The 60,948-nt window shown below is 34.0% G+C and overlaps 6 protein-coding genes across 11 annotated transcripts; 3 read left to right on the top strand and 3 right to left on the bottom strand.

The window, feature by feature from the left end:
* The first annotated feature begins 11,596 nt into the window (after positions 1 to 11,596).
* On the top strand, positions 11,597 to 14,988 carry Arpc5 (Actin-related protein 2/3 complex, subunit 5). Its single transcript, XM_085955823.1, has 3 exons — positions 11,597 to 11,837; positions 14,460 to 14,532; positions 14,640 to 14,988. Exons 1-3 carry the CDS (start codon positions 11,698 to 11,700, stop codon positions 14,877 to 14,879), a joined length of 453 nt encoding a protein of 150 aa, XP_085811949.1. The 5' UTR covers positions 11,597 to 11,697; the 3' UTR covers positions 14,880 to 14,988.
* On the bottom strand, positions 14,989 to 31,748 carry LOC147066078 (carnitine O-acetyltransferase-like). Of its 5 annotated transcripts, none has more exons than XM_085955819.1 (14): positions 31,683 to 31,748; positions 30,331 to 30,397; positions 26,014 to 26,232; positions 24,968 to 25,179; positions 24,713 to 24,863; positions 23,815 to 23,989; positions 23,065 to 23,249; positions 21,413 to 21,513; positions 21,103 to 21,225; positions 20,889 to 21,011; positions 20,323 to 20,521; positions 17,560 to 17,697; positions 16,645 to 16,920; positions 14,989 to 15,416 (listed from the first exon to the last, which is right to left on the bottom strand). In XM_085955819.1, exons 2-13 carry the CDS (start codon positions 30,367 to 30,369, stop codon positions 16,705 to 16,707), a joined length of 1,881 nt encoding a protein of 626 aa, XP_085811945.1. In that variant the 5' UTR covers positions 30,370 to 30,397; positions 31,683 to 31,748; the 3' UTR covers positions 14,989 to 15,416; positions 16,645 to 16,704. The 5 variants fall into 5 exon arrangements, with proteins under 5 accessions (XP_085811945.1, XP_085811946.1, XP_085811944.1 ...); XM_085955820.1 differs by having other exon boundaries at positions 31,543 to 31,748; XM_085955818.1 differs by lacking the exon at positions 31,683 to 31,748 and adding an exon at positions 30,639 to 30,768.
* Prx6a (Peroxiredoxin 6a) lies at positions 31,518 to 36,803 on the top strand. Its single transcript, XM_085955822.1, has 5 exons — positions 31,518 to 31,658; positions 33,184 to 33,359; positions 34,524 to 34,722; positions 35,964 to 36,036; positions 36,547 to 36,803. The coding sequence occupies exons 1-5, from the start codon at positions 31,573 to 31,575 to the stop codon at positions 36,673 to 36,675; spliced, it is 663 nt and encodes a 220-aa protein (XP_085811948.1). The 5' UTR covers positions 31,518 to 31,572; the 3' UTR covers positions 36,676 to 36,803.
* On the bottom strand, positions 36,783 to 45,384 carry Ntmt (N-terminal methyltransferase). The gene is made up of 2 exons (XM_085955821.1): positions 44,892 to 45,384; positions 36,783 to 37,521 (listed from the first exon to the last, which is right to left on the bottom strand). Exons 1-2 carry the CDS (start codon positions 45,320 to 45,322, stop codon positions 37,068 to 37,070), a joined length of 885 nt encoding a protein of 294 aa, XP_085811947.1. The 5' UTR covers positions 45,323 to 45,384; the 3' UTR covers positions 36,783 to 37,067.
* A 291-nt stretch (positions 45,385 to 45,675) lies between these two features.
* Positions 45,676 to 50,989, top strand: LOC147066081 (ras-related protein Rab-14). Of its 2 annotated transcripts, none has more exons than XM_085956100.1 (5): positions 45,676 to 45,938; positions 46,172 to 46,291; positions 47,451 to 47,631; positions 47,722 to 47,904; positions 48,456 to 50,989. In XM_085956100.1, the coding sequence occupies exons 2-5, from the start codon at positions 46,186 to 46,188 to the stop codon at positions 48,625 to 48,627; spliced, it is 642 nt and encodes a 213-aa protein (XP_085812226.1). In that variant the 5' UTR covers positions 45,676 to 45,938; positions 46,172 to 46,185; the 3' UTR covers positions 48,628 to 50,989. The 2 variants fall into 2 exon arrangements, with proteins under 2 accessions (XP_085812226.1, XP_085812225.1); XM_085956099.1 differs by having other exon boundaries at positions 46,175 to 46,291.
* Positions 50,990 to 51,103: 114 nt separating this feature from the next.
* On the bottom strand, positions 51,104 to 60,409 carry Rpp30 (ribonuclease P protein subunit Rpp30). The gene is made up of 6 exons (XM_085956098.1): positions 60,233 to 60,409; positions 57,274 to 57,404; positions 56,771 to 56,845; positions 55,789 to 56,132; positions 52,878 to 52,957; positions 51,104 to 52,617 (listed from the first exon to the last, which is right to left on the bottom strand). Exons 1-6 carry the CDS (start codon positions 60,312 to 60,314, stop codon positions 52,487 to 52,489), a joined length of 843 nt encoding a protein of 280 aa, XP_085812224.1. The 5' UTR covers positions 60,315 to 60,409; the 3' UTR covers positions 51,104 to 52,486.
* Between the last annotated feature and the right edge of the window lie 539 nt (positions 60,410 to 60,948).

The raw sequence follows: 60,948 nt of genomic DNA on the forward strand, positions 1-60,948 counted from the left end.
TTGTTTAAAGGTGCAATATAATTAACCTCAGAAATTACCTTGAGTTTCACCAATTGCCAAGCACTAAATTGGCAATAAACATAACTAGTCATTTTATTATTGCTGTGACCAAATCAGGATTATTAGAATCTAAATATGTAATAGTATATCTAAGTACATAAAAAAAGAAATATATATATTTTTGCTTGAACCGCCCGTGGTGAAAATTCTGTAGATATACTCTGCTTCAACGTTTAATCATATCCAAAATCAGTGGTTTAAAACTTTTCCGTTTCATGGTGCCCTTAGTGAAGTGGGTTAGTTTTGGCTTAGTTTGTTATTGACTTGTGATTTTGGAGAAATTGCAACATGTTCCGTTCTGCATTTGCCATAATATATTATGTATTTTATGATATTTTAATACCATAAGATAATTGAAATTTATTATTATCCCAATGCTTATTCGAAGCCACTTGGTGAGCTGAGATTAATTAATTAATTCTAAAAAAATATATCTTATACATATAATATAGTGAGAGGAAACATTCGAGCTCATAAACTGGTGCAAAAATGGAATGTCTTATGTGACCGTTCGCACATCGAATTAAAATTGTCTGTAATTGTTATTTTTTTCAAACATCATGCGGCGCCCTCGAGTGTCGCAGCGCACACTTTGAAAACCACTCGTTTAAACAAAGTTGTAGTCTTTTAATAATCAATTGTCTAAGTTTAAGTATAATATAATTTTTGTTCAGTCGGTGGCTATTTCGAAAATACAACATAACAACCGTTTGACATTTCCTGATACAAACATGACGTTATGTGGACAAAATATATTATCATAGTTCAAATAAATTGTCTTTATATTAAACATTATAATCATGAATATGTCAAATAATATATAGAAAATTATATGGTCACCGCCTTTCATTTTTGAGATCTAGGATCTAGAGCCTGAACAAGCCAATACAATCTAGAGCCTGAACAAGCCACATGGCTGATGTCTGTTATTTTATTTGACAGGGATATAGCCTACCCAATCAAATCTTAATTCTAGACTAATAAATGGCGCGAAATATATTTTATTTAAATTGGGCATGTATAAAAAATATCAGAATCTTATACTTACCTACCTATCTAAATCAGGCTCGCATATTAGAGTGTGTTGGTCCGGACCCACGCTCAGGATTGAAAAAACTCTAATAAGTTAGGTAAATGGAATATTTCTTCTTCTTCGTCGGGACCTTATGACTGAGGGTCAGGACCCGGGTGATTTGGCTGTCGTTCTGTTGGCCTCACTCCAATCGGTATTCTACGACAGCTACGACTGCGCAGGGCCTATGTCAGTGGAACACCATGGAACTCATTAATTGGTGTAATCATCTGGGGCATCCAATGTCTTGTCCAAAAGACAAAACAATATCCTAATATTCATAATCCAAATAATTATAACCGTTGGGCCACGCACATTCGATAACCATTTGTGGATGCGACAGGTCACAATAACTCGTAGGTTTTCATCGCTAGACCCAAAATGTCCGGGTATGGACTATGTACCCGGAAAGGGCGGGGTTAGTGGTACCTTCTGCTAGATTTTGTTAACTCCACCCCCTCCCATCACCTTAAAAAACAATAATAAATTATTACTTATTCACAATTTTCTCAAAATAGATGCCCTCAAACATATTTTCTGTGTGCGCACCTGATCTAAATCATTCACCTCAAAATTCTCCATAATAATATCTGGTTTATTGTTTATGCTAAATTTTGATATGCATTTTTAATAATTAAAAAATATATGTGCACTAGAATGTATAACCAAAAATATTAATTATATGTAATGGCCTTCCTTATTGCAGAATATGTAAATAACAAAAATATTATATTTTTACTAAAAAAAAAAAAAAATTGAATCTTTTTTATCAAACTCGTCAAATTGATTTACCTGCTGCATGTAATGTAATATGTAAATGTATTAAATTACATTTTCATTTGGAAGTCTTTCACATTTTTATAGAAAGGCAATACCATATATTTATTTACGCTGTGTCCGTATATTATTCTAGAGCTGTTGTAGACACTTTCTGGCTACTTATAGTTCAGAATTTTAGCGCTCGGCGAAGCAATACCGTGAATCGACTGCGCCGGCTGATAATAATATTATTTTTTCATCCTTATGGATTTAATTTTTTACCCTTGGGAGGTCGTTATGCTACTAAGGACCTCTAGCAATAGATTATGAGAACTACGATTGAATACATTGTACTGATCATTTAAATTTCGTGGTTTTTTTTTTAAATAATCAATACGTGCCCAGAACCATTTAATTAAGTATAAAAAGAGCAAGTAAAGACCAACTTATATATCAAGTCATCTACGTCATACCGCTTCATGCGCTGACACTGTTGCGTCATGTGATTGTTGCGCGCTAATACTATTACATCACGTACTCTGCGTGTTGACGTGTCATAGCAGATAGGTACTATATCTCTGGCACTATTGGGAAGAATTAATCGCTTTATTATCTGTTTCTCCTCCTCACAATACTTCTACATTCGAAATAATACTGTTGGTCTGCCTCCGCAAAGGTATAGGCATTTTAATGTTAAACGCCACGTGATATTGAATTATTGGCAAGGGGATTGTAGTAAGTAGAAGCGGGGGAAATTAATGGGGGGGAGAGTTTTAGTTCCAGAAATGACCGTGGTGACATAGAAATCTTAATATAGAGGAGCACTGTATGTATAGTAGTTGTATCGTTAAAATGTAGTTTAATAAGTTTAGTTCTCTTAGATGTTATAGAAATATTTTCATGTGTAGGTATAAGTTGAAATTCTTTTTCTTGGAACGCCTCTGATCTGTACGTATTTGAAGAAAATTATCACTTACTGTTTTTCAACAAATTTGATTGTTTGAAATGATGGCCGAACCCAGGGGATACCTATAGCTAAACTATTTTTGGTAGGCACCCTTTAGAATTGTATACGATTCGTCGATGAATTTTTTCACGTACCTATCTATACCAAACATAAAATAATAGTTGAATGCCAGGACTGGATGCAAATTTTACGATGCTTGTTTTTTTAGAATAGTTTAATTGTAAGTTTAAATGCGTGAAGATGCCATATGTATATCACTTTCTCCTGTTTATTCTACTGGTATTTTGTAATTTAAGCATTACACCATAATAAGTGTCACATAATATGCTACAAGGGCTCCGCCGAAGAAAAAATGTTAGGAATCACTGCCATGGACAATCACATTTTGACGTTAGTGTTGAAAAAATAGAATTGCATAATTGAAGCAGGCAAAGATGCAGTTGTATACAAGTCAATTAGCATATTATTAGATAATCGATATTGACGATTTGGTTGGCTATATACCTACCTATTTGTTGCATTTTTTATATTACTGTATTTTAAGTTACGAAAACTACTTTTCAATTCTTTCTTAACGCTACACTGGACCGGTTTTAATTAAATAGTAAGTGTCTCAAGACAACACTAATATTTTTCTATAGGTAGGTGCATACATAACGTTTTTTTCTTTCTTAAATGAGAACATGGCGTTATGCAGTTTTGAAATAATTGTTATATTAAATAATACCTAACTCTAAAACTGACTGTTCTGAAATAATAATATATTATCAGCAGATATCCACTGTCGACTCAAGCATCGGAGCATTTCCTATCTACTACGAAAGAAAAGGAAGATATAAAAACAAATTATGTCATCCTCGAGCCAGTGGATATGAAAAATGAAGCGTGAGTAGGTAATTACATAATATATTTTTATATATCTCGTGAAAAGCTTTTTGACTATTTCATAGTTTCATTATTTTATATTCATGTTAAAAAAACATCGACTGTAACAAAAAAACAAAAACGTGTACTATGTAATTAAAATCCTTTTATCTGTATGAAATCGCATTTCAGTATTGTAACCAGCGGCGGCTCCTCTAATACCATGCAAGTGCGACGCACTGCCTGCATTTTTGAAGACATCGCTCAATTTTTCATTGTTATTCATATGTGTATCACTCATTTCACATGTAGCAGTATTATGAACAATACTACGTTCATGGGCGCAAAGCGATTGCGATCCAAATAGATTTTCAGTTTGCACAGGATTACAATGAGGTCATTGTATACTTCTTAAACCGTGGTCCAATGTTCCTTTAGTAGCGTTTTGTGTAGCATTTTTTACACACTTTATGATCGGCGCACGAAATTAGGACTCTAGAAACAAAAACTCCAGTTTCTGTTTTATAACAATGTTGACGAGTTAATTTTTAACATTTTTACATTTAATATTTAATGAATCGCCAACATTTTACGAAAATACGAATCGCCGCATTTATTTCTAAACCACTCAAATACATTCAATATAATAAAAAAAAACACAACAGCACTAAATGAGTAGTAGGTCGTAGCTGAATATTAAATAAGAACGATAATATAAGAGAAACGTACTTTTAATGCCATATAAATACATCAGAAATAAAACTGAGTTCGAACGAACGTTGATTTACAATATAAATATTACCCACGTAATGTTAGTTCATTTTTAATTTCACATAAATTAATAATAATGTGAGATTTAAAAAATAAATATACTGCTATCCACTTTTAACAAAGTGAATTATCCAGACGTGATACGGTGATATTTATATTTCTTTATTGATATTAAATCATTAAGTGTTCAAAAACCTTTTTAAGAAATAGAATAAATAAACAAAGACATACCAATAATTTACCTTCTGAGAAGTTCGACGTTTCAGTCGCTTAACACTAAGATATTATCTTAGCTTATGGCCTTCGATGATTAAGGTAATCATGAAGAGACGCTTTACGACCTCTACGTGGCTAGGCACGTGTTCATGATGCCGCCAAACAGTGTGACACTTCGTACCCTTATGGCACAGCCTCAAGGGTTCCGTTGCCATGGCCGGCCCTCCCTCACCCTGCAGTGGTGGCACAAAAGCGACCTACGTGCTGCAGGTCTGACATTGCGGGAGGCGCAAGAGTTGGCGATGGACCGAGGGAAATGGCACGAACTTGTGCTTGCTCCCAATGCTGGGCCTATGCTACAATGCTGGGTCATGACAGGATGAAAGAAGAAGATCTTTTCTTTATAGAAGGTAAACCATTGCGCACTACCAGAAAATGCTATTTTGAATACCACCGGCCGCCACTGATTGTAACATGCCGAAATTAGATTTGATATAAATAAAAATGATTTCAAATTATACACATTTTTATCTTTTAAAGTGAATATAAAAAAAAACATTAAAACTACGAATTATTTAGTCAAAAATCTTTTCGATACATTAAAGATAAAAATTAATAAACTGAATGTCAATACTAAATATGACCATAAAATAATATATAGGTAATAAGATACGATCCTTTAAGGTTTAACGAATTCGTTGGAGAAGCACGGAGCAGGACCACGGAGCAGTGGAGCAATGGGGTTTTACCCGGAGCAGGAGCGGATCCGGAGCACCGAAAATTTGTAGTGCCTCCACCGCTCCGGATGTTTTTTAATTATCACTTATTAAATTTTCGTCCTAAAAGTAATTCTAGGTGAGAAGAGGCAGGTAATGAAAGACGATTTGCTGTTGGATTTTGTTTAATAGAATAATAATGAAAATTACGAATAAAAAACCGTTATTTAAAACAACTTATTTAAAAAAAAAATGAACTATGCATATCATCATCAGCCTGAATCTATCCACTGCTAGATGAAGGCCTCTCCAAGCTGATTCCACTCCTCTCGATCCTGTGCGTTGCCTGTCCACGTACTTCCGCAGAACTTTATGATTTCATCGGTCCAGCTGCCTCTAGGTCTACCTTGCGGACGTTTTGTACCTCTTGGATACCACTGGATGACTAAATTTGTCCAACGATTTCTTTCTTTCAACTTTATTCGAGCTATGTGTCCATCCCATTTCCATTTGAGGCTTTTAGCAAACTCGTATAATACTGCAAAACTCGGAGCGGAAGAGACCCTGGAGCAAGTATTAGGTCCCGGAGCAGAGCTGGAGCAGAGCAACTTAAAAAAGGCTCCGCTCCAACCCTCTGGTTTTAAGTTTATCATATAGGTACTTTAATTGTCAAAAAATGCTCACAATTACAAGCTTCGTATTTTTCCGCTAGACGCCTCTGGTAGGTGGAGTATTCACCTTAAGGACAAATTTATACCAGAACGAAAGTTCGGCTGATAAGCCGAACCTTCGCCGAATCTTCCCCGAACTTTGTATATAATATCTAACGTGTATTCTGTTCGCCACTATGCTTGATTCCGAGGAACAACAAGTATTTTCTGAATGTCGGTAGGTACTCTAAAATAAATTTAATATACGCTGAATAAACCATAATAAGTAATATGCATACATGCAAAATTTCTGAATTATTTTGATCGCATTTTCTTTTCACCCATAAAGTTAGATACTATCAGAAAATCACACAGGTGTGTTGTTCAATACAGAAACGTTTTGGACATAAGGATATAAGGCGGGTATCACGGGCATCGCATGCCCGTCATTCCGGCGGAGGAGGGATGCACAGTATATGAACATCAGTGGTTCTCCCGAAGTGCAGACCTAGCCTGCCATTGGCAATGTCAATTGGGCTGGCAATAACGTGTTCAACCAAATCGCTTCCAATATTGATATATTCCACCTACGTGAGATGAGTTTAGGTGCATGTTGCTTTATAATTTCCTTTGTAAGTTTCCAGTGTATACTTAGCTCATTCGACGTACTATTTTCATGAACTTATAGCCTTACTATTATATCTTGGCTACGGACGTCATAATAGCAGGGTTTCCCAAACTTCTCCTGCGATGGAAACACCTTGTTTATTTTGTAAGGTAGGTAAATAATATATAATCAATAAAAAAAGCAATAATCATTTATACTTAGTTATTTTTAAAACCTAACACATACAAATATAAGTTTTTAACAAAGTTAAACATGTCGAATTTGTTGCAGCCGTTGCAGTCATTAATAAATATATCAATGGTTGCATCATATTAAACCATTCCAGGTTTTCGCGGAACACCTATTCACGTTCCGCATGAAATTGTTTGGGAAACCCTGCAAGGGAATATCGGACCCCTCGCACGTTTAGGTATAAATCTACGCCCCTACTATAGCACTGCATACAGTGCTATAAAATCGTAGCCAAGATATTATAATGGTTCTAGTATAATAATAATTCTTGTATTTACACTGTATACTGTTTTTCTAATACCTACTGCTTCTATCTCATTGTTTATTTCATGTCATGTTGTGAACGTCTTGATTGTTCAATTTGTAAAATTCACTAGGTACCTACCTATATGTAAATAAATAAATTTTAATTTAAAGGAGGTGTATAGGTACACCTCATTCGTGTCCAAACTGTCTCTACACTTAACATTAAACATGTCCACTTCCTACTTTTTGTGGTAACGTACTGTACGTACTGCAACTAACAGTAGTCGTAATGTGCGGATAACCTAATTATTGACAATATTCTATAATAACTGTATCCTATATGTAATATGTATAGGTAAACTTTTTACTCACCACGTATAAAATTATTTAAATATCTATTTAAATTTTACACGTCTCCTTTACATTATAAAGTGAACATGATCTAGGATTTTATAGACCACACAACCTACTTTAGTTGCATTGTGAATGATTGTGTACTTACGTGGATGCCTGCTGCCAAGTGCTACTTTGTAGTCAGTCACAAATTTGGCAAGTCTTTGCTACGAAACCTCTCAATAATCTTATACTCTTCTGGAAAACATTTTTCGTAAATGGTCGAGTCCATTATGTAGTTTGATAATACATAATAAATTATTATTGGGTAAGTTTGCCAATAGGCTATATTTCCATTATGCAATATAGATCGCTTTGTCCCTCTTGAAACAAAAATATTACGTTCCCTTTCACTTGGAATGCCCACAAATACTTTTCCCAAAACACCTGAGCAGCACTCGAGTGGTTCATTTTTATTCTATACGTACCTACCTACATACCTACTTACCTGTACGAGATGTAGATAAAAATGCAACAACCAATCTCTTCTTTTTTTTCTTCTCTCTAACTTGTTTTTGTAGAATAGACTCTGTCTCATAAACATAAAAATAATTAATGAGATAGGAGACATCATTGTAGTATGGTACCTATATTCATAAAAATACTTAATTATATCAAGTACTTATGTGTTTTTTTTAATTAAATCTATTATTTGTAACTTTTTATTTAGTGCGTTTGTTATAAAAACCATAAATAATAACATGTATTTGTAAATAATTCTTTCATTACTTTTATGCTATTTCGTATTCTTTTATTATTTACGATTTACGCTGGCAATGGGTTCGAGTCCCCACTGAATTAAATTTACATTAGGTAGTTGGTATAAATTATAATACAAAAGCCAGTCGCCATAATGGTAGGTAAAATACAAATGTTACCAATATTGAATGCCCGTTAAATTATGTGATAAACATGATAGCATATTATGAATTATGTATTATTTTAAGATATTAATATTATATAAGTAGATATAGTTTATCCCATATTTCTCGACACTCAATAATTATTGTAGGTACCTTCTTACAACCATGCGCAGAACGTAACTCAGTTAACATTATTTTTGTGATCCCTGTGGGTCTATTCTATACTTATCGAACACTAAATTGATAAATAGTATCAAACTTAGGGTAGGTTTGTATCAAAATATTAGCACTTATTGTAACAATTACACGAAGCCGGTTTTTATTGTTGCAATAAGTGCGATATTTTAACAGCAGCAAGATAGGTGCTGTTAAAATATAGCACTTATTGCAACAATAAAAACCGGCTTCGTGTAATTGTTACAATAAGTGCTAATATTTTGATACAAACCTACCCTAAGTGTGATAATATTTTTCACTTTATCACTTTAGCGGTCGATAAGCATAGAATAGACCCACTGGTTTTAATAAAATTAGGTAGGTATATCAGTGTTTATAAAATTTAAACAGTGAAACACAATACGATAAGAAACATCAGTGAATGTCTCAAAATAGCAAAAATAATTTATATAAAATATAATATAACTAATAAAATTTAATGCAAATCTTACTTCGCCTTTTTTATTGTTGTTGCGATCTCCTCTCGGACGCTGACATAAATCTACCTACCAAATTCGTGGAATTTAGAAAAATCAATTACGATATAGGTACATAAAAATACTCACATAATTTTGTAAAAAAAAAAATGTGCGTACGTCTTTAATTTCTTTTTTGTTCTGAAAATCATCAAAAAGTGGATTTGATATTTCCAATAAAATATCTTTTACAAATCATAGGAGAGCTAGAAATGGACCAAAGCAGTGATGTCCCTAGACAAAATGCCACCCCTAGGCAGCGCTTAAATGCCGTTCCATTTTTGATACAGTATGTATGTTTTATCAATATTTCATGACGCCAATATTTAATAAATGTGTTATATGGAGACAAAATATAATATACAATAGATACCATCATAAATTGCCATTTCAGCGAGGGCGCTTGTATGATATTGAGAATGTTGCCATAACAAACAAAAAAATGGTTATTTATAAATTTTTATTGGTAGTAGATTTATGTACAAATATTATTAAAATAAAAAATTAACAGAATCAAAATAAAAACGCGTTACTTTTTTATAACCACGAGGAAGAATGCATAGTTGGAAAAATCATAAATTGGAAAATATAAAGTAGTATTGTGTATATTTTAGTCACTACTAAATACACACTTACTAAATTAAAATTAGATATAAAAAGCGAATAAATTGGGTAATAATTAATAAATAATAATTATGTTAGACACTTGCCCAAATCAGCAGTATCTGAGGTCCTAATTGGTTGTACTTCTGACACATTTGGTTTGTACCATTTAGCAATACACAGATTTATTATGTTCAAACTGGTTCACACCATTTTTACTATGCTATTATTGTAGAACATGTAAACAAAATAATTTTAGCTATTTCTATATAAGTATACTATACGCTATTCTGACAAGACGTGCAAGTCTGCGCTCTAAGTTTAAATTCAATAATTTACTTATAAAACTGAATTACAATGTCTAAAAACATCGGTAATACCATGGAAAATGTGGATTTGTTGTGTGTTATAAGACAGCAGTCTGAAATGATTGCCATTTTGTTAAAAAAGGTAGAATCAATTGAAAAAATTCTAACTGATCACCAAATTTATAAAAATAAATCAGTGTCATTTAAAAGTGCAATTAAGCCCAGTGCAATTGTAGTAGACGTACCGTTGCCAGCGACATCGCCTACACCGGCAGCGCGTGCACTAGCGAACGAGCGAGCGAACGACACTGTTTGCTTCTCGCTCTCGCCTCCTGTGCCGGCACCGAGATCGACACCGCCACCAACTTATGCGAGGACGACACGGTCGCAATCGAAAATTAAAACAAAAATAGAAAATTATCCTGCACTCGGGGTTATTCCAGCAGTCGCCCGAGAAGAGGACTCCTCATCGTCACACGAGGCCTCACAACCGAAACCAGCTGAAGATTTACCTACGCCTAGGATTGTTGATGGATGGGCCACCGTTGCACGGAAGCGGCGTGTCGCGGTTCGGGGAAACCTCGCTGGACGAGCGAAAACTGTTGTGAAGCAGTATCACATCTGCCCGCTTCACAGAGATACAACAACGGCTGATGTTTTAACCTATTTAAATAAGTTATGTACCGCTGATTTCACAGTCGTGAAAATTAAATCAAGGGGGGACTACGCATCCTTCAAGGTAGGTATCCCTTCTGATGTCACGGACACTGTTTTGAGGGCGGATAACTGGCCACTTCACTCATTCATAAAAGAATGGGTGTCGAGAGTGGAAACTCCACGGTTGCCGGTTAGCTAAAAATTATGTATTAACACTTATTTTATGTCATGTCGTGAACGTTTTGAATTTGTAATTTGTTATGTTCATTATATGTAAAATAAATAAATTTGATTTGATTTGATTTGATTTGATTTGATTTACCGTCCTTCGAGTAACTGCCGCCCCAAGCTCCTAAATGCGGTGAAAATATTGTGCGACCGGTGAAATCCTCGAGACAAGCGCTCCGTCTCGTGAAAAATTGAAAATTGCTTTTCGTTTCGTAAATAATTATTAAGAAAATAATTCAATTCGTTTATATTATATATTTTTTGTTAAGGTTTACTTAAAAGCTAAATAATTATTGCACGCATCATATAAAAATCATATCCATGACATGTCGTAAATTACCTACTATAATACTAACCTAACTAATAAGTTTCCAAGCTGTCTGATTGTTTTGTGCATCACAAATAATTCTTCTGGTGCCATATTATTTGTGATTCGCCTATAAATTACCGAAAACAATAAAAATTTGTTACTACGTATCGTTTATGTTTATAACATTTAGCTCACATTGTTCATACCGTACAACTTCTCTGATTAATTTTATTATCAACTATTTTCTTTTTCGATAACAAAAAGTGTTGGTGGCTGACCGCAAAATGAAACATTCTTTCGCCGATAAATCGGCCAAGCCTATAAAGTATGATGAGACATTAAGTTTTATTGTCTATGGATTTCGCGTTATCTGTATCTGTCAATGTCGGTATTTTGACGTAAGTCAAGTCAACGCTTATTTCGCTGTGTGATAATTTATTAGTGCTCTAGAAATCAAGTAGAAATGGCAAAAAATACCTCAAGCTCTGCATTTAGGAAAATCGATGTCGATCAATTCAACGAGGATAATTTTAAAGAGGACGACGCAGATCAAGGGGGTCCTACCGGTCCAGATGAATCCGAAATAACATCACTTTTAAATCAATATCCTTTTTCTGTATTTTCTATAATAATTGTTTGCTTGATAATCCAATCAATTGTTAGAATATCTTAAAACGTTCATATTTTTTTCAACAATTGCTTGCGCCTAAACTAGAATAGTGTGTACATAGGTACATTTTATTGAATAGTAATAAGACTCATTTTGCAATGCCTAATTAATTATTACATTTCATGATTTCAATTTATTTCTAGTAGTAGTACCTTCCTCTGTCTGTTTTTTGAAAGCTCTCATATATATATAAAATTACTAAAGACAAGATAAAATACTAACCTGGGATCAAAAAATTAAATTAATTGATATGAAAGGTGTGTCACTTGTCATCAAATACAAATATTTTACCTCACATCTATTTTAAGTTCACTTATACTTTCACTAATATACGTTGGTACTTTTTGACGGCAAACTGCCACCTCATGTACGGGCAAAGAGAATAATAATCAGCAATCCTACAGTGCACATAACAGGCAGGCCAAAAAGATCCTATCAACAAAAGGCATATTGTCGCTTAAGAAACAACACCGCGGAAGTCAATTAATTAAAATTTTCAGGGGCGAACAAAAACCGTCTCAAAAAATTGATACCTTTTAACTTATTTTTTTAGTGTTTAAGTAGTTAAAAATAAAACCGACGATATGCTTAGAATATCTATTGGTTTTAGTTGCAACCACTTCAAATAAGGAGAGGTAGAGGTTTATTCGAGGGAATCAAGACCTCCTGTTTGTCCTGATCATGATGAATCTTGTACCTTTTGAATCGACTTTAATAAATAGATAATTATCTGGAGGTACTGTGATCAAGAACGGCATACTGTTTTAATAATTAATGCTGGATCATTTTATAAGCCATAACTTTTAAATGGAAATAGAGGTAGGTTTCAAAGTAGTGATAAATCTCTACTTGGACTAAACAAATGGCAGTACTGGCCAGTGGAACACGGGAAATTTAAACATATGGGATGTACAGGTAATCCTCGTTCATTGCTAATTTGTTATATCGCGATAACTAATTATTTTGACATATACCACATGCCGGGAATTGCCATGAATGGAATCATCCACACAATCAAATTATTTGACAGTTGTCCCCAAATTTTACATGAGTATAGACAGGTCAAGCATGGTACATTGTGTTGATTCTTTTTTACAGCGTGGAATAATATTTTTTTAGTTGATTACAAAGTTATATTACTTACTTTTATTTTATGCATAACGTTTTATTAACCTAGTTATATTTATTAATAATGTGTACCTACAAGATTGTAAATGCTGTTTTCAATATTTCTATCAGATTCCAATGGATTAGGGAGTGGTCTTCAAACTGTGTTCCGCGGAACCCCGGGGTTTCGCGACACCTCTGGGGGTTCCGTTTGTCAAAAAAATTGTTTTATAATTTCATTAGTATAGTAGCGCCTTATTTTGAAATCTTCTATTTTTTTCTTACATGCATGCTAAATTAAAAAGGCATAATATGGAGTCTCGTCATCCACATTTACATAATAAAAACATTGAATATTTATATCTCTACATAAAGTAACTATAACACATTGATCTACTTTGAATATTATTTTGAGATATATTTTTCTAAGGGGTTCCCGAAAAAAACTTATAATTCTAAGGGTTCCGTGAGTGGACAAAGTTTGAAGACCACTGGATTAGGGTAATGGACTTATCTCGGCAGTATTTTCGTTCCGGCCTATGATGTCAAAGTCGTCCGCACATGCTAATATAGTGAGATCCCCGGGGTTCCAGCGGCTAGCTCAGGTGTCCATCGAACCCCGGATTCACAAAAAAAAGTATAGTATATTTGAGGGTGGAATTAAATAAAACCACGTCTGTCTCGTGTGACTTGGTAATCCTTATATTTTACACTTTCTTTACATGTTTAGGTTTTGCAATTAGTTGCGCAGGTCCGTATATGTCGGAAAGGGGACGCTTACTAATTTTTTTTTCTTTTTAAATTTCGCGTACCGACGCCGTCCAGCAAAAAGGACTCTCGTGATTGGCCAAATTTTATCGCGTGATCTTTGATTCGGCGAATCACGAGCCTGACCCTGGCGCCGGCGCGCGAGGATTTCACGCACAATGCGCGGCAAAATTTATTATATTTAAATACTTATATTTAGTCTTAAAATTATCGCTTTCATCCATCATCATTTATACTTTTTAAATTAAATTAAATTTATCTTAATTACACCTCCGCCCAATATGTGATTTTCACACACCGGACGAAGGCCCTTACTTATAAATAAAAAATACTTACGTGGTTGAGCAAGGAATCAGATTAGATGTTTTATGAAGCCGTTTCTAGAGGTCAGGGTTACGTTTCGACTTGAGCTACTAAATGATTATTTTACACCGGGAGAAGCCCGCCTGTAACAGGGGTGTATCAATAGCCACTATAGTCAAATCTTAATTAAAAAATATCTATAGAGTTTGTATCTGGTTTCATATTAATTTATTGCTCATGGTCTGAGATTAAACTAGATTGAACCCTAGAACTCCTAGATTGAACCTGAAGAATCCGATTAATTGAAAGTCCTGATAATTACATGTTGAGTTTCTACTTTAGTTTTTTATTCTATGAAAATCCTTAACTAGCCACACAGGAAAACACATTGATGCTCTGAGAACGGTCCTTCAATCTGCTCCGCTCGGTTCAAGAAATCAACAAGTCAAGGTCACTATAATAATATTAAAAAACACTGCTTGTATCCTATTCGATTAACGCTCAAAGCTTCTCACAATAATGAATACAATACAATGTGTATTTTTTATGTGTTTCAGGATAATGCCTTGACTCTTACACTTAAAGTCCTGCTCGCAATCAAATCTATGCAAATCGAAGAGGCAGTCGCAACATTAGACAGAGACCTCATAGACGTGTTGATGAAGTACCTTTATAGAGGATTCGAGTATCCCTCCGAAGGCTCCAGCGGCCATTTACTCCTTTGGCATGAGAAAGCTTACCAGATCGGAGGTGCGGGCGCAATTGTCCGAGTCCTGTCGGACACCAGAAAAATTTAATGACAGTCACTCCAAATTAAAAACAAATCTATAAATAAATACCTAAAAATAAGATAAAATATTTTATATCTAAGTTTCAGTCATTATTAACAAATAAATAATATTATAATTTAGAAAGAAAAATGTATTTTTATTTTTCCAAATCGTATTTACATAATTGCCAACATATTATTTTTCTTACAATATTTATGTACCTACTTAAAATAAAATGTTACATGTACACTTAACTCTTGTTTAACGGGAATTTTCGTTCCTGAAAAGTCAAACGTAAAACAAAATTCCGTATGTTGAAATGTATGTTTGCTTCGAAAAAAGCTTTGCTAAATGACTGAATCAATTTTTTTTTCTCATATTTATCGAATAATTTTTCAATGCCATTATGTATAGCAAAATTCTGTATAACTCCGTATAAATGTCTGTTGAGCAAGTGTTAAGTGTATTTCAAATGTCATGATGTACAAAATTACAAAATTTATTTGTTACAAGAGTATTATAATATTAATTTAAAATGATACATTTTCAAATTCATTGTTAATACTAATGGTAGTTATATAATGTTTGAGGCTTTCACGGTTGTTTTTTATCGTAGTATATTCTTGGGTTTTCACCGTGTCTCCTTCTTTACTCGACGTTTCGGGCTCGTTGCAGAGGCCATTATCAAGAGATATGTTTTATGATGAAATGTAGTGTATGTATGTGAATGTAAACGTAAACGATGATTAAAATTCACGATGGAGATTGAACAGAACGGAGCTCTACCATTTCTTGACGTGGAAGTTATCAGAAAATTGGATGGTTCTCTAGGACACAGAGTCTATCGGAAACCAACTCATACCAATCGTTATTTACATGCTTCTTCTCACCACCACCCTGCTCAAAAAATGGGTCTGATTTCGACTTTGATGACAAGAGCTCGGCGTATCTGCGAATCTTCGTATTTAAAATCCGAGATATCTCAAGTATCAAAGGCTCTTCAAGCAAACGGATATTCTCACAATATGATCCAAAAAGCCACCAGAAGCAAAATCAACCTTAACCCGATCAGTCAGGAGGAAAAGATACAGTTCAAAGGCCGGGCCTATCTACCTTACATCAAAAACACCACAGATACTATTTCCAGGATACTTCGGAAACATAATATTGAAACAATATTCTCAACATCGACAAAGGTCCGAAATATGCTAAGACCAGTAAAGGACTCACAGCCTTTGTACTCGGCAGGTGTATACCAGATAAGCTGTCGTGGATGCCCAAAAAAGTATATAGGCCAGACTTCTAGAACGGTACAGAAGCGTGTGAGTGAACACGAGAGAGCATACCGTCTTAAACATTACACGATGTCGGCAATTGCCGAGCACTCGATGGATACAGGGCACAAATTTGACTTCGAGACCAAGATATTGGGTCGGAATAAAGGATATTTCGCACGATTGGTAAAGGAGGCCATTGAAATCCACAGAAACCCTGAAAACATTAATAGGGATGATGGATTACGATTAAAAACGTCATGGCTTCCGGCACTATCAGCAAAATCTAATATTCGAGCCAGTATCTCCGGTCGTAATGATTGACAGATTACTCTGAACAACGTTTGCTCTTAGATAATCGGATTCCTTTTGACTTTCTTAGAGCAACGTTTACATTCACATACATACACTACATTTCATCATAAAACATATCTCTTGATAATGGCCTCTGCAACGAGCCCGAAACGTCGAGTAAAGAAGGAAGAAGGAGACACGGTGAAAACCCAAGAATATACTACGATAATGGTAGTTACTCCAGCACCAGGAAGATCAAAATTGAACCAATTCAGATCGCAGATTTACAGTTTTGATGGTGTCGCTTGCAGTAAAACGTTATGCATGTCAGTCAGTGAGTCTTCGAGAGCCTTTCTATACTTCACGGCGCTTGTTCCATTGTCTTCATTAAATGCAGAAGTGGCAATATTTATATCGCTGGGTCTGGGATTATAACACGTAGCATAACCGTCTGGTACTAATGGGCCGTAACACATGAAACCGTTACATTTTAATGCAACCTAGGAAAATAAAATAAAAAGAACACGTCATCAATTTAACAGTAGGTATGCTTATCATAATGATGACACATAAATTTACTATGATGCTGTGGTTTTAATTTAAGAGAGGAAAAAATAGTAATACATGAATGACTATATTTCCAATTGATAAAGAATGAACAGAAATGTGGATAATTGATAAAAATAAACTAAAATATCGATTATAACAGAAGTAGGTTTTATTATGTTGATTAGATGTTTATATTTTTAGTAACTTTTTAACATTTCATATAGGTAACCCAAAAACTAATTTCAAACGATGAAACCGGTCTAGGGATATTATATTATAAAACTAGTGGTTTGTTGGGATATTAGCCTTAACATCACTTGCATAACCTTTAGTTTTTTTTTTTTTGTAGTACATTTTATATTTGCACACATCTTGCGACCCAGGTCTTTTCATTCAAGCCATCAAACACCGAAATAGGTTCAGTGGTTATAGCCTAATTTTTAGTGGAATATGGATAATGCAAAAATAACAACACGGAATAATATATAACGTGGAAAAGTTTACTAAAACTATAAATAAAAAAATTATCAAGATATTTTTTTAAATAGTACATAGTACTTATAATAAATTTAATAATAACAGTTACATACCTGGCTAGTTGATATACGCATGTGTGTACTCTTAACAAATCCTGGATCAGAATAAAGCTTCGGAACATCGATACCATTTTCAATAGCAGTTAATTTTAATCCCAGCAGATGTCTATCTACTCCTAAACCATTCACAGCCTAAAATAATACACCAAAATAAATATTTATGTACGTACAATCACAACGCCAAAATTTATAAACATGGCAGATTTTCATGAAATCATCAAGTATAATATATATATATTTTTTTTTTTTTTTTTTCGACCATGTCCGATCCTAATAGGATCATATGGGCCTCCACAGAGTAGAGGTTTGTATTAACAGATTTTTGTTTTTTACGAGAAATGGATGTCAGCCACTTGCTCAACCTATTAGGTCCATACCCTGACTCACACAAATTGAAAAACAATATGTGTACTTGCCAGACCCAGGATTCGAACCTGGGACCCACGGCGTGATAGTCCAACGCTTAAGCCACGCGGCCACCGTGGGCGTGCAAATAATATATATTACTTGATGGGAATCATCATCTTTGCGAACCACTTTGGTAATGCGACTCATTTTAATGGATCAGTACCAATAATAATTAAAACTTAATATTTCACTTGACACTTTTTTCCAAAGAATGTGTATGTTGTCAGTAACTTTACTAAATTTAATACTGAATTTAAAAGTTATATTCTTACGTGACTAAACACGTCTTATCAATAGAGTTATATATTCAGAAAAAGAAATTAGTGTCTAAACACGAAAACAATTTGTTCAAAACAAGGTGCAACGATTGGACACTGTTAATTATTAGACTAGCACTTTGACTGATGGATAATATTTTATGGTCACATTTATTTATGTTTCAACATATTTTGTGAACCATTTCATTATCTCTCGGTAAACTTCTAATCTTGTAAAGGCTCATCGACAATTGAAACGTCTAGGGTCAATGCAAAAGTGGCTGGTCACCTACATAATTGTCACACCAAGTAAAGGACATTACGGGTCTCAATAGCTATGCAGAATGAGAGATTTCTGAATTATTATTTCGAACATTTATAAAGAGTCATAATCCCCAACAGTAGAGGTCACGAAAACGAAGAATAATTAAATAAGTATTGTCACTAGTATATAGTAATCGGTTACATGTTAGGACAAAGGGAATTCGAAAGATTTTTAGACTCCCAGTTTCATTATCTAGGATGATTACCATTACTAATAATGGGATCAGAATATACTTTTCTAGAACAAGGTGGTAATACCGCATTCTCACATGGCAATTTTTGTCATTTAACTGTATGTCAAATTGCAGTTGAAAGTCAATTCATAAGCGGGAACCGTATTTCAACAAAGTTAATCAACTTGTAAGAGCTTTCTACTTTTATCGATTAAATGATGAATCATCATTCGAATCAACTGGTTACCTAGAGCAGTGGTTGGCAAACTCATTAGTCAAAAAAGCCAAATATCAACAGTACAACGATTGAGATTTCTTTTGAGAGCCAAATTTCTTAATCTTACTAATAGGTATAGGTAGGTACACTGTTAACGTGATATCCAATCTTAATAATCTTAATTATTGATAAAAATTAAATTGTAAGTAAGGTATCCATAAAATTAAATCATGACAATGACTGACAAACACTTAATGTGAACAATGGCCTTTCATCTCCTTGAAAAGTATGGGTAAGTCAGGTTTGTATGTTGTTGTTTTTTAACCACGATTCCAGGATCTCATCAATAAGACGACTTCTCAATTTACTCTTGATAAGGTTCATGCTTGAAAAAGATTGTCCGCATGAATATGTAGCACCGGAAAGGGAAATAACAGCATACGCTAGATTTTTCAACTGATCATATGGGTCAGAAATACTATTCCAGGTATTAAAAATCATCATGTCTTCCTTCTCCAGGTCTTTCAAAGTAGACAACTAAACTTGTGCTGTGAAACATGTTCACATTTGTTTTTCTCCAATGTCCATATCAGCACAGAGATGTTCAAATTTGGAGCTCCATAATTCTTTATCTATAATAGTTGATAATCTTAATCACCAATTCCATAACTTTGCAAATGTCTGCGCACAAAGCTCTTCTTGACGGATGATGCAATGGTAAGCAAGTACCTATCTCGTGATTTTTTTTATCTTTCAAAATAGCAACAACCCCTTTTCTTACGCCAGTCATACTTAACGTGCCATCTGTTGAAACTGACACAATTTTATCGAGTGGAATTTGATGTTTCTCCATACACTCAATTACAGCATTTTGCAATATCCTCTTCACGTGTTTGACATTTGAGTGGCAATAATCCTACAAATTCTTCTTTAGGATCTGTAGATGAAATAAATCATACAAAACGTGAAACTTATGCTGTATCATTTATGTCGTTAACTGCTATTGATAAAGCTGAAACCAATTTAAGGTCTTCGGCTTGGTGGTTGGTTATATTCGAAGACATTTTGACTGTTTTAGCCCATACGTGGTCATTTGTGGCAGATCCACACCCCAGGGGGCAACGAAAGAAAGAAAGAAAGCCACATGTGGCTCGCGAGCCGTGGTTTACTGACCACTGGCCTAGAGTAATCAAGGAGAGGTATTTCACTCGACACCATCATAATAATTATGACTATCAGTTCAACGTAAATCGATACGTAGGACAATTCCTTTTTTCGATTTCTTGTTCAACATTGAATGACAAAAATCGCTACGTGAGAATGCGGCATATTAAATGAACATCAACATTTTTATCACAATTAAGATTTATAAACACACCTGTAGGGAATAATCTTTGTGAGATTTGATGGCCATCTGCATTGCCTTCACTTTGTTTTGGGCAGAAGCATTTTTGTCCAACATAGTTCGTGCAAAGTTTACTGATTCTTCAGAACAGGACCTGATTGTTTCTGTCCTGCCACCGACATATTTACGAGTCGCAGCTGACTCGTAATGGGCTGCTGGAACACCGTGTAATCTATAATAAATAATTCGGTGCATTATACATGAAACTGTATGTGTGTTTTAGAGATATTAACAATTGAAAATTAAAATAGGTTTAGAATGTGTACTAGTAGTGAAGATTACCTGTTGGAGGAACGTGAATATAAGCAGATAACAATATTGATCAATATAAATCAAAAAGATTTCAAATTGTATTAATGTATGTAATTTTTATTTTTTAGAAAAATTGCTGTTTTGTAAATTAAATATACATTAAAACTATGAATTATTCAACAATCTCTCATAGCCAATTAAAAGTATTTTTAAGGTAAAGGATAAATAATTGTTTTGTAAGGAGTCTTTGTCACTGATATGTACATGACAATATAAAGATAATTTACCTGTAGAATGCAAGCTGCATTGCCATTTGAATATAGCTATCGGGGCTCATTTTCTGAGACTTTATGAAATCTTTACCGTACATCTTGAAAGTAAAGCAATTCAATTCTAAGCCAGACACCAGCCTGTAATGTTAAAATATAAGATACAAATTTAGAGTAAGAAGCATTTTCATTTTACATGATTATATGTAAAAATATTTCTTTGATGACATACTTATCCAAATTTTTATTTGCCTCATTAATTGCACCCTGAACTGTGGACGATACAGTAAAGTCCAATTTGTCAAAGTTCTTCAAGGTACCGGACGATGGTTTCCCAGATGATTTATTTTGGTTTCTGTAATTAAAACATCAATGCTATTGTAATTATACTGACAGCTAAAATAAACGAAAGGATCAATATTTTACGAAATCCAATAAGAATTGTAAATTGTTGTGATATGCATCATACATAATCCTATTTGTCATAGAATAATTAGTATTCAATGACAGATTTTTGTAAATTTTGCAGCAAAGATACTCACATGTAATTGAAAATATGATCTGCAAGAATAGCAATGGGTTGTCCTTCAGCAGGTGAATGTTCATAAGTGAGCCCATTGATGCCATCTTCGGTTACTATAAACTAAAAAAAAAAAATGTGATAAAAAAAAACAAGTCATACTTCTCGCTGCTGCCGAACGTCCAGATGACTCGATGGGTTAGTGCAGTCTTTCTCAAAAGTGGGCGATAACGCATTTCAGGGGAGCAGTAGAAGGCTCAAAGAAAATTAGGGGGTGTTAAGGAAATCGAGACGGGCAACGGCAGACAAATTCTATCTATAAAAATCCGACGGAATCTGGACATGACACCACTTAAGATGCGTTTTTTTACTCGAATGCTTGGAGTCCCGTATAGACGGTTAAATTAGAGTCGCTTACGCATGTAATAATGTGGATGCAGCTTCATATTTCATGTACGTAGTCCATGGTTAAGTTAACTAAATAAAATTGTCTGTGATTTCCGATATTTTTTTTCACACAAAAATTTTTGGTCGATCACGGCGATCCCATCCCTATCCGAAATTCTTGAGATGCGATTTTAGGCTTGAATGCTTGGAGACCTGACCCGTAAAGATGAAAAAACTAGAGTCGCTTGCGCATGCACTAATCTCGTTCCCGCTTTATATTTCATGAATCTGGCATCTACAGAAGTACCAAAATGGCGATTTGGGTAAAGTTAAGGTTTTAATTGAAAAATATGGGGGGCACTAGATTTTTTGTAAATCTCAAAGTGGGCGGTGGTCGAAATAAGTTTGAGAACCTGTGGGTTAGTGCAACAGTATTGCCAACTATGACAAAAATATGAAGGATATGAGATATTAAAAAATGTCTATAAACTAGTGCTTCAAAAAAAGTAAGTCATAACAATAATTATGAACAATATTTTCATGAGAACAAAGATTGAAAAAGAATATATTGTCCATATCAAAAGGTCGGTTTCTTTTTTGGGGTCTCAATAATTTTGGGTTCGCAATAAATACGACAAATCTCATTGTTCTACAAATATTGATTAACGCATAGTGTTAATTATTGCGTTTCGAATTCTTTTAACCATGTCTGCCAATTAATCATGGGCAACTCGTGGCATGTTAGCCAATACTGGCTATAGTCTGTTCTCATGCAGGGTATATTAATTTATCTTCAGTAATTAATTCAATGATACTAAAAACATTCTGGATTCATTATCAAACAGAAAGTTTTCATTACTTCCTCTAGTATAGTAGTTCAATATCTTTGTCATATGCAATGTCCTGGACACTAACTGTGATAGCAGCTGGACTGATCGACAAGATTCTATATTGGATATCCAGACCCATTAATGAGGATAGATCTTGGTGAATCCTAACATGCGATATCGAATTTTTTTATTTAAAATGGACAGGACATGTCCAGTGTGCTAGAGACAGATACTGAAAATTATGTTTGTTGGGAACCCAGTCCCAGAATCTATGAATGTGCTAGGGGGGTTGAAGACCGATGCGAAAGCCTTACTCAACGTCAAGGACTAGAGAAGGGACAGAGGGTATCGGGCAGGCTGGAGGACAAATAAAGCTGTAGAAGCATCGGAAGAAGAGGAAAAATAATTGTGATTATATAAAACATCTACTCCTAAAAATGTTTACACATCTATTTACCTGTACAGTTTTATCAAACCATCTATTGCCGGAGTTATGAGAACTGCCGCCTCCGTGAATCGTGACAGCAGCAGCTTGAGTCTGCCTTTCCCAATCCGGTTTATTAACTCCATCCAGACCGGAATCCAAACAAATCACAAATATGCTTTGCTCTATTGATTTCAAATTAGAAGCATTGGTCTTATCTGTCGAAACATAGAAATCAGATTAGAGCAATAAAGTATATGGTGTAAAGTAGAGCAATATAACATATTATTATGTACATATATACTGTAGATAAAAATTATATTTTGTTTTAGCACGAAAACAATTAAAATCTTTTCTGATAATTTGGAATTCATAAAATTGATAATGAATTTATTTGATTATCATACATTAACTAGATTGAAATCAGATAATTGTTCAGTAGGTACAAGTTATATTCAATAATGTTAAAAATAAATTAACAGATTAATTATTAAGTAATATGCTGTTGAACATAACTGAATTATTTTTATGAAAATATCAAAATCAATTCGATCAACAGACATTTTCCATTACACAAAAATGAATAAGCAGGTTTCAGAACAATTAGTATAAAATCATAGACAAAAGTGGCAAATGACAGATTTATTACATTCTAGTAACTTCTTCGCATCTCAAAACATATTTCAATCAGTCATTGAGAAGAGTCACGAGCAAAAGACTATCCATTCATCATGAACACAACCTAATATGCATAACTCATACAATTTATAATTCAATGATTACCTTTAATTAGATCATCGTAAACTTTTCCCCATTGATCCCTATTTTCTGAGGTAAGAATTCCGATGGGACTTGAATTCTTTTCTTGTGAAGCAGATATAATACTCTTCAGTTGGCTTACAATTTGATCAACATTCAACATGACACCGTCTTCCCCCCATAGAGGTAGAGTAAAGAACTAAAAAATATAATTAATACATTCACTGCTGACCAGATAATTACTAATTAATTACCAAATTTAAATATCATGTTAATTATATCTAATGGCCAACTAATGCAAACGCGCCAGTCGCGTTGTCAGCACTAAATGAGTTAATTAGTAATGATCAAACATATTATTATGTTAAAATATTTCAAGAGCATTATTGTTGGATACATAGTGGAACCCTGATTTCACGTGCCCGGTATTGACGTTTTCACACTATTTTTTTGTAATTCCTGCAGTCTAGTTTCATTGTAGTACATTTATTTTAATTCCCGGTTTTATGTTTCAATTTTCCGCAATTTACGCCTGACATACTTAAAATTTAATTGAAACCATGTGTTCAAATTTAAAATCATATTCAATAAAATGAATTCCAGATGCATGTGTAAATTTTTATTTATAGACATGTCTGCAGTGCCAAAGACCAAGGTTACACAATACGATTGTATAAGTTTTTTTTTGTTTAGGCCTATTCAAATAATGCGTCAGCAAAGAAAAATATTGTAGGTTCAAGAGAAAAGGAACATTTCAAAAAGATGAAAGAACACGTTGATGTTCTAAACCAATTTGTTTGATTTTACATAATTTAAATTTTAAATTTGTTTTGTTGCAAGTCCCTTCAAATGAGTAAAATCGGGGTTTCTCTGTACATACATATAATAAATTTTAAATATAGTTTTATACTATAATACTTACGTGACTATTATGTAAAACAGTAATGTGTTTCGAATCATTATAAGACAGTTTGTCCCTAGTGATTCCGGGAATACGACAAGTGCCAAATATTTTTTTATATTGTCCCATATCCAAAGGATCTTTTCCCATTTTTTCAAGTGGGATACCATTGCTAGAAAACGGAAGAGAATTAACTTAAATATAATAATTAAATTACCGAACAACGTGATTTTTTAAATTATTTGAAATGGATGTAAACAATATTTTATAGCTTACTTATCAATCATGCTTTTGTAATCTAAGGCGGCTAGAATCATGTTAGCCGCATATCTAAGTTGTTCATCCTTATTCTGAAACTTCTGCATGGGAAAAACTAATCCAGGATTAGAATAAACCACGACTGGCCATCTAAAATCTAGATATGCGGTATGGAGCCACCATTCAGCGAGCCAATTGTCAGTTACTGCAGCGCGCTTTTCCAAGAGACTCTTAAAAATTAAAACATTTATATGAAATAATTTTTTACACAGAGATGGATATTCTACATACAAATATAGCTATTTAAATCGGTATTAATACATTATTGTACACTATTATTGCATGTTAACATTTAACTCTACAAACAATACAAAACAGATAGCAAAAAGATATTTAATAAATACAATAATCATTCTACTTTACAATATTTCCATATACATTTTTTTTCTTAGAGGCGTATGCATACTGGTACTTATTTAAATAAGTCAGCACAATCACTAGACGTAACTAAGATGTAATGGAGTGTGCACACAGGTAGAGACGCAAATGGCAAAAAAATGACACAAAATTAACAGCTATTGAATAATTATGCTTTGCAAACAGAAATAGTAAATGTAATAAATGAATATTTTACCAATCATCTACATAATCACCAATCAAAAAAATATGAATAAATTGAAAACATCTGCGATAACAACTATTGTTGGTGATGGATTTTGAAAAATTGATGTCATAGATGGAGTGAACATATGAGAGCGTTTTGCCATTTTAATAATGGATACAAATTATTCTTGGAGTGCTTTATCCATAGTTTGTGCATTTGATAAAGCAACCATTCAATGTGAAATGTAATAACAACTTCGTCAAGAGGTTCGTTTGTCGGAGGAATTACTGTAATTATAACAATTTTATTGCTGTTCACTTTCATATAGATCAACTGAATTTTAAAATTTTATAACTAAAGCTCACATTAAATAACTGAAGCACACTACAAACTTACTTCACATAATAAAAATTAACAAGGTTGACAAAAACGTTTTCTTTGTAGAATTATAATTTTTTACCTGTAACTTTTCGCCAATTCCCCCAGGGGCCCCAAATTGTTTGACGATATCCTTCGTGGTGGTCAGCTCGTTGTTATTAAGATGCGGTTTCAGCGATTTCAAATATTTATCCAAAGTCTGATGCAGTGGCGGCACCGGTAACTTTGGTAAAATTTGAGCATCATTTGAGGATAGCCTCAAAGCTGACAACCTGGGTGAGTTGAGAACACGGAAACCGAACTGAAAAAGACGTTCAAGTGTAAAAATTAAACAATCTTTTATACAGCCGACAATTGATAAATATCCATGGATTTCTGACTTCATTTTGAATCAAGCAATTTTGTGAAATATCAATGTCACACTTGCCGGAGGAAGTTTTAAAGTGATAAGAAAATAATTGGAATGAAACTGGAAAAATACAATACGTCATAATTACAAGACATACATTATTATTTTCATTTTGTAATTAACCTGTGAATAATCGGATAAACCCGATATTAACAAAGAAGAGTTGAACAAGCAATAGTAAGAAAATTCAATCTGAATGTCATATTATACTATTTTTTTTAAACCATGTTCGATCCTAATAGGATCACATGGGCCTCCACAGGTTGGAGGTTTTTATTAATAGATTTTTGTTTTTACGAGAAATGGATGTTGGCCACTTGATCCACTTATTAGGTACATACTCTGATTCCAAACACAAATTGAAAAACGATATGTGTATTTGCCAGACCCAGGATTCGAACTTCGGACCCATGACATTATAAGCCGACGCGTATTCCGCTCGGCCATCGTGGGCATAGCTATAAATTTGATGAACATATTATGGATAAGTATCACAATATAATTTCGTATTGAAGCCAGTCCGCTATAAATATTAAGTGTAGTACAAACAAACCCACAAACAAATCATACAATAATTGTTTGTAAACTTTTGTCCCTACACAAATTCAAGAGCACAAATATTTTTGTTAAAAATTCATTGCATGTCCACGCATCAAATTAAACATACATAGTATGGACATTCTACATGGTAGAAATTTGCACACTTTATCAAAACAAGTCTACATGATACCACACGTGGCTACTTCTGGTGAAAGATTATCATGAGTTTTTACACAACTATTGAAGAGTTTTTAGCATTGTTTATTTAACTGCAAGCAGATGTATGTAGGTCTGTACTAGACCTTATTATCACGACTAACGCCGGCTACAAACGTCACTGCAAACTTGAGTAGGATGAAAACATGAGCGTCTTTTGATCAAACAAACAACATGCAAATGCTTAAATCTCTATACTGTATACTTGCGTATGTATAACTGAAAACACTGGTGAAGGGTGGTGGTAGGTTGTTAAGATCCAACATAAATAGTGCACAAGTGTACCGGAGACCAACTTAAGAAAAATAAACTTCAGTTAGATATGCGATTGTAAAATTATTCTATTTAACTGCTTTTAACATCCTGTGAATGAGGTTTTATTCTCAAATTACTAGGCTGTGGAGATCCGATAAAAATAGTGCACACTAAAATTTGTCTTCTTCTTCTTCTTCGATGGCGCTACAGCTCAAGTCGAGCCCTGGCCTCCTGCACCGCTGTCCTCCAGCCGGAACGGTCCTCCGCACGTCCTTTCCAGTTCCCGACCTTTAGCAGCTGGTTGGCATCCTTTGCAACACTATCACCCCATCGTGTGCGTGGCTTTCCCACTGGCCTTTTCCCCCCTGGGTTTCTTTCGAGGATCTTCTTCGGTATCCGTGACTCAGGCATGCGCTGGACATGGCCTGCCCAGTTTAGCCTCTGGAGTTTTATGAAGTTGGAGAGTTTTGTATCTTGGTATAAGCGGTATAGTTCCGTGTTGTACCTAATTCTCCACTCCCCACCATCATTCATGGGTCCGTATATCCGCCTAAGGATCTTTCTCTCAAAGCAATCCACCATTTCAGCTGCTGTCACATTTCGCGTCCATGACTCGCACCCGTATGCAACGACTGTGCGTATGACGGTTTTATAGAGCCGCGTCTTAGTTTCTCTGTGGACATTTTGTCAGTTATATGTATTTATTTTCATTGAAATAAAACTACAATTTGCAGATAGTGTTGGTTAGTTTTTAAAATACAAATTAACCCTGCCTAACCAAACTATAGTAGTTTAGGTATACTATGGGCAATCCGACAAAAATAGTATACTTACACTTTTTCAGTCTTATTTGTTTTCGATGAATTAATAGTACATAATACCCCATTTACACGAGCATGGATTTACTGGTGACAGTATGTATTATCGCAGCCATAACAAGAAAATGCACATGTAAATTATCGTGCAAGTTGTAAGATTGCATGCATGGATCAAAAATGTTCAGAAGCTTCTGAATTTTCACATGATAGTTGGGATTTATGCGTTATCTGCGCCTGCAATAGTGGCGAACCTGCCGGAAGAAAAAGGTACTACACCGCGCAGGGCATTTTTGACGTCACAACCTGTCAAATGGCATCATACAATGACAACATCGCATCTCGCTTACACCTGAAAAATGAGGTTGGAGAGACAGTCAGCACTTTTACATGTAAACAGTTATTATCGCGATAGTTTAAAATACACACTATTGGTGTAAGTAAATCCATACACGTGTACAGGCACTATTATATTACAGATAGTGTTGGTTAATTTTGTTAAATTCACTAAGCCCTGCTTAAACCAAACTATAAGAGATAAAAAATATTCATCTATCTATAAAATATTTAAAACTATGTATGATTTAATGACATAATTTTTTTTCAACTATTTTTTTACTAATATCTATTATGGCTTGGCTTACACAGGGTTTAATTAATTTTTAAAAACTAATCAACACTATCTGCATATTATTGTAGTCTTGAAAACAAATACGCATGACTGATAAAGGTTAGTGTGCACTGTTTATATCGTATCTTAACAGCCTACCTCCACCTTTCGCCGCTGAGTGAACATATATAGCAGAGGCAGAGTTTAAGCCAGTCATTTTGTTGTTGCATTTTTCGATGACATGGTTCAAGTGTAAACTAACATTGTTCAAGTAGACTTGTGCTGTGTGGAGCCGTCATGTAAACTCCTTAAGCATGCAGTTATGTTTGTAGCCGGCTTTAGTTCATTTACATTCTCGATCTGTTGTCATCTTCAACAAAGCAAAACATATACCAACCTACATACCTACCTACCGGATTTCGGATCATTTAGAAAAAAATAAACGTTTTGTTCGACTATGTAAAATAAAAAAAAGATTAGAGGTAAATGTGCCAACAACTTTCTTTTTAGACCAAACCAAACCTAAAATAACCTAACCTAAACTAATCTAACCTACCCCAACCTAATATTACCTCATATAATCATAGTTTGTGATAATGGTGAATCCAAATGTAAGTATGAAAATTTCAAATTTTCAATTAACAATTATTGGATCGAAAAGCCGATGCGCCGACAGAAAAAGGTATTTATTAGGCCTACCGCGCATGGACGATTACATAACCAGCGGGTAGCATTCGGACAATCGTTGGTTTGCTCGCGCATGATCCAAATTATTACCGGCCAGTATGTTTGAGCGCGCATGGCGTGATATAGATCGGAGGCAATGCGCGCGCACTGAAGATATGCTTCCGCATCGAAAAATGGCGGACGCAATATAAGAAACGTCAAAATGGATTTTGTAGAGCTTATATTATATAATATATAGAGGTTTTGTATAGATTATCAAACTGTTTTAAAATGTGGGTGTATATATTATTAATTTATGACGAAAGAAACTGAAAAATGGGACTGGTACGCGCATGCAAAGCCAATAGGTACGCATCGATGAACTGTCAAGTTAAATGTGGCGGTTCGATGTATAAGTGCGCTACATACGACCGCGTCACTTGTGCGTGCATGTATGAGTGCACTCTTGGCCGGCCATGACTTGTCATGTGCGAGCTCTCATTTAAAAGCATTGCCAATGGGACCCCGGCCGGTTCGAATCGGTGTAAAATTTTGTGTCTGAACACAGATTTTCAATTCGGCCGTTCGCTCGATCGTCCATGCGCGGGGTTGCATTGCAATACGATGGTTACAACTCCTCGATTGTTGACCGTACGATAGGAAATCGTTCATGCGCGGTAGGCCTTATAATTGTCTATATGGAATAAACTGTTTTCGTAAAAAAAAATTATAAAAGCTCGTGTCCACCTCTGCGGCATAATTACCAAAGATAACATTACACAAATATTATAAAATTATCAATTTCAAGTGCAACAGCTGTGCTCCCTCGAATAGAAATAAGTCAGGTACATAGTTAAGATATGGTGTTAATAATTATTATTTACTTACAATTTCCTGTCTTAATTGACCAATCGTCCGCAACATCATTGTTGAATTACCGTCAGCCGTCGAAAACCTGTAATCAGTCATTCTGAAGTTAGATTGATAATGTATTGTTGAACACTTTTATTAAGAATGTTCGCTTTATCTACCAGACCTGTTATCAGGAAGTGTCATTTCTGATTGCATGGACGCCTATCAACATCGACAAGAATAGAAAGTAAAACTGGTTTAAAGTTCATTTAGCGAATGACGTGTCATTCTACTACTTGCATAAAAGTTTATTTACCAAACACAACAAATTTGAATACACTTACGAGCTGAGATGGGCTAACTTCAAATCTACCTCAAGTTTTGACTAGGTAGCTTAAATAAATATTTTTCAATTCATGTTATCGAAAGAATCCAGAACTTTAAACCTTCTGTCGTTTTGACAGTTTAAATAATAATAATATTTTGATTGTCAAAAAGTCGAAAGCTAATTGGATAATAATAATTATTGTTCCAAATAAATTTATAATTTAAAAATTCCAAGTTTTATTTTAATAATTCGATAATATTCAATAACTTATAGATTTAAAATAATACTAGTAATATTGAAATACACAAATTAAAGTTAGTGTTATCGATGCTATACTACAATACATATTGTTAAAATAGTCTAGATTTACAATGTAGGTAGGTACCTACACGTATAGGCTCAAAGGAAAGGATAGGAATGTACACACCATTTTATCTCTCCGTAGTATTATATTATTAAAAATCGAATTATTTATAAAGACTTTTGTTTGTTTAAATTTTATAAAAAAAATCTTTTATTCAATAAAAAAATGTTAGATTTGTGCTGCAGACTCTTTTTTTTAACTTTATTAAAATCAAACCATATAGCGCTTGTGGTGCAGTATCATTAAGAGCAGGTACGTTATTAATCACAAATAATTATTCAGTACGCGGGAACTACGTTCAATCATAATAGCATAATAACTATTTTTTTTTTAAATATTGTGGCAATGCTATTTTCGTACAATTATCTATGATTGGTATTTCGTTCTATTTTTTTGAAATAATAAAAGCCCTTCTTCGTTCGCCGTATCCATTTGCAGGAAATTGTGCGTAGGATCTAGTGGAACTGTCTCAAGTTCTCAAGTTCAAGTATTTTATTATATATTTCTAACTATTTACTACGCCGATTTACCACTTTTAATTTGACAGATATCTAACCTAAATTAAAGTTGCACATCAAACTTCAAAATGATAACTTTGGGCAAAACTTTTCCCAATTTTACTGCAACTACCACAATTGGAGAGATTGTATTTCACGACTGGCTGGGGGAATCGTAAGTTAGATAACTATTAATTACCTGTACACAGTTTTATCGTTGCAGATTTATTGTTAGATCTCGTAATGCACACACTATTTACACACTGCTATATCTACATACTTGTATTGTAGATAATTATTTAGTATGGCAGACAATGACATTAGGCAGCGTTTCAACTAATTTGTATCGAAGCCCTGTTTATATTGATAAATGAAATTGCTTGCCGAGGTATATTGCTTGAACAATCTTCATAATATTATTAGGTACATAGGTACTGGGTTCATTAATTATTTTCGGGAATAATACGATTATAACATAGAAAACTATGATCATGTTAATTCTAGTACCTACCAAGTATTATGATAGGGTTACAGCGTTACAGGTTTGGCTTCTGTTGTGTAGTAGTAAACAGAACAGCCCCAACTTAATCCATAAATCTCGGATGGACCAAATTTACGTAGGTACCTATTGTTTTTTCAATGAGTGTTTGGATTCACAAGCATCGACCCAATAGGTTGAACGAATGGCTAACAATTAACATATTAGAGAAAAGAGTGTGTTTGACCTAAATAGTAATTAAAGGCTTTTACCAGACGTTGATTCAAATTGGGTATTCGTAAACAAAGGGGTCACCATTTGAACATTCTCTGTAAATTTTTGTCTTACTGTGTGAAACATAGACAGTACGTTTTCAACCTTTTTTTGTAAAATCTCAAGGAACCCCTACCTGGATGATCTAAAAGATGTGTATGAGGAATGACATATCTAAGCAAAGTATCACCCATAAACAGATTCAAATTGCCGCCTGTATTCAAAATTTATGTAATTTCATTACCCTCAGCATTTATTATTTCTGCTATAGACACAATGACATGCAAACAAATTTATAAAACATCTGATATATACATCGTAGAATTACGTAACGAATACGATCGAACAGGTGAAAATTTTCCCATCTTCAAAAAAACTATTCTTAAAAGTTGTATCATTCACATTCTTTCCTTAATTTGCCAGCCTTTTATAATATATGCTGCCCCTATATAACGCATGATTCTCCTACTTGTACTGGACGTCACTGGCGATAGTCATTAAATGTTAATCAACTAACACCTATGGAAAATAATATTATTAAATAAAATTTCCACTTCAGATACTTACACAAGTTTGAACCCCTACAATATAAATCATTTTCTGTACATGTAACCTTAGCGTACATATTTTAACCGATTTCACAGAGAAACCAAACTAACAGTGCATTACTGACCAATCAATTTGTCAATTTTTATTGCTTCATTCATTGCTGCTACAAAATTTTCTTTTCTAAGTTAAACTCTCGCTAGGTTGGTACATATTTGAAAAGATATCTATCACAAATTGATCATGTTAAATTTTCTTTAAGTCGGTTATCAAAAAGTTTATGCAAATTCTCATAGCCCAGTTGGGAACAAATATACGTTGGGAATCACTGCACTACATAATGCAAGGAATTTATTCTCTTTATTAATTAAGTACCTATTATTATAATGTCTCTGCTTTTCAGATGGGGCATATTATTTTCACACCCTGCAGACTTCACTCCTGTGTGCACCACAGAGCTGGCTCGTGTTGTTAACCTGATGCCTGAATTTCAAAAGCGTGGCGTGAAACCTCTCGCCTTGTCTTGCGATTCAGTCAAGTCGCATTTACAGTGGATCAACGACATTAAAGCTTATGCAGGTAAAAGCAGTAAGAGTCAATTCTATTTTGTTTATTATGAAAAATCATAATAATATAAATTTCATTTCAACCGGCAGTCCGCGTGCGCCCATGCCATTTACTGTAGACGAACTAAACAAAATAAGACAGAAAAAATACAATACCAAATTACACAACTTCCACTAATCGTCTGACCTGATCAATAAAATGTCACTATAAAAGTGAATATGAAGCTGTGAGTGAAAAGGAAACATTTTTATTCTGACCCAATCCAACTCGATAATTATTGGAGTGAAAGGTTACCTCGAAAGTTCCTAGGTATCACCTCCAGCTGCTCAGTGGGTCTATTCTGTACTTATCGACCGCTAAAGTGATAAATATTATCAACCTTAGGGTAGGTTTGTATCAAAGTATTAGCACTTATTGTAACAATTACAATACGTTGCTGTAAAAATATAGCACTTATTGCAACAATTACAACCAACTTATTATAATTGTTACAATACGTGCTAATACTTTGATACAAACCTACCCTAAGTTTGATAATATCTATCACTATAGCGGTCGATAAGTATAGAATAGACCCACTACCCTATCAATACTATTATTTGACATTTATTTTATAATATATACGAATTTATTTTATAACAATAGTGCAGTCACTAGTTCAAATTTTCTTCACTATTTTAAAAGACAAGGAATTGTCCATAAATGACATATTTTATTGGTAACTAAAAGGCTGGATCGACGAAATAGTTCAGTTCTGTTTAAGTATGTGGCAACTCAATGCACAGGACTAAGTCAAGTGAAATCTTCATGGAGAGGCCATCATCCAGCACTGGATTAATCTATGCTGATGAAGTACCCACGATGACCTAGTGGTGATTTGTCAAAGTGAAGTTGGGTCTCTGATTCAAACCCTGCATCTGACAAATTTATATATTGTTTTTTCAATGTGTTTTTGGACCCTGAGCATGGATTTAATAAGTAGAGCAAATGGCTAACATTCGTTTCTTGTAAAAAAATCTGTTAAGACACCTCCCAGTAAGGTGGTCAAGATCCACATTGGATTGCAGAACCAATCTACAAAAAAAAAATGCTAAAATACTCCTTTTCAAACTAATATTTTAATGGTACATCATTTGAGTGTTTAAGCAAGTTATTTAGAACATTGTTTCACTATAGGTGAAAGTGGTGAAGGATTTCCTTATCCCATTATTGATGGAAGTGACAGAAAGCTTGCAGTTCTCCTCGGAATGCTGGACGAAGATGAGAGAGATTCTCAAGGAATAGCTCTTCCGGCAAGAGCAGTTTATATTGTTGACCCCAATAAAAAGTTCAGACTATCTATTCTTTACCCAGCTACAACTGGACGGAATTTTGAGTAAGTGAGAACACTAGTATTCATAAGGTAATGAATCCATTTATCCTGAGCCAAAACAACTATTTGTGAATAGAATAGGGAAGCTAAAGGTTCGAATACATTATCATCACATTATGATGGCATCACATCATCATTACTGTTACAGTAAGCTGCCGCTATGGGGAAGAAATGTGTAATGTCTTTTTTATTGGTATTTAAAATGTTATCAGACCGATGCTCCCATCCCATACACATTTTGAACTTTAACCATATTACTGCCAGCCAATTTTTACTAGTCGATACTTGTAGTCCAGCTGTTTTTGGAATAAAGAAATGCCTTAAAAAATATGAAATAGGAACCGAATGATAAATATTTGTGAAAACTTACCAAACCAACATGTTTCTCGAGTTGATGGTAAATATTTTCACACAAAAATAATAAATATTGTTTTGAAAATATACATTCAGAAGTTATGGCGTTTACAAGAACGCACGAGTTAACTCAGCCATGGCCTGACGTGACATACATCCTTTGACGAGTTAACTCGGCTCTGGCAGTGATCAGGTTTTAAATGAACATTGTCAGTTAGCAAAATCTGACAAAATGGCCAGAACATTGAGGTCACCTCATGCGTATCGCGCTATGTCGCCAACCGCATGTTCTCCATGCCTACCAACACATTTTCAAACGCGTGCTCTTTGTTTTTATTTTTTATTTAAATTAATATCTATCTCTGGTGTTTCTGTCTATTATCTATGGAAGTAATTTTATCGTACGCACACGTAGAAACTTAAAATTAATTGAAATTACGGTGAATAATGAATAATAATTCAAAATACTACTAAATTAGAGTTGGCACTTTCCATAATTGAATTTATAGATAGTGATCATTCAAAATATTGAATGACAAAACCATAATATTACTAAATTTGCCATGCCAGCAAGTGAGGTGATCATAATGTAATCGCAGCATAAGATTTACGTTTGTAAGTTATTCATTAAATTACTACAAGACAGTAACATCTTGTCATTATCCAATTAGTTCAAAATTCAATCTTTAAACAATATTTCTATCATTGGTCATATTGAAAAATGAAAATGGTAATACATATAATGATTCATTTACAACTATAAAATATTGTGCCATTCCAATGACTTGAAACATGTTTCTATAAACTTTCATAGCGATTAATACCTAAACCTATTTTGAACCATTTAATCTTTATTCCAGTCATAAAATAACAACTTCGATTGATTTCAGTGAAATTCTACGGACCATAGATGCAATGCAACTAACGGACAAAAAAAAAGTAGCCACCCCAGTCGATTGGCAGGTAAATATACACAAGACGTTATAAATTTAATATTTAGGTATATGTATATTATTTATGATTCGAAAGTGATAGATTTGCATAATACTATGCCATCTAGAGTCCGTATTCATTATGCTGGCGTTCACGTCACGTCGCTCGCAGATGGAACGCATTGTGTCATCGCGTTCGACTGTTGCAAGTTTTCAATGGGAGGGAACGAGAGGGAATGCAGTGTTAAGATGCTGAAGCGGGGGGGAAACCGCACGCCAGCATAAAGAATACGGACTCTAATACACTTTACAGAACGCTTGTTATGCAGAATTTCATTACAATAAATTTGAAAAATTATTAAAGAAATTCGATATATTATCCATCATATTATACTGTACATTTGACAGCAGTCAATTTGATTGCGGCAAAAGAACTCAGATGATTTTGCGACTGTTGTGTGGCCTTAATAACGGGTAGAAGAGAACTAATAATTGAATTTTTTATTATTACACATGTTAAAGATTAATTTGCCTATTTCAGAGAGGTGATGACTGCATGGTGCTGCCGACAGTTCCAGTAAATGAATTAAACAGCCTCTTCCCGCAGGGGATCACTACTGTCGCTCTTCCTTCGGGTCTCAATTATATGCGCAAAACTCCACAACCGTGAACATGAATTTCGTTTGAAACATCATTTATGTTATTCCATATGGGACCAAATCCTATTGCTAATAGATATTTAAGAATATGTTGTGATAGTAAGTAAATTCATTATTTAAAATTAACATATTTATGTCTGTAATTTCATCAAATATGTACATTACGATATTAAGATTACGAATAGATCTGTACAATACATAATAATACCAAATATAATCTTTATTATTAAATTAATATTGTTACTATTGAATTTTAAGTAGTATGATACAAAAGTATTATATAATAACCTATTTAGGTTATATGTTTAGTTATTATGATCTGTTAACATGAATCGCAGCACTTTGAGTTTGTATTAAATAAATAATTTAATTTTTTCATTCAAATTTTTTTGACTACCTATTGTCATACGCCTATATCATTTTTTTCAGGATTATTTTCTTCAATATTCTTATATAATTCTAAATTATCCGCATGCATCATATCTTTATTCTCAGTATTTGTCATGTTGAGAGCCTCAAAATCTTCTATTAGTACACAATCCTTTAATAATCCACTAGTCGAGTCGCTGGACTTATGTTCAACTTTTATCTCTTGTCGACATTCATTTGCAATCATTTCATTTCCTTTCTTGCATTTATGACTAGGTCGAAGTGCAAACATATAAACAGGATAGATTCCTTTGGGAAAATCTTTTTGCTTGTGCTCTTTGACTATGGTCAGTTTTGATCTTTTAAATATGGTAAGTAAATGCTTCAAAGGACGAGTTACTGAAGAGTCGGTGTCATCTTTTTCTAGTACCCCCGAAGAAGTCACATTTTCTTTCACAATTATCAGTCCGTTCTCATTCAAGGATTTTCTGCAAAAAAAAAGATAAATAGACATTCAAATTCTAGATGTTTTATAACTCCACAACTCCATAGGAATCGATTTTAGCGACCTGAGTTTTCCCATTCGGCATCATCAAGCTTTATATATACATATTATCTACTAATGGTCTGTATACAACTCATAAATTTCTTTTATGGTGTTAACTGTTGATTCTTGGTGGAAATACATTATATTAATTGAAATAAAACACAATATGAAGCGCCTAGTTTCAAAAGCCCCTAAAACGGTTTTCATAAAATTTTGGGTTAGATATATATTTAGAGATATGTTTTTGTCCATTATATGTTGGCCAAAGTTATAGTTTCAAAAAAGGCCTAAAACCGTCAATATTGATTATCAAAAATTAGGCTTAATTTCAAAACCCCCTAAAACAGTTGGCGTGTGAATTTCAAAACCCCCTAAAATGAATAAGCCAATCAGCGGCTGCTCTGATGGTCATGTGATACGGATTTCAATATGTCTGCCTGAACAAAATTAAAGTGACTTTGTGTTGATCGCTCTGTAGGTTAATTTTTTTTTTCCGACCATGTCCGATCCTAATAGGATCATATGGGCCTCCACAGAGTAGAGGTTTGTATTAACAGATTTTGTTTTTTACGAGAAATGGATGTCAGCCACTTGCTCAACCTAATAGGTCCATACCCTGACTCACACACAAATTGAAAAACAATATGTGTACTTGCCAGACCCAGGATTCGAACCTGAGACCCACGGCATGATAGTCCAACGCTTAAGCCACGCGGCCACCGTGGGGGCCACCACTGATTAATGTGCCAAAATGTAAGCCCAATGAGTCAAGAAAGCGTTTACGAAGAAAAGAAACATGGGAAGTTAATATCGAACGCCAAAAACGGTAAGTGAATATTGACAATTTCTGCGTGTTATTTCTCCAATACAGTAGTGTCTTGTCATACTGTCCCTATTGTTGATTATAAAATTGCTTGATTTAAAATAATTACAGTTTACCATTGAAAACGTTAAATATGTACCTATTGACTTAATACTTTTTTCACATATTTTATTAATTATCAGGACCGGTTTTACCAACTTATTATTTTCTATACAAATATTTAAAAATGCATCCATCTCCTTCTTCCTCTTCTATTCCGTCTTCTTCTATTCGTATGCGTTCCTATACCATTAATCCGATTGCGATGAAGCTTTGGTGAGGTTTTGTGCGCACGCCCCCAAAGGTTTTTGAATTAGTACAACCATCTTCTTCTTCTATTCTATCTAATTCTATTCATATGCGTTCCTATACCAAATTTGGAAAATCCATGCATCTCACATGAACAGCTGTATGTGGCCTTCTCATGCGTTGGAAAACCTTCTGATTTATTTGTGTACGCACCACAAGGAAAAACAAAAAATATTGTGTATCCAAAAGCACTTCAATAAACAGAATTAAAACACAAACACTTTATTTCTTTGAGTGGCATTGCAACGCATGACGGGTACTACGGGCATACAAATAGAAGAAGAAGATTAATATCGACCCTTAATCGGCAGAACAACGTAAGCGACACTTTTTGGTAAATTGCGTTTTAAACTGAGAACTGTTCAATATCACCTAGCGCGTAAGTGACAAAAATATTACAGCCCGATCTCATTCGCGTGACATTTTTTTAGGGTCTGTGCCTTTTAGCGTTTTAACTTGTATCGCATTATAAAATAGAGCAAAACAACGTAACCGACGTTATTTGATAGTGTGAGCTACGGTACGGTTTATTCGGTGGTCCGTCTGGTAGTGAGTTGTGCGAAAACCGATTTGGGAGGAAAGCTCGCGCCGTCCAGTAAAACTGGCTGAGATAAAATAAACCTGGTAATAGAGTTTATTAAACAATAATTACCCGCCGTTCCATCTCACTACTGTCGGAATAATCTACGAAGAATAGTATCTTCCTGTAGATTTTTGAAATGTTAAAAATGTATATAAAATTTATACTGAAAATTTGGATTCTTCACTAATGTTGTGATTAGGAATGTTTTCAGAAACGTATTTAATAGACAGTAAGTTCAACTTGGGTTTTCATCTACCAAAAAAGATAATAGTGTTCTTTTTGCGAGAAGGTAACAAATATGTCTAGTGACGAGAGACTTCGGCTAATTGAAACGGATACTTAGAAATGTCCCCTTACCGTAAAGGATAAATGCAAGGAGATGTTCTTTAATGATCTGGCCAAAAGTAAAAATCACAATGATGTTTTGTGCGCAAGTTTTGACCTCGAGAAGGTGCTAAACACTCCCCACGATGAAACCGTAAATTTATATTATTGTCGAAAATACGCATACCATAATGAAAGTATCTACGAAAGTGGAACAAATAATGGATACTGCTTTTTATGGGGTGAAACTTATGGTAAGCGTGGCAGTAATTAGATCTCCGCAATCATGCACAAATCTTTGGATAGGACTAACAAAGCGGGGAAAAATCAAGGATTTATTATACTGTGATTGGTCAGAATAAGAACCGGGCAACACTGGCTATGCTATCTTATTTTATGAAAAATTCAACTTTCATTGAATTGATAAAAATACATTTTCTATTACCAGTGGGTCTATTCTGTATTTATTGACCGCTAAAGTGATAAATATTATCAAACTTGGGTAGGTTTGTATCATAGAATTAGCACTTATTGTAACAATTACAATATGTTGATTGTAATTGTTGCAATAAGCGCTACATTTTAACAGCACCTCTCTTGCTGCTGTTAAAATACAGCACTTATTGCAACAATTACAATACGTTGGTTGTAATTGTTGCAATAAGTACTAATACTTTTATACAAACCTACCCTAAGTTTGATAATATCTATCACTTTAGCAGTCGATAAGTATAGAATAGACCCACTGGTCGTACTACGATGCCGGTTGATTCCATTCATGCGACAATTGAGTCATTTATATTCAGAGTAGTTTGGGCACTATCAGAAAGACCCTCCATCATTTCCAACGCTAGGTCATCATATCATATGCAGAATTCCGTGACTGGAAATCTTTCGCTGCTACTTGCATTCCTTCAAAGTTCAAAATTAAATTTGGTGAATTACGAAAGGCATGATTTAAAAAACTTACCAAATATTGTACCTACTCTGGTGACAGTAGGACTAAACTGTTAGACCTAGAAAATATCATCAGATCCCGATCAAGTGCTGTGATGCTTTAAGCGCAGCCACCCTTGCTGTATAGTGCTAAATCACCAATATCGGAGATCGAGTATAACGATCTTAAATGTCTCTGTGTTAAATGTAATATCCCTCAGAGATGACGGATGAGTTTATGAAACTGCCACATGGATTATCAGTGGAAGATACTTTACTGGAATCCGATCAGGAAGATGTGAATGAGGATAATACAGCGATTACTGCTTAAAAAATGTGGGACAATAATTTTTTTGTAAAACTGAATAGTTGATTACAATTTTATTTTATCATAATTAGTAGATCCCCATATTTAATTATGTACGAGTAGATACGTACCTATTTCATTTTGAAAAATAACAATACCTAATAATATTAATAATATAAGCGAAACCTTAAAAATACAATCATTTATTTTTATTTTACCTATATGTGGTTAAGTACGAGGGTGGGTCAATAAGTCCTTAGAAAAGCCGACAGGTGGCGCGACTAGTACTGTTAGCGGTTTGTTTTCATGCAGCGGCACTACCGATTCAGTATGCTGCGAAGTTTCAATCAGATTGGTCGGGTTGTTGTTTTTTATTTTCGTACATTTAAAAAAAAAATTAGCTTGTTTACAAAAATGGAGAAAATTGAGTTTAGAGCTGTTATTAAACATTTTAATATAAAAGGGTTAACAGCAAAGGAAATAAAAAATGAGTTGGATTTAGTTCACGGCATATCTGCTCCTTCACTTGCAACTATTTATAACTGGTTAAATGAATTTAAACGTGGTCGTACATCAACAAAGGATGAACCACGCTCAGGACGTCCTGTAGAGGTGACTACACCAGAAATGATCAATAAAATCCACGATATGGTGTTAAGTGACCGAAGATTAAAGTTGAGTGAGATAATTGAGGTTACAGGGATCTCAAAAGGTAGCGTCATTTCTATTTTACATGACAAATTGGGCATGAAAAAAGTTTCTGCAAGATGGGTGCCGCGTTTGCTCACAGTCGACAATAAACGCAATAGGGTGGTGGCCTCTAAAGCCCTGTTGTCGCTCATGCAACGCAATCCGGATGAATTTTTTCGTCGCTTTGTGACTGTAGATGAAACATGGATACACCACTATACTCCCGAGACGAAAGAACAGTCAAAGCAGTGGATTGCGAAAGGCGAACCATGTCCAAAGAAGGCGAAAACCGTAAAATCAGCTGGTAAGGTTATGGCTACTGTATTTTGGGATGCACGTGGAATTATTTTCGTTGACTATTTGGAAAAAGGAAAAACAATAACAGGGGATTATTATGCATCTTTATTGGACCAGCTAAAAAACGAAATTGAAGAAAAGCGGCCTCATTTAAACAGAAAAAAAATCTTCTTTCATCAGGACAATGCCCGTGTTCACACATGTTTACGATCAATGGCTAAAATTGAAGAATTGAAGTTCGAATTGGTCGACCACCCACCGTATTCGCCAGATTTAGCCCCCAGTGACTTTTTCCTTTTCCCAAACTTAAAAAAATGGCTAAGTGGACAACGTTTTTTTTCAAATGAAGAAGTCATCGATCGGACAAATGCTTATTTTGAGGACCTTCCGAAAACTTATTTTTCTGACGGTTTAAAAAAAATTGAGAAACGTCTAACCAAGTGTATTGAGCTCCAAGGAGATTATGTTGAGAAATAAAAAAAAAATAAAAACTGTTTTAATGCTTTTTTCTAAGGAATTATTGACCCACCCTCGTATCTACAAGCAAAAATATTAATTTAAAAAGTCAAAGTATTTTTAATTTATTTAACAATGCCCCCTTTCGTAAAATAAATGGGTACTTATGTTATTTATTTTAATACTTGATTATTAATGCCCTGTCATGATAATTAGCATGAAATTTATTTAAATAAAGACAACTACGCCAAATAGCGTAAGCGACATGCCTGGAAAAAATATTGCGTCATAGACATAAGCAAAACAGCGTTACCGCACTATCTCGAAAACTAAAAGCACTAATGCAATTGTTTTATAATTTCCGTATAGGCAGTAACCAATTATTATTAACCACATTAACAGAATTCATTTTTGGAACTAATTACGGAAATAATTTTAAAAAAACCTTCTCTAAAATTTATAAATTGTCGCTTACGTTGTTCTGCCGATTAAGGGTCGATATACTTAAATAAATGATAACTACCATGTATAATTTAGGAAACACTACATTAGAGCACCACACTGCCCTTAACCTCAGCGATAGGTAGGTGGGTCCGCCAAAGATCCTGGCCTGGGGGCCCACTTCAGGATGTGGGGCCCATGAATCCATTTGTCAATGAACGATGATGAATTTGGATTGACTACTCTATTGAAATTGTTTGTGCTAATAAACAAGCACATTCATTGCATGAAAAACAAATTAATTTAAAAATGAATATAATATAAGTAGTAAAACCTTGTTTATTTTTATATTTTTTTTATCATTCTTGTATTAGTACTTACATTGTTGACCATTTGAAAAGGTGTCTGTATTATTTAATGAAATAAAGGGGGGGAGGCGCCAAGATTATTTTTTAAAAAGGAAGGCGTAGTAACATAAAGTTTGGAAAGCACTGTATTAACCAATTCAATGACTACAGACTGGCAAGTTCTTCAAAGACATTAAAATTATCATCAATTCCTCTTATAAAAATGTAAGAGCACTGAGGTGTTGAAAATATGAAGATGGATTCAGTTATGGCGCCTACTTCGAAAGAATAAGTAGGCGCAAAGATGCAATGCGCCACGGTTTGTCCACCACTTGTTTAGACGGTTAAATTATTGTAACAATTAACCCCTCAATACATAAATATGATAAACTACTGTCCATAGCCGCCTTGTGAATGGAATAGACCCACATGTAACGTGTCGCAAATGAGGAAGAGGAAGTATGACCAACGTATCCGGTCCATAGAACTCTTGTTATTGCAGAGAAAACCATTTTCACTACACTTTGCCTCTCTATAAACACATTTTTTGGTACAAGTCAATAATGGGGAAGTCAGGCGGGAACCGCGCTAATTGTCATAGCCGATTTTGGGCAAAATTCAAGAATGAAAACCTAACCTAAACTAACCCAACCAAACAAATAATCCAGTATATCGGCTATTTTCAAAATGTGTTTGCCGCTGGCTTTCCCATAACCGACTTATACCACAATATATTTATTTGTTTCTTGCCATAAAACATTCTCTCTCCATAACTAGCCTACTGCACCGGGACAGGTTTATTTCTGTAATAAGTGTTCATGGTGTGTATATCTATCACTCATCGGAACATCACTTTGATTAAATCGTCAGTACTTTGTTTATCATTAATTTTCAATGTTCAACTTGGATAAACAATCATGGCAAATAACTCAGTCATGTTTAGAAGTTAATATTTCGATATATGGTTTGATAAAGGTAAATATAGACTATTGGTCAACGGGGTGGGGACAGGTCTAAATAAAAAAAAAGATAATAGGTACATCATGGCCCCCACATCCTGAAGCGGGCCCCCAGGCTAGGATGTTTGGCGGGCCCCCCTACCTATCGCTAAGGGTTACGGCAGTGTGACGCGCTACAGTAGCGTTTTCCATGGTGTACGCGGTAAAATTAAGGTGTATTTTTAGCGATTTTTAATATGTACATCCATTTGAATTATGGAGTTGTCGAGTATTGACACACAATTAAAAATTGCATCGTACAATCAAATATTTTAATTATTGAACTAAAATAGTTATAATAATATAATAATATAATATAGTTAATAATTTGTGGTCTGTGTTTATCTCACTTATCGGTCGACTCGTCACGCCGGGCCCTTCCTGAGCCCGGGCCCTTAGGCTAGAGTCCTGTCAGCCCCCCCCCTTGTGGAGGTCATGAGGTACGTATATGTGTAAAGAGTTTTTTTTTTCGACCATGTCCGATCCTAATAGGATCATAAGGGCCTCCACAGTGTAGAGGTTTGTATTAAGAGATTATGTTTTTTACGAGAAATGTATGTCAGCCAGTTGCTCAACCTATTAGGTCCATACCCTGACTTGCACACAAATTGAAAAACAATATGTGTACTTGCCAGACCCAGGATTCGAACCTGAGACCCACGGCGTGATAGTCCAACGCTTCAGCCGCGCGGCTACCGTGGGTGTAAAGAATACTTGGATATAAATTTAATCTACTATAATATTATGCTGAATTATCATACTTGCATGTCATAAAGAAGTCAACTAGATCGCTATCCTTGAGGTGTCCTAAAACCCATTGACACCAAATAACGTCGTAAGTTATGGATGGTTTGAAACTTTGCAAGCCGACAGCATACAGCTGGCCCAATTTGCTTTTCTCGGCAATCAAACCTTCAGCGACATCGAGGAATTTTGCATTTTGTTCCACCAAATCGACTTTATCGAAGATTTCAATAAGCAGATACTTGGTTATGCGACCGATACCAGCTCCACAATCCAATGCACGCGATGTATTCGGTGATTTTTCCAGTGCCAGCATCTCATCCAAAAAGTGCTTTGAGCCATTTATATCAATTTTAGATATAAATCCAAAACCTCCAAGTACTCCTTCCAGAGTAGCTGGAACTGTGGACCAATATTCGGCAGCTTTTTTGTAAAAAGATGATTCCATGAGAATCGTAAAGAAAATATTATTAAGGTTATTAAATTTATAATAATAACTGTCAAAATGTCAACAATACAAATTACCAGACAAGTACATTTATTTTATTGTCTATGGCTTCCGATTATTGAAAACTATTCTATATTGTTTTTAACGAGCAGTTCAAAAATTACATAGATAGTTGTGACATTAAATATAATATATTTATATACGTATTCACTGTCTTTTAAATACATTAAAATATTACATTATTAGGTTCCTATTGTAATCGTGTATTCCACATGCGCGTGTATCCACGCTAAAGAATATTATTTTTTGATTGTATAAAATGACTCAAAAATTGTGTCCACACCTGGAACGTCAGTTGTCATTATTTTATTGTTCTGAGTATTTTGTGATTTTTCTACGTCTCGTCAATAGCCTGCAAGAATTATACTGTGAAATTTTCCAAGTTGATCAATTCCTGTCGAAATAAAATTGAAGAACATATGCCGCTTATCTGTACACTATATAATAATAAATTACATTGGGAGATTGACATTCCGATGTGCCCGGATATTTACTGAGAATAAATTCTTTTATCCTATTATATTTTAATATTGTATATTATTTTAGCTTTTTCAATGTAAGTTATCTTTGTTTATTTATTTATTTTAAGATATGCATAAAGAATATGACCCCATAACTCCTATATACTAAGGTGCATTCTTTTGTTATTGACTTTGGAGTTTTGATGGAATCCTTGAACTGTTACAAAATTATGTTTTGCCAATATCGTATATCCTTCAATATTAAAAACACACTATCACGGCGATCGCTCGTTTGCTATTCGATAACATAAAAAAAATTCATTTCAAGCAGCAGCCAGCAGGATGTCGGCAGGACCATATAACTATTCCTACATCTTCAAATACATAATTATCGGAGATATGGGCGTTGGAAAATCATGCTTATTACATCAATTTACGGAAAAGAAATGTATGTTTATTTTACAGTATTTACGTGATAATTTACTAATTTTTCATAATATAATTTTGATTGTGTACAGGTTATAGGTAAGCGGGTAAATAAGTACCCATTATATTTTCATAATCATGGGTGTATTATGTTAATAAAATTTAATTAACTCTCGAGATTGCTGGTTGTATTTTTAAATATTGTACAAATTGTCAGTTAAAAAAATAGGATTAACCTTCCTGCAGTGCAATGGATAAAACTGAAATTATTACTTAACATGATCTATTTTAGATTTAGCTGATTCTCACAATTCGTTCATGGGCCGACCAACTGCATTCAAATAAAAATGACTGTAAACCTCTATTTCAACTTTTGTTAATCAATAAATAAAAGTTTATTCAGTCTTTACCGGCTTGATCGCAAGTCATCGCAATTGACAGACGAGTTGAAACATGGAGGCCAATTGACATTCAGCATGCAACACAGTGTAGTCTTTGAAAACTTTAAAGTGGTCAGAGAAAGTTTTTTTTTTACATATTTTGAATGTTTACCACAACTATGATTACCTACTTAATTATAAAATAAATAAAGCAGGATTTATAAAAAAAAAATGTAGCTAATAGTAGGTATTCAATACATAACACCAGTCTACTGATTGAATCTACTGTTGCCAAATACCTTGAGGTTATTTTGTAACTTTGAATTTGATGGGAGTGCTTTTCGCATATTGCATCTCTTTTTTCAATTTCATGCTTAATTTTCTTTTGGAAAGAGGTTCTTCGAAATTTTATTTATACATTCTTAAAAATGATATTTATATCCTACATCCTCTGCAGTAAGTTCTTTTTCAGAAAGCTCCCTGGAGCACCTGGTTTATATTGTTTCAAATTTTCGGCGTTCGCATGTTTTTTGTTATTTACTGATAACATTGTTCTTATTCCTTTATTTAATAATTCACACACAACATATACCTGAAAAATCAACTGCACTTGGCGCCATTTTATTTCAACCACAGGTCCAATATTCACTTTAACATAGGAACAAACTTCGATTGATCAACGAAAAAGAATCATCGGAGCCAATCTTTAGAATAATACTATTTTGCTCAGTAGTATATCATGGAATCTACAAAAGATTTTTTTTATTTAATCATGTTTATTCTTCTACCCATTTATTTTAGTTATGGCTGATTGCCCTCACACAATTGGTGTTGAATTCGGCACACGCATCATAGAAGTGTCCGGGCAGAAAATAAAATTACAGATTTGGGACACAGCTGGCCAGGAGAGGTTTAGAGCAGTAACTCGGTCATACTACCGCGGGGCCGCCGGTGCCCTTATGGTCTACGATATCACTCGACGGTATTTATGAATAAATACAATTTAATAATCTCATATAACCATTCTGACAATGTATCAGCAGAAATATTCATGTGAATGTAATTATTTTAGATCCACCTACAATCATTTGAGCAGCTGGTTGACAGACACACGTAATCTGACCAATCCCAGCACTGTCATCTTTCTAATTGGCAATAAATCAGATTTAGAAGGGCAACGGGATGTGACTTATGAGGAAGCGAAACAATTCGCAGACGATAATGGTCTTATGTTTGTCGAGGCCAGTGCCAAAACGTGAGTATTACAAAAATCAATTATCAAAAACCAATGACATCTTTTGTGCCTTAAGAACCTCAGTAATCGGTATGAGTGCAGCTCCACTGAACTATTCCAAGTAGCAGATGATAAAGCTAAGATCGCCTTAATGGTGGCCGACCTCCGCTATGGGATGGCACAATAAGAAGAAGAATGACATCTTTGAGAAGTTAAATACAATATAAAATAAATCTTTCAAAGAGTAACAGTATACAATATTTATTATCCTAAATAAATTCATCAAGTCAATTCAAAGACCATCTTTGAAGTTTTTAATACCGTTTAATGGATCGCTCTTTTTCACCCACAGTGGTCGAGTTTCTATGAAGATCTGGGTTGCAGATTCAATTCTGTTGCTGGTCAAAAAAAGCATACTTTTCAATGTGTTTAACCCTGTGCAAGGACCCAATGGGTTGGGAAAATGCCCAACAGTTATACCTCGTAAAGAACAGAGTGTTACTATAACCTCCACTCTCTGAAGACCCATGCTTGGTTTGGAGCGAAAATGTTAATTTTCTTTTTTTTCTCAGGGGAGAAAATGTAGAAGAAGCTTTCCTCGAAACTGCAAAGAAAATTTTCCAAAGCATCCAAGACGGTCGTCTGGATCTGAACGCTGCCGAATCAGGCGTGCAGCACAAACCCGCACAACCTGGCAGACCTTTGAGCGACCAACCTGCCCCCAAAGACAACTGCTCTTGCTAACCGACCAATGACTGAAAGGGTCTGTCTCTTCAATTATAGCGCGAAAGATACATTCCACTAGTCTCATGAAAACACCACCATGAATTTATGTACGTGCTTATATTACGTAAGAGCTACTTTCTATGCAAGGATTCGACAGTTTTTGGTTGGCCAATTAAAATAATATCGTATTGTGAAATTTTACTACCAATACAAAAGCTCATTATGTTAAATTCATTATCTTTATTCAAGTTTGGCATGTATCAATTGTCGGTATCGCTGATTTTTTGACACAGCACGAAGATTGTTTTGCAAATTTATGGATACCGAAAATTATTTGCGATTGATGCTGATTGGTCTATTAATTTGTAGAAATTGTATGAAAATGTTACAATCTAAATAGCAAAAACACATATAATGACAACTCATTTGAAAGACTGTGCTTTTCTACAAAGCATATTTTATGTTAATCAATTTATAATTACTTATCTGAAAATTACATTATTATTCAGAAAAATATAATGAGCTTATCATTACAATGAATCATTCGCATAAAAATAAAATATGTAGCAAAAAAACTGATTGGTTCATTCCTTGTTGCAAATTTCTTCTTCCTCAAAATGGTGTATTTACATTTTATTACGTTTAGTTTAATTTTGAACTGTATTAAGCTTAAATCTTTCCAAAAAAATTGTCTTTTAAATGAAGATATTAAATCATTTTTAATACGAGTATGTAGATTAAATACTATTTATATAAATACAAATAAAGTTTATGCACTTTAACTGAAACCAATGATTTACAAAAAGTAAAAACTATCCAAAACAAAAAAATCCTGAATGTATCCGACAAATATCAAATTAGCCCTTTATTATTCGGATGTACCGACATTTCTAATAACAACGTTGTTGAAAGCTTTGACTAATCGGACTTGTGTGTGCAAATATCTGATGTTTGAAATTGACCCATTCGTTTAGGATGGTTTCATTAATAATACGAAGTGCAATACATAAATAATTTCAGCAAAAATATTTGTCAAAGATCAGCTATCATCCTGTTGGATCCGTTGTTGTTTGCTTTCAATATTATTTTCATGTATTAAACACCATCGTTTGATAACTAATTTAGTATTAAAGATAATTCTTTTTCTTTTACAGTACATAATTTAGCCATCGACGTTTGATAATAATATATTTACAGAATATGTATTGATGTTTTCTATTGCCTACCCTGATAATTTTGCTTCTGTTCTTTTAATATCAAAGATGATCAATCGAATAAACATTTCATTACGTATAGGGAATAATAATTGAAGTACTGAGAATTGAATGAATACAAGTGTACCAGTGACCAACTTTAGAAAAATAAACCAGCTAGATATTCGATTGTAAATTATTCTACATACCTAATTGCTTTTAACATCCTGTAAATGAGGTTTTATTCTCTAATTACTAGGTTGTGGAGATCCGATAAAAATAGTGCACACTAAACTTTGTCAATCATACTTATTTGTTTGCATTGAATTGAGAACACACATTGCAGATAGCGTTAGAAAATTAGTTTTTAAAATTCAATATCCACGGGATATACTTCAATCTGTAGAATAAAATACTGTGTGTCTTTTGTAAAATATGTCTTTTTGTATAAAGCAATTACATGTTTGAATCTTGTAACATTCTTTTTAATTAAATTTCACTTGTATTCATTCAATTCTCGGCATCTCAATTTTTTTGGGTAGGTATCCAAAATAATTAAAAATGTGGGAATATTATAAATGTTATTCATGTACTTTCATTGATTTCTTTATGAACCCTTATTATATATTATGTCTTGTTTGTAAAAGTGTGCCGTCTTAGGATACTTACCCTTAACCTATTCTGATCTCCTGTTTGATGCTTAGAATGTAATATTTATGAGCTCATTTCAGTCTTGCTGAAATATAACCTTGAATTGATAGCAAACATTTAATATCACAATAGCATGGTACGTAAGTGCATATAATGGAGTACATAGCTGATCTTGTAATAGACATAACAATACTAGCCATCCTAATAATATATTACATCTACATCCTATTATACTTCATAATAATTATATTCTAATGCATATTGTATTTTAGATTCATGGCAAGATTTCAGAATGTATGTCAAATAAACTACTTCATTAAACTTTAATTAATCGCACACGGTTAATTTATTGTATGTAAATTTTAATTTACCAAAATAATTACTTTGTCTTTTAGAGAAATCATCCTTTTGCTTTCTCATTTAGATCATCAGGTACGAAATGGAAAATTCATTTGACAAAATGTGATATGAAACCTTATAAATTCATTTATTTTAATGCATGAATTTTTTTTTATATATTATGTACATCAATTTATTGTAAATTTTTATCATTACGTAGTTATAAGTTAAATAATTATTATAACTGATATATTATATTATAAATCTATGGGAATAAGATGTCGAATTTTTTTTTTTTTTTAGTTGACGCATATAATTATTATGTACTGCACAGTTTTATCCACACGTTTTACTTACTATTATCACAATCTATTCACAAACAACAAAGGAAAACTAAAAACCTTGCATCAACTTCTATCATGTGGATTCACTCACTGTTATTAGGCTATAGGGTAATATACTTCATTATTCTCTGGATGGAATGAAAAATATTAAAATCTAATAAACTATTCTGTAAAAAACCTGAGATGTCAAGGAAAACACATACACGTGGCCTTTCCTACCTATCATTCCACAGAGCCCATATGCAATATCATCAAAGAGAAATATGTTCCAGGTAATCAATTGCACACTGATTGACTGCATTATACATGCAATTTACCGACATTTGTAAGTCCATACGTGTCTTCTGGTGCATACAAAATTTATAATCTCCCATTGCCTTTGAGTAACTTAAGGAACGAAAACAGGATAAAATTATACAAAATAGCAATACAATCAAAGTAGTTTATTTCCTACACAACATGTATTAATAAAAATATATGTTATTACATAATATGTATGCATTATGTATGTTAACAACATCTTGACTAATAATAACACTTAACTCACTATATTGGTGCAGTCAGAAAACTATCAATTTTGAAGATTCAAGGTCTTTGCTTTTAATTTTGTGGATACAAAAAATATTGGTCCTAAACATTTTACAATAATGGCCAATGCTTCTTTCAATTAGAGGGTGAAAAATTAAAACATTACTATCCTAAAAAGGCTATTAGTAGATATCAGTCTCAGATTAGGATAAATTACATGACAGCATTATCTATGGAGAATGACAACATCACGGACATTTCTTCTATTATGATATTATGATTGTTACAATATTTTTATTTGTTCCCATTTGGGAATTTTCAAGTATGTTGAACATAATCTAACGAAAAAGATATAGAAATACAGCAGTAGTTTATGTATGCTGTTTAGGCAGATAAGTGAATTTTACCATGTTACTGTTTTTGTCCTGAGTGTGAATAATATATTGTTTATTTCTTACAAATTATATTTTCTAAATAGTTTAAAAAAAAAAACATAAAATTGTTTTGCAGTGCTTTAACAATTATTTATACTTAAGAACTCGCAGTATTCAACACTTTTAATATAGAATAATTTAATACTTGAAAACATTCAACTTGTGAATCGTATTTTCCAAAGCACTTTTATTCAATTCCCTCCAAAAATGTTGAAACATATATTTTTTCAAATATTGTTGATTTGCAGTGTTAGCTTTGTAAATGAGCGATTTATTATAATGGGTACAAATGAACAGTACTATGAATTGTGCTAGAAAAAATGTACTAGATGTAACCACTTAAAAAATAAATTATGTTTGTGCATATTCTATTGTCTGAACTATTTATTTATTCAGTCTCCATTTTCATTCGTTTGCTATCTGAAGATTCATCGTCGTTGGTGACTCCCTCAGTATTCAGCGATGGTTCATCACTTTTTCGAGAAACAAAAACAGCTGCTTTACCCATTTTTCGTGCACCTGTAAAAATGTATGTAATTAAAATATATATTAGTTAATTTGTATCATTCGTATGCATCATTTAAATATTACTACCTTTAAAATGAAATAAAAATAATGCGTGTATTATATAGAAGAAATATTTGTCAATAAAAGTTAACTAAAAAGTAGGTCAACATATGAATAGTTTGATGTAATTTATTATTATAATAATGTTGCCAATATAACATATCAAATCAATTATCTATTGTTTTTTACCATTAATCTATCTAGATATTTACCTGCTCGCAATATTGCTTTACGTGCATTTTCTATAATAGAATTTTTACACTGCTGTTCACTCAGACCTAAAATAAGACCTCTGAATCCAAATTTAAGGAAAACAAAAACTATATTGTGTAAAATAATATACAATTCAAAAATATAACTGGTCACAAACCGTACATCAGTTTTATAAAACTCAAGATAGATTTTGAAATTACAAATGCCTATTAACATCCTCTAAAACAGCGATGGCGTAACTTTTTATGCTTATGAGTTAAAAAACTAACAAAACACTTGTAATAATAGGTGGCATCCCAATAGGGTAGTTTCGAAGAAAAAGTATAAATTAACCGCATATAATGTTAAATTAGATGAAAAAATCATAACCGATGATGTGAATGTGGACTGGGAAAATACAAAAAACTGTATTATCATGAGTGCCACAGAAATTCTGGGGGAAAACAAAGCTAAAATAGATTCAGGATGGTTTGATGATGATTGCAGGCAAGCACTATTTGAAAAAAATGAAGCAAGGAAGAAATGCCTACAAAGGGAAACGCGCCAAAATTACGAAACTTATAAAGAAAAGAGAAAAACTGCAACAAAGCTCTGTTGAGAGAAAAAGCGAATGATGCTCAAGAGAATACTCCAAGACATGGAATGTCAAAGAAGAAACAATGATCCCAGAAAATTTTACAAGACTCTTAGAAATCTAACGAAATCCTATCAACCCAGATTAAACTCCTGTAAGGATAGTGAAGGACAAATGATCGAAAAGGAGGACATTATGGAAAGATGGAAAGGCTATTTTACAACACTTTTAAATCAGGCTTATAGTAATGGTGATGAGGAAACGGAAGAAGTATTGTACCACAGTGCTGAGGAATTTATTGATGAGCCTACTCTGCCTGAAGTAAGAAGAGCATAAGAACGCTGAAAAACAATAAAGCACCTGGAACCGACAGGATAACAGCCGAGCTGATAAAGAGTGGTGGCCCAACACTGGAAGCAAATATCCACAAGATAATTCTCAATATTTGGGAAAAAGAAATTCTACCTGAGGAATGGAAGATGGGTATAACCGTGCCTATTCTAAAAAAGGGAGACAAAACAATGTGCAATAACTACAGAGGGATCACAATTCTAAACACAGCTTATAAAGTTTTCTCATCTGTACTGTATAGCAGATTATTGATCTATGGTGAGGAAATCCTGGGAGAATACCAATGCGGCTTCCGACCAAATAGATCCACCATAGATCACATCCATCTCATGAGGCAAACTATGGAGAAAGCGCACGAATACAACCTTACGCTCCACCACCTGTTTATTGATTTTAAACAAGCTTTCGGCAGCGTGAATAGGGATAAGATGCTGCAAAGCCTAAAAATACTGGGAATTCCCTTAAAACTAGTAAGGCTAATAAAGATCACACTGACGGATACTCAAGCAGTTGTCACTGTGCAAAATGAGCAAACTGAAAGCTTCAAAATCGAATCAGGTGTGAGACAAGGGGATGCGCTATCCACTATGGTATTTAACCTTGTGGTGGAATTCATAGCTCGTGAAACCAACATAAGAGGATGGGTAGATAACAGTACAACGCAGATGTGTGCTTATGCTGACGACATAGTAATTACAAGCAGATCCAAACAGAGGATGATCGACCATGGTAGCACTAGCAGAAAATACTGGACTGCAAATAAACCAGTCAAAAACTAAGTATATGGCCAGCACACGCGATCAGGTACCGCTGCAGAATATAGACATAGGACAGCATGCATATGAAGGGGTGGACAAGTTCACGTATCTCGGATCCAGCCTAAATACCCAAAATAAGACAGCAGAGGAGAGAAAAATCCGCCTTATCTCCGGGAATAAATGCTGGCATGCCTGCAAGCGACTGGTGGGGTCGAAAATTCTAAGCCGAAGAAGTAAACTTCTAATTTATAAAACAATTATAAGGCCAGTGGTCACTTACGGCTGTGAGACTTGGTGCTTAACTCAAAACGAGGAAAACAAATTAGCTGTCTTCGAGCGCAAAATCTTTGGACCCACGTTGGAAAATGGGAACTACAGAATAAAAATGAACCACGAGTTGGAAGAGCTGATTGAACAGCAAACAATCATAAGATACTGTAAGTCCCAAAGACTACGATGGGCGGGACATGTGGAGAGAATGCCTGAAGTTAGAGCGCCAAGGATCATGACGAAGTGGCTACCCCAACGTAAGAGACCCAGAGGCCGTCCAAGAAGGAGATGGGCTAACGCTGTAGAAGTGGACTGGTTTCATATAGGAAGACCCGGTAACTGGAGAAGTGTGGCGAGAGACCGGAGTGAGTGGAGAGCGGTTGTGGAGGAGGCCAAATCCCACCCCGGGATGTAGCGCCGTGGAAGAAGAAGATGAAAATTGAAGATATAATGGGTTTATTGACAAAATAATAATTTGAAAAAGTGCTATAACCACAGGTATCTGATGCACCAAATATGGCTTCATTCTCAATTTTAACATTCTGATGATATGGTATTAATATATTCCAAGATGAGAAAATACAATGTATCATAATGACATATTATACGTCTTTCCTACAAAAATCTACAGATTATCTAGGCTAAGCTCTCAGAGATAACAGAAATTCTTCATTTGGGACCTTCACACAGCACCCAGGCTCTTAAATAGATAATATGTAGGTACCACTAGTAAACAATAGTATATGATATGTATACTTGTATGTTTTTTTTCAACAACATCCCTACAAACAAAAGTCATCGCACCTCATAAACTAGATAGGTAGGTATATCTAAAGAACCAGAACCGATCCGTATTCCATCTGACTTAAACACAATTTTTTTTTACAATAATTAAAAGTCAAAAATTTTAGGTACATTGGAATATAGATAAAAATATATTTATGTTTAAAAGGATACAGATTGATTATATCATACGGCCCTCTAACTTGGAATTCTGTTTCAGCTCCGCTTGTTATTAAAATATTGGCTGATTTTCCAATGGTATAGTATAAGTGAGCCTTGTGTATAATGTTTTTTCTATAGTTAGAATTCTTCAATGCCGGTGCATACATGATTTCAAAGTATATGCCCCTATCAATAGCTTGCTTGTATAGCTTTCTATTCATTTTTATATTGCATTTGTTCTCCGGAGAGAATGAAATAATGTCCACATCCATAGTTGTGCATGCATGACTAAAAGCTGTGACAGATGTTGGTATTACAGCCAGAAGATCATATTTTTTTATATTCTCCGATTGATTCTGAAAATGCATAGAACATATTTTATCACCATTCACAAAGTTTTTAAACAACACAAAGTCATGGGCAGTGGTTTTCCAATTTTATCATTTTACAATGCACAAAAATACAGAATCAGATTTGAGACCTTTTTTTGCTTTTGTTACCTATTACAGAGTTCCCACCGGAAACTATATCAGCAACTTTATGATATCCATGACAATGATTGGTTTTCCCTACAAGAACCAGAGTCGCCATATAAATGTTTTGTGCTACAGTCAGTAGCCTCTACAATTCCGAGGCATTCAGCAGTTTAAATGTTATTATCGCCTAACGAAAACATCCATCGCAAACATACGAACCTATAGTCTGGATAGTTCATCAGTGCATTGAATTAAGATTGTCTGGAATCATCATTTTTTTCCATACAACCTATGGTGCCCTTAGAAACCCTAAGGTGCAGCCGCAGTACACACTTTGGATACCACTGCCATAGGGCATAGATTGACATGATTAATGTAAGGATTTTCACTTGCATGCCTTACTATTTTTTTTTCATAATGGATTTAAAGAATATAAATACCTAGGTACATTATATTAATAATATTACATATTGTTTTAAAAAATCTTAAAATAGAAAATCGATTTGAAAAATACACACCAATTTCAAGGACACACTCACTTCTGAGAATTCAATTGTAAGCCTGTGTAAAATTTTTAAATTACACTTCAAATCCTGAAATAATAAAAAAAATACTAATTACTGACCATAGTGTATGTATGTATTTCAAAAAAGTTCACCACCACTGAACTAGGCTGATGCGCAGTAGCAACATTTAAATGAAACAGTAGCGTATGCAAGGTGGTCAGTGAGATGAATACATAAATTTTGAATACGCCAATGCTAAATATTTCAACGAGTGAACATAATATAATAGTTTATACACATCATTTTTCATAAAACATCAGAAATATACATATTGGGAAAAAATTGTTCCATACTTTGGACTAAGGGTTCAAGTCCTATTCAATGTAAATATTTCTGATGTGTTACCAAAAACTACAAATATTCAATAAAGTAGATTAGTATTATGCTACATTCTTTAATCTAGTGTATTATTCATTTGAATAAAAAAAAAAAACAGTTAATATTATTGTGAGCACCTTGGGAACAAGCAGAGGCGGAGGAGGTATTACATCCGAATTGTCCCGAGGTTCCCCTTTTTTATTCTTCTTCTTCACTTCAAAGATAGATTCATCAATAACTTGATTTATTGCAACTGTTTTATATCCCACTGAAAATATATTTATTCATTTATAAAAACAATACTATGACTATAGTTATTGGCCAATGCGCCATTTTACATAGTGTACAATTACATAAGGTAAACATAAAATAGATAAAAAAATACTTAATAACCAACAAAAAGTATAAAAACATAGAGAAAGAAATTCTTACAAATAGTTATAAATTTTGCATATCCACAATAATTGAATACTTCAAAAAAATATATCAACATTTATATGTAATGCAATCAAATAGGTTAATCACACATAGATTATGTAAATATTCTTTCACCTCACCGGATCGAACCCGGAGCTCCCAGATGTAAGCCCAGTGCTTTACCCACTACACCATGAGAGCCACAGATGCATTAATAGTATACGCAGAAGAAAATGTGTCAGAAATTTCTTTTGATTATGATATGGAAAGAACATCTATGTCTTTAAATACAAAAATTGAAGATATTTATCGTGGAAGGACCCTGTGACGACTAAATAATACTGGTATATTCAGAAGCGAATTAACCATAGGGCTATTTATAGCCCAGGGCCTCGGGATTGGTAGACCCTGGGGTTCGAAAAATAAAATTTTAGAATTTATAAAAATACCTTACACCACATGAAGTTTTCATGTCAATGAATGTCCAAAATCTTGATAAAATAGGTAGCTACTAATAATAAAATATACTATTAATTAACTATTTCTTTTATTTAACGAGTAATTCACAAGTTTTAAGAATGTACCATTCTATTTATTGAAAATACATAAATTTGAAAAACACTGCTGATATTGGAGACATCCGTGACGTCGGTTAGTAATTGAAGTACATAACGGTACCTACTTTGATTAAATAAACAAAAACCGATTGCCAAAGTAGCTTGATTTAGAAGAGCGCTGATGAGCAGGTATTAAAAAGGCCAATAGTTAAAATTTGTCGCAATTAGTATGTCACCACGTAGCATAGAGGATAATGCACGGACAGGGCGTAAACCCAAGAGATGCTGGTTCGATTCCAGCCGGGTGGCTTACTTTTTTCAAAAAGATTTTTTCTATTGGTTATAATATATTTTCTCAGAAGTGTTTTACAAAATTATTTATGTTAAATATACTATTGTTGAAATCAATTGCAAAAACTATGACACTGTAAGAAATTTGGTACAAGTCGGTTTTGGGGAAGCCAGGCGGGAACCGTGCTAATTGTCATAGCCGATTTTGGAAAAATTCAAAAATGAAAACAAAACATAACCTAAAGTAACCCAACTTAAAGGGGCCGTAAACGAGCATCAAAAATTGTAGATTGCCAAAAAAATAGTGTAACTATTGTCCAGTTGCTGGACAATGTATGACCCGTCATCAGTGTCGGGCAAGTGAGGCTGATGTATTTTGTGCGTACGAGTGACAACAACGGCCGGCAATGAAGTTTCTGCACCATATCTCATCCTAAATAATCACATAAACAAATCTAAAATAAAATAAGGATTTGGATCGGGTCCTACTTAAACAAATGTGAAACAGTAAGTAATATAAACCAGAATTTAGTTATTGATAATTATTTATTTAAAAACTTTACAAGAATGACAAAAATTGACTTTTAGTAGGTATTTGTTAAATACAATTAGTGCGAAGAAAAAGAAAGTAGATACAGTTACGTAGAAAGCAACACTGATTACTATTATAATACTACCAGTCACTCTTCGATTTTTGCCAACTGGAGATTCATTTTTTTTTTTTTTTTTTCGACCATGTCCGATCCTAATAGGATCATATGGGCCTCCACAGAGTAGAGGTTTGTATTAACAGATTTTTTTTACGAGAAATGAATGTCAGCCACTTGCTCAACCTATTAGGTCCATACCCTGACTCACACACATATTGAAAAACAATATATGCCGTGGGTCCCAGGTTCGAATCCTGGGTCTGGAGATTCATACAGGAGTTAAATGTATTTATTCAGGGTGTTCAACTCTTCAATTGCTCACATTATTCCGGATCTAGACGTTTCTGCAGTTTTGACAGTTGGCCTTTTCATATTTGGATCATTATATAGTTTGGCTTCCACGTTCCATAGCTCAGGACGTAAATAAACCTCATTAATAAGCTCCAATACCCTGTCGTTTGTCTATTTATTCATTGTACGTAGTGTGAATAAAATTGACGATTAACCATAATAATATTAATAACGACACAGCGAAAAATTATAATAATGTATTGTCGAACCGACTGTCACTAAAATGTTTTTGTTGTTGCTAGGGGTGAGGTAGGTCAAACAGAGATGCACATATGGAATAGAGCGAGAATTAAATAGATTTATCTAGCAATTATTGCCGTATTTTCGATTGCGTTCGATATATCGACCAATCATGCTGCCTGAAAGCATGGGCAATAGATGGAAAGTTTCGGCAACATAGACTACTTTGAGTTTTGGGGAACTATTAACGGTAACACAATTGCCATATCAAATTGCCGTAAAAAGTTGCTCGTTTACGAGCCCCTTAACAAATAATCCAGTATATCGGCTAATTTCAAAATGTGTTTGCGACTGGCTTCCCCATAACCGACTTGTACAAATGTACAAATTTGTATGTTGGAAGCCACCATAGACGTTATAAAATCATAAAAATTATACGCATCATCCAAAATGTTCATGGTTGAAAGAGGTGTAAGTAATATCATACAGCAATATAGCTAGATGGTTAATAAAAATATTTAACAATTTGTAAAATGCCAGTGTAAAACTAGAGATACTTTGCATGCACCTTGTAGCATAGCCAAATTATTGTTGTAATATCTCTCTTCAGTCGGGCACTCACAGTAAACTAAAAAAAAAATAGTACTCACGCCTGCTTAATACATCTAATTTTGTGGCATCAAATTTTTCAGATAAATTAAGCTCGTAAAACGTTTGTGATTTGAATGGCATCGTTGCACATATTTCAATAACTTCTTATCCAGTTGTTCGCGGTAACGAGGTTAAGTTTTTGTTTGACTTTGACACTTCTCAGACAACCTGACCATAGAGATAATAACTGACTTAGACACAGTGTTGCCATATTTTCAAAGTAGAATTATAATACTGAGCCTTCAAAATTATAGTATTTTGGCAAAAAGTATAGTACGCGTTGAATGATGAATACTTTTCTGCATTTTCCAAAAATTACGCGTAAAGTAATTAGCGTCACCTTTTTTAGACAAAAATTGAAATGTAAGGTGATTAGCAACTCGTTTCTTTTTCAAAATATTCAGAATTAAGGTGATTTACGTCTCCTTTTTTTTAGACAAAAATTCAAATAGATTGTGATCAACGTCGTCTTGTTTTTTTTAGACAAAAGTTCAAAAGTTAGGTATTTTAGTTCTTCCGAACAACTTAAATGCTATTTTTTATCTATTCCGAATTTCCAAAGTTATAGTATTTTGGGTGTACTATACCGGTGGTCAACGGCTGGTCGGCCCCAAGTGGACACATTGACGCCAGTAGATGTGTTCATTGCAAAAGTTGAGAAATGCCAAACAGCCAGCAAGTCCCATCTGCTGGCCTCCCCGCGGCGACCTCCGGG

Source organism: Rhyacophila brunnea, unplaced genomic scaffold (assembly GCF_057557595.1).
Source record: "Rhyacophila brunnea isolate RB1 unplaced genomic scaffold, BYU_Rbru_1.0 scaffold_5, whole genome shotgun sequence".
NCBI classification, from domain to species: Eukaryota; Metazoa; Arthropoda; class Insecta; order Trichoptera; family Rhyacophilidae; genus Rhyacophila; species Rhyacophila brunnea.

Excerpts from the sequence above, each read along its gene's own strand:
- Rpp30 (XM_085956098.1), bottom strand. The coding sequence starts at position 60,314 with ATGCCATTCAAATCACAAACGTTTTACGAGCTTAATTTATCTGAAAAA. Across the intron at positions 52,958-55,788 it reads CCGTATGATATAATCAATCT|AGGTCTTATTTTAGGTCTGA; the intron begins GTATCCTTTTAA and ends ATTTGGATTCAG. Across the intron at positions 52,618-52,877 it reads TAAAGCAATATTGCGAGCAG|GTGCACGAAAAATGGGTAAA; the intron begins GTAAATATCTAG and ends ACATTTTTACAG.
- LOC147066078 (XM_085955816.1), bottom strand. The coding sequence starts at position 30,510 with ATGCAATCAGAAATGACACTTCCTGATAACAG. Across the intron at positions 24,864-24,967 it reads TACAAAAGCATGATTGATAA|CAATGGTATCCCACTTGAAA; the intron begins GTAAGCTATAAA and ends TCCGTTTTCTAG. Across the intron at positions 21,514-23,064 it reads GGTTTGATAAAACTGTACAG|TTTATAGTAACCGAAGATGG; the intron begins GTAAATAGATGT and ends TTTTTTTTTTAG.
- Arpc5 (XM_085955823.1), top strand. The coding sequence starts at position 11,698 with ATGGCAAAAAATACCTCAAGCTCTGCATTTAGGAAAATCGATGTCGAT. Across the intron at positions 11,838-14,459 it reads ATAACATCACTTTTAAATCA|AGGAAAACACATTGATGCTC; the intron begins ATATCCTTTTTC and ends AACTAGCCACAC. Across the intron at positions 14,533-14,639 it reads CAAGAAATCAACAAGTCAAG|GATAATGCCTTGACTCTTAC; the intron begins GTCACTATAATA and ends TATGTGTTTCAG.
- Ntmt (XM_085955821.1), bottom strand. The coding sequence starts at position 45,322 with ATGGAATCATCTTTTTACAAAAAAGCTGCCGAATATTGGTCCACAGTT. Across the intron at positions 37,522-44,891 it reads GACTTCTTTATGACATGCAA|AAAATCCTTGAATGAGAACG; the intron begins GTATGATAATTC and ends TTTTTTTTGCAG.
- Prx6a (XM_085955822.1), top strand. The coding sequence starts at position 31,573 with ATGATAACTTTGGGCAAAACTTTTCCCAATTTTACTGCAACTACCACA. Across the intron at positions 33,360-34,523 it reads CGACATTAAAGCTTATGCAG|GTGAAAGTGGTGAAGGATTT; the intron begins GTAAAAGCAGTA and ends GTTTCACTATAG. Across the intron at positions 34,723-35,963 it reads ACAACTGGACGGAATTTTGA|TGAAATTCTACGGACCATAG; the intron begins GTAAGTGAGAAC and ends GATTGATTTCAG.
- LOC147066081 (XM_085956100.1), top strand. The coding sequence starts at position 46,186 with ATGTCGGCAGGACCATATAACTATTCCTACATCTTCAAATACATAATT. Across the intron at positions 47,632-47,721 it reads GTCTACGATATCACTCGACG|ATCCACCTACAATCATTTGA; the intron begins GTATTTATGAAT and ends TAATTATTTTAG. Across the intron at positions 47,905-48,455 it reads GTCGAGGCCAGTGCCAAAAC|GGGAGAAAATGTAGAAGAAG; the intron begins GTGAGTATTACA and ends TTTTTTTCTCAG.